General features: G+C 58.4%; 2 protein-coding genes across 8 annotated transcripts; one reads left to right on the forward strand and one right to left on the reverse strand.

Moving 5' to 3' along the window:
* Window positions 1-921: 921 nt before the first annotated feature.
* UVSSA (UV stimulated scaffold protein A) lies at window positions 922-33,469 on the forward strand. 7 transcript variants are annotated; one of them, XM_073804737.1, is made up of 15 exons: window positions 925-1,423; window positions 3,301-3,408; window positions 4,573-4,903; window positions 6,021-6,141; window positions 6,956-7,258; window positions 7,962-8,074; window positions 8,167-8,295; window positions 13,807-13,874; window positions 15,388-15,493; window positions 20,681-20,880; window positions 21,235-21,360; window positions 22,045-22,228; window positions 22,657-22,780; window positions 25,347-25,512; window positions 26,553-33,469. In XM_073804737.1, exons 1-15 carry the CDS (start codon window positions 996-998, stop codon window positions 26,644-26,646), a joined length of 2,601 nt encoding a protein of 866 aa, XP_073660838.1. In that variant the 5' UTR covers window positions 925-995; the 3' UTR covers window positions 26,647-33,469. The 7 variants fall into 7 exon arrangements, with proteins under 7 accessions (XP_073660843.1, XP_073660838.1, XP_073660842.1 ...); XM_073804739.1 differs by lacking the exon at window positions 925-1,423 and adding an exon at window positions 2,195-2,349; XM_073804740.1 differs by lacking the exon at window positions 925-1,423 and adding an exon at window positions 2,306-2,324.
* Window positions 33,470-39,704: 6,235 nt separating this feature from the next.
* On the reverse strand, window positions 39,705-42,984 carry NKX1-1 (NK1 homeobox 1). The gene is made up of 2 exons (XM_019951296.2): window positions 42,549-42,984; window positions 39,705-40,552 (listed from the first exon to the last, which is right to left on the reverse strand). Exons 1-2 carry the CDS (start codon window positions 42,982-42,984, stop codon window positions 39,705-39,707), a joined length of 1,284 nt encoding a protein of 427 aa, XP_019806855.2.
* Between the last annotated feature and the right edge of the window lie 25,353 nt (window positions 42,985-68,337).

Below are 68,337 nucleotides of genomic sequence, written 5' to 3' on the forward strand. Positions count from 1 at the left end.
TTGTCACAGCAAGGGAGGCGACAGGCTGCAGGAGAAAGTGCTGGGGTGGGATGAACAGACTTCCAGGCACGGGGTGGCTCCAGGAAGCCTGACGTGGCTGCAGGGATGAGGGGAGAGCAGGAGGGAGGAGGTGGGGCGGCCGGCACAGACCAGGAAGGCCCCGTGGGCTGATAAAGGCTTTTGCTTTGCTCTGGGATGGGAGCCACTGCAGGGGCGAAGGGGTGACATGATCTGACCCTAGCCTCTAGAGGGTCCCTCTGGCTGCTGCAAGGTGAATGGACCCTAGGGGTCTGAGGGCGGAGTGGGCAGGGGTGACTGCAGTGACCCGCTGAGGGGGACGGTGGCAGGGACCTGCTGGTGGCTGTGGGTGACGGAAAGTGCTCGGATTCTGAATATGTTCTGAAAGTGGGCCTGTCTGGACTTCCAAGTCGGGTGAGAGGAAGAGGGGTCCAGGGGGACTCCAAGGTCACTGGCCCGAGTGAGTGGAAGGACAGACCACCATCCATCAGCTGACACCAGAGGGCGGTGGGCAGGTGGCTCAGGTGGTGCGGGCACAAGGCTGGACTGGGCCACACAAGCATCTTGGGCAACCTGGGTCGGGGCAGGGACAGCTCTTAGGAGTTGGGCCGCACAGGGCTGGGAGGAGCTGGAAAGGGTCGGGCCTTGTTTTGTCAGGAGACAGTTACCCTGTAGCTGCAGAAGGGAAGCAGCTCTTGGTTGCTCGGAGCAAACCAGAGGCCTGAGGTCTGGGCACAGAGAGGGCGGGTGGCCACTGCCTCTCTCTTTTCTGTGTCGTTTTTTTAATTCATCTTTGTCTTTTTCCTTCTTTCTTTTCCTTTCTCTCAATAGCTACTTATTGAGATGTAACTCACATACCACAAGAGCCACCCTTTCAAAATGTAAAACTCAACGTTTTAATACAGTAAGGAGGTTGGGCAGCCACCACCTCTAATTCTAGGTCACGTCTGTCACCCCGAGAAAGAACCCCTGTGCCCATGTGCAGGCGCTTCCCTTCCCTTCCCTCTGCCGTGGGTTTGCCCCTTCTGGACATTTTGTCCAAGTGGCATCACACATTTGCTCTTTTTGACGGCCTCCTTTCACTCAGTGTCCTGTGTTTAAGGTCCCTCGTGTTGTGGCGTTTCAGCGCTTCAAGCCCTTTTGAGGCTGGAGACAGGCGTCTGGTCACCGTCGGCCAGGGAGGGGCCCTGCCTGGGCTGCGCGCTAAGGCCGCGGCGGCCGCGCTCAGGGGCGGGCGGCCTCCAGCGCCGTCACCCCCTTCGGCCCCCACCCCGGGTCGCGGCACATCCCAGCTGCCCCCTGACGCCTCTCTGTGCCGGCGCCGCGGCACCCAGAGCCCGAGGGAGGCGGGCAAGAGCTGGGGAGGCGGCGGCGCTGCGGAGGGAGGGCCGGGCGCCCGGGGCCGGTAAGCGGGCGAGCGCCTCCCGAGGGCCTGGCTGCGGCGGGGCTCCGAGGACGCAGGGGCCGCCGGGTAGGGCGGCTGGGGTGCGGGGCCACCTGGCTGGGGGTGTCACCTGGCACCTGGGGTCCCCGGCCGCGTGAGGACACAACGCCCAGCCCGGGGTGTCCCCGCCTCCGGGACGTTCGGCAACGTCTCCCGGGGAGGGTCCCCCGGACACGGCTCCCAGCGCTGCCATCGGACCCGGGAAGTGTAGCCGCCCAGGCGAGGCTAGTGCCGACAGCGGGGGCGCCACTCCTCGGGGAGGGTTGGGGGTCAGCTGCCGAGGCCCCCAGCCCCGGGGAGCCCGCGCCCCCTCCCGGGTCCTCCGAGTGGCGTCTGGGGAAGGGTCTCCGGCGCTCCCGGAGAAACGCGCAGCGGCGCCCACCCGGGCGTCCCGTCGCAGGGGCGGGGCCGAGCCGGGGGACAGCAGTCCTCCCGGCGGCGACGCCGTGAACGCCAAGCTCGCACCCCTCAGCCCGGCCCCGCCCCGTCCCCCGCGCACGCGGCTCCTTTAAGAACTTGCTGCGCCCGCCCGCCTCCTTTTTCTCGCGCGTCGCCCTCCCAGGCCGCCCCGCCCCTGCCGGGAGCGCGCCTGCGTCACCGCGCAGACCTCGGCCCTGACCCCACGTCCGCGCCTCGGAGGTCAGGGCGAGCCATTGCTTGCCGAGCTCGGCGGCGCGTGACAGGAGGTGGGCGGGGCCTCATCCGGAAGGGGCGGGCTAACTTGAGAGCAGCCGCGTCGCGGCGTAGACGCTATCGTGGCCGGGGCGACCTTCGCCCCCGCGCCGCCCGGGCCAGGGCGAGCCAATGACTGTCGCGATCTGGGTCATGTGACAGGGGGCGGGCCCTTCGCCGGAAGGGTGAGGTGAGGCGAGCGGCCGGGTCGCGCGGTAGGTATCGCGGTCCTGCGCCGCCGGGCAGGGGCGACGGGGCGGGGGCGGGGCCCGGAGGGCGAGCCCTCTCTCGGGGACGACCCCTGCGTCCCCCCCGTGATGCCCCTACCGCACCCCTCCCCAGACGCCCCCTCCTCAGTCCGGCCGCTCCCCGGACTTCAGGACGGGGGCGGAGTCGGCCCTGACAGGGCCGTGGGCAGCCGGGTGCTGGCGTGTGCTCGGGAGAGCGGCTCCCGCCCAGGCCGCCGAGGGTCGGCGACGATAAACGTTACTGTCGGCGGGCGCGACGGGAGAGGCTGCGCCCACCTTCCCGGCCCTTCTTTCCACTGTTGAAGCCGAGCCCTGCAGCCAGCCAGGCGTCCTCGGCGCCCCAGGCTCAGGGCGACCCCGGCCCCTTCCTTCCTGCGCAAGTGCTGCGCGGGCGCCCCGGCCTCCGCCGCACCCGGCCTCCGGGCGGCTCTCCGCGCGCAGGTCGAGTCGCAGCAGCTCGCTCCGGGTGTAGAGGACGCCTTGTGGCCTTTGGATGGATAGTCGTGTTGGCGAGGAAAGAGGGGCGGCGGCGGTCCTGTGGGAAAGCTAATTTAACTAAGTGCAACTTAGACCGTTCTGATCCTTGCCTTACCGCAGTGCGTGGCCAGAGGCGGAGAACAGCCGGGGCTGCAGCCTCTGCCGCGCTGGTGGGGTCGGACCGTAGACCTCCAGAGCTCACGAGCTGTTGTTACTCTTTTCCTGACTTCCACCAAAAACGTCTTGTTGGTCTGATTTGGAACGTCTCCTTGAATGGTTGTATTTCAGCATCGGGGGTCACCTCTCAGAGGCCAGGGAGCGAGGCCCCAGCCTCGCGCCCACACCCCGATGCCCAGCACAGAGTGCAGCCCAGCAAACACTTGCCGATGAAACCCAGGGCCCTGAAGTACTAGGCGGTCATTTAGCGTGTCTGCGTTCCAGGTTTCTACGTATGGATCAGAAACTTTCAGAGTTGGTGGAAGAGCTCACGACTTCAGGAGAGCCCCAAGTGAATCCCGAGAAAATGAAGGAGCTGAAGAAAATTTGCAAGTACGTCATAAGCGTTCACGTTTTAGGTGACGGCTGTCTCAGCAAGCCCGTGACAGCCCTGGGAGACCGTGGGGCTCCCCCGGGGTCCGCCCTCCCCTGCCTGTCCCCACGATCGACCCTTTGCCAGGAGAGAACTAGTAAAGGGACACGCCTGGGACGTCTCCCCAGGGCCCTGCAGCGCCTGGTCGTGTTCTGGGTAGTGGTCCCAGGTGGGGCTGTGTGGCATGCGGGAGAACACAGCAGGGCTGTGGTTGGTGTCTGTTCACTCCCGTGGGGGTGTGTGTGTGTGTGTGTGTGTGTGTGTGTGTGTGTGTGTGTGTCCTTGAGCGCACGTGTGGTACTTATGGATTAGTTACTGTTGGAACAAAGGATGGGAGGAAGGTTAGAGGTCATAGCAGGTGGGCTCTGCAGGACCTGTTTCTCAACACCACCCCTTCTTTTCTCTCACTGCCGAGGGCCTCTCAGTTGCTGGGAACGTAAGCCGAGGGGATTTACTGATCGTTCTTATCCTGTGGTTACGTAGCAGGGAAACTTAAGTGATCCTGTTAGTGATTTACGTTTTGATAGAAAATAGTGGCTCAGATCAGGTTTTGCCGCACGCCCCAGAATCCCCCCAAAGAGCAGGGTGTGTGCAGGGGCGGGGATAGCCGGTAGGAGGAGCAACGAGGGGTCAGGGTGTGCGCCGGCCTGCCAGGGCGGCTCCCAGAGGCCCACAGAGCTTTCTGGGGGTGCTGGGACGTGTGGTCTCTCCTCGGGGTGGGGTCTCTGCTACGCGAGTGCAGGGCCGGCAGGCCTCTACCCGCGGGCCGGCCGGGCGGGGAGTCTTTCAGGCTCCGCAGGTGGTCAGGTCTGCTGTGGGCACTGGGCTGTGGACAGGCGGTCAGCCGCTGAATGAATGAATGGGCCTGGCTGGGTCCCAATAAAACTGGGCACCCACGCTGAATCTCACACGTCAGGAAGTGTTACTCTTTTGACTTGTCTTAAGCAAAAAAAGGAAAAACTGTTCTTGACTTGTGGGCTGTGCAGAAATAGGGGCTGGGTTTGGCCCGCGGGCAGTAGTTCGTCCACTTTGCTCTGGAGGAAGGGCAGAGGGCTGTGGGAGGGCCCGCGTCCCTGCCACCTGTGGGTGCGTCAGGCGCCTGGTGAGGACGGCTGTGTCCTCAGGTCTTCAGAGGAGCAGCTTGGCCGCACCTACCACCTGCTGATGGCCCAGCTGAGCCAGGAGCACGCCGAGGTCCGCCTCTCCGCTTTCCAGGTCCTGGACCAGCTCTTTGCCAGGTCTCACCATTTCAGGATGCTAGTCGTTTCCAACTTCCAGGAGTTCCTGGAGCTCACACTGGGCACCGACCACGAGCGGCCCCTGCCACCGCCCAGAGAGGTGGCACAGAAGCTGAGGCAGGCCGCCACCCGGGCCATCCGCGGCTGGAACGAGAAGTATGGTACAGCCTATAAGAAGCTGGCCCTGGGCTTCCACTTCTTAACGCACAACAAACAGGTAGGCAGGCTCCAAGCTGCACTGCCCTCCCCGCGGGGAGACCTGCCTGGCCCCTGGGGGTACCGAAGGGGGTGGGCCTCAGGGGCTCCCAAGACAGGAGGAGCAGCTTTGGGGGAAGAGCCGCAGCTTGTCCCCACGTGTAGGTAGCGCTGAGCCTTTGGACCTGGTTTGTAGGAAAGATAAAAAAGGAGGAGGAAGATTCAGCTGCTCAGACGCAGCCCTTTTCTGTGCTGGGCTCTGCGCTTGGGCTGTCCCCTGCTTTCAGTGTGAGTTGCTGCCTGGGCTGCCACAGGCTCTGGCCAGCCCGGTGGATGGTACCTACCAGTACCAGTAGCGCCAGCCTCCCCCACGTGCCCGTGCTCCTGGCCTGTGGCTGCTGCCTTTCCTGCCGCTCCCTAGGGGTCCACTCGAGCGTTGTTCTCAGGCCCCTCGGTCCAGCCAGCAGCCTTCCTTCCCACTAATTGGAGCGAGCTTGCTGCCTGCCTGCATGCAGCACACGTGGGGATGGAAGTCTTTTACGTTTTATTTTACTGGGAGACGCCGGTGGTTGTGTTCTTACCGGGGGTTAAACATCGCAGCTGAGCGTGTTGCTGTGTGTGTTAAAACAGCGCGTGTGAACTCGAGACCCGTAGAGCTCATGGTTGTAGCTGGCGAGGCTCCGTCTTCCCTTATACCAGTTTTTGTTTTTTTGAGTTTAGTTATTTTATTTATTCATCTTTAGCTGTGTTGGGTCTTCATTGTCGCGCGCGGGCTTTTCTCTAGTTGGGGCGAGCGGGGGCTACTCTTTGTTGCGGTGCGTGGGCTTCTCACTGCGGTGGCTTCTCTTGCTGCAGAGCATGGGCTCTAGGCTTGCAGGCTTCAGCAGTTGTAGCATGCGGGCTCAGCAGTTGTGGCCTCGCGAGCTCTAGAGCACAGGCTCAGTAGTTGTGACGCACAGGCTTAGTTACTCTGCGGCACGTGGGATCCTCCCAGACCAGGGCTCGAACCCGTGTGCTCTGCATTGGCAGGCAGATTCTTAACGTATGCGCCACCAGGGAAGCCCCCTTAGGCCCGTTTTTGATTCTTGTTTTACTTGGGTTCACGATGGTCAGATCTGATCTTTACCTCGACTTCTCAGGTAGATTTCCAAGATGTGGGCGCTAGGACTCTGGCGGAGAGAAAGCGAGCAGAGGAGAAACAGAAGCGGTTGCACAGAATCTACAAGGAGAGGTCTGAGCAGGCCGCGCGGGAGATGGAAGGTGAGCTGTGGGGAACGGGGTGCCCCAGCGCCCACCGGCTGCCCCTTCCCAGGCAGAGCTCGGGTCTCCGCCCAGCCCTCTGTTCTCCCATCCCAGGGCCTGGTCCCCAACGGAGGGGCGGGGGGGGAGGCAAGTGGGCAGGCTGGCTGGGCGGAGCTGGCTCAGGTTGAGGGCTGGGGGAGGCACTCAGCCACAGACCCCAGCCCTCCCCTCTGGAGGCCGGGCAGCAGGAGGCACCCTGCAGGCCATCCACGCCTCCCCCGCGGCCCCGGCGGTAGTGCTTGAGACGTGCACCCCGCGTGGTCTGCACACCCCATGCGTTTGACGCTCCCCCACCCCCCAGCCGTGGTCTTGCCGGCCTCCTCCCCAGATCCCCACCATTGGCCAGCCCTTCCCGTGAAGGGCAGCCAGGGTGGGAGCACCTGGGGAGGAGGCCTGGCCTTAGGATAGCCGCAGAGCAGGGAGAGGTGGTCGGCCCGGGGGAGATGCCGGGAGGGTGGGGGGCGGCCAGAGCGGGACGGTGGTGGTGTGCCCCCTCGGCTGGCTGCTCTCTTCCAGAAGTACTGCCCACAGAGCCTCTCGCTGGGTGTCCATAGACGCCGCCGGGTGCCGTCGCAGCATGAGTCAGGACTGAGGGTGGTACCCAGGACGTCCTGAAGGACGGCCTTGCCGCGGCCGGCTGGGTGCTCTCTGGAGCAGGGCTCCTGCCTGCCTCTGTGGAGGAAGTGGGGGACGGGGCGGGCGGCTGGTTGCATCCCCACCCTCGACGGCCAAGTCCTGATAGGACCCAGCGAGCCCCGTCTCGTCCTCCCAGAAATGTCCGGGGAGATCCGGAGCTGCCTCATGGAGCTGGAGAGCTGCTTCCGACTGCTGGTGCCCTTTGACCTCGACCCGACCCCAGGGGCTGCCTGGCCCGCCATGGCCGAGGAGGGTGGCAGGGACGAGGAGCAGCCCTGCTGCAGCAAGACCCTGGCCGCCTGCACCCGCCGCCCGGGAGCCGCGGGTGCGGAGGGCCCGCCCGCGGGGGACAGGGACGAGGACAGCGACCCCGAAGGCTTCGTGCGGCGGCACGGGCTGGGCTCCCGCGAGTACACGCTCGAGGTGGAGCTCTCCTCAGGTGCGGGCCCGGCCCAGAGCTTGGGCTTGCTTCCCCCTGTGGGGGCAGGGGTGACTTAGGCTTGTGGGTCCTCATCGCGACACGCAGGCCCGGCGGTGAGGGTGGGCCTGACGCGGAGGTCGGAGGGTGGCTGGGAGAAAGAAGTCATTGAGAAGCAGCTCATCACCGTGTTTGTGACGACACAGGTGGTGACAGGCTGGCCTCACGTGGCTCCTGCTTTCCAGCCACCGGTGGGGCAGGGGCACTGACACCCCGTCCAACCCCATGTGGCCCAGGCCCCTGGGGCGGGGCTGGAGGACAGCTGGGCTGCAGGAGGAGCCCTGCAAGCCCCAAGGAACCGACACCCTCTGGCCGGGGCCATGGAGGCAGGGGCGTGCTGGAGGTTGGGGTGCCTGGCTGAGGCTTGCGGGCATGGCAGAGCTCAGAGGGAGGACCCTGGGGCCCAGGGGCAGGTGCGGCCTCCATCCCGCAAGTAGTGCGGGGAGGGTCTCCCGACCGCCTGGCCTGGAGGGAGGCGTTGGGGTCAGGCTAAATCCATCGTGGCCGAGATCACAAGGCAGTGAGTCTCCTTAGGGAGTCAGGTTTGGGGTCCCGGGTGATGTGTGGCTGGGGCAGGGTGGATGGCAGTGCGGGTGGCCCGTCTGGGGTGCCCGGTGATCTGCCCGGACGGTGGTCACTCTGATGACCTGTGTGCTTGCTGCAGACAGCCTGAAGGTGCACGAGGATGAGGACAACCTGGTCATCATCCACGTGGTCCGGGACACGCTCAGGCTCATCCAGAACAAGTTCTTGCCAGCCGTGTGCTCCTGGGTCCAGGTGGGCCAGGCGTGTGGGCAGAGGGTGCCAGGGCGAGCCCGGGGGAGGGAGGGAGGGTGCCCAGCCTGCTGAGCGCTTCCCCGTCCTCGCAGCTGTTCACCCGCGCAGGGACACGCGGCAGGCACTTGGAGGGTGCTATCGACCTGAAGGCCGAGCTGGAAACCGCCCTGAGGCGATCTCGGGAGCTGGATGTCATGCCCGAGGAGGGCTGCAGGAGGGAGGTGAGTGCCACCGGCCCGTCCGCCCGTGAGGACAGCCAGGGGACCTTCCTCTGATACCAGCTCGGCCTCCTAAGCAAGCAGGCGTCCCTGGGGCCCCAGCGTTGTTCCTTCTCTTTCTCCCTGGGAACCGACTTCCCCGAGCGGGAGCCCTGGACTGAGCACCAGAGGCCACAGCCAGGCCCTCGCCACACGTGGAGGGACTGGGACCGGGTCTTGGCAGAAGGGCGAGGGAGGTGGGCTGGGCAGCGGGCGGAAGGCTCTAGTTGGGGAGGGGGCTCCCAGGGCCCAGGCAGGGATGTGTGGGAGGCGGCCTCGCTGAGACTAGGCTGCCGCCCGGCCCAAGCACCTAGCAGGCCCCTTCCTGTGAACTCGGTAGCAACGTCCAGCCTTGGGCGTTTCTCCCGTCTGTGCACTGGAGCCGAGGGTGGTTGCAGGACACGGAAGACCAGGATGTCTCTTACGCGCAGAGCGGTGTCCCAGCCTAGGGCGGCCAAGTGGGGTGGACGTGGGGACTGGTGCCCGGTTTTGGGAGGGTGCTTAAGGCCCGCCATCTGCTGGGCATACAGCGCCGCCTCCCAGGTGCCACATGGTTCGGGAGCGGGGAGCTGATCTTCGATGGCTGTGTCCCCAGCAAGGCTTGTGGGGCGGGGGCAGGCGTGTGGCCCTGGTCCAGGGGCGCTGGGGACTGGGCAGGGGTAAAACCACTTGCTCCCGGACACCAGGCCCCTGTGCGGTGACCCCGAACCTCAGAGGTGGTGGCGTCCAGGGCCCCTCCCGTGGGCTTGCACCAGGAGCTGGACCTTCGTGCCTGAAAGGGACAGGGAGAGCTGGGTCTTCTGAGGGTGTTCCAGGGGGCCGTGGGGGGCGGGGAGGCGCTACAGCTGGAGGGTGTGTGTGGGGAGAGGTGACAGCCAGAGCTGGACATCGTCAGCCATCAGAGCCAAGAAGCCTTTGGTGAGAATCAGCAAGGAAACAGGCAGCAGAGTGCACTGCGCCCCAGGGGCACCCAGAGCCCGAACCCCACAGGGTTGAGCTGTGGCACCTGAAGGGGGAGGAGGGCGGGGGCAGGGGCAGGTCCCTCTCCCGTTTCCTGAGGAAGCCCTGGGGTGGGGAGAGCGCTGTTCCTTGCTGAGGAAAAGGTCAAGTTTGAAGCTCCTCAGACTTAGAGGGGAGAGTGGCCAGCACCCTGGGCCTGGGTGCCTCATCCTTGCCCCCAGGGGCCCACGGGGATGGGCCCTGCGAGAGTTTCCGGAGCCGAGGGCTGTCGTCTGCCCTCCTCTTTGCGGGTGTGCAGCCCCCGGGGACCGGCAGAGGGCGATCTTGACCTTCTCCCGAGACACGCGGGCACGAGGCCTGGTCGTCAGCTGGGGGCCTGGCCCTGCTTCCGTGCACGCTAGGGCTCTGCTCGGTGCATAACTGAACAGGAAGTAAGTTAGTTCTGTGAATTTTGACCGAGATACTTGTTTCACGATGAGAAAGGGTGTTTTCTGGGCCCGGGGGAGGAATTGGTCTGGTCTGCATCCTCTCAGGCCTGGGGGGGCGTGTTTCTGAGCCTCAGCGGACTCCTGGCGCGGTGTCAGGGTGGAAGGCCGGGCTGAGAGCAGTGAGGGGTGTGGGGATCAGGGGTTGACACCGTGTGCCCCCTTCACAGGCACCTGAGGCCGCCTTTCCCTCACCGTGTCTGGTGGGGCTGGGGCAGCTCCCCCCTTTTCCGAGCAGCAGGCATCCTGGAGCAGCCAGGGCTTTGGGGGAGAGCCTCAAGGAGAGACCAGGCAGCACAGTCTGGTCCCTCCGGGTCGGGGGCCAGCCTGCACTTCCCTGGCCGGCAAGACTCAGAGCCCAGAACTGGTAGCAGAACCTTCCGGATGTCTTGACGTGGCTCCCTTGAGAGCCACTAGGTGAGGCCAGCTGCTGGGAGCGAGCCCTGAACGGCCCACTGCGTCTGGTTCCAGCTGGAACATCAACGCATCCTTGACGGTGGCCGGGCAGCCCCAAAGCCCGGGAGGCACGTGGCGGCACGGTCAGGTCGGAGTGCACTCCGTGCAGGGAGGCGGCTGAGGGCACGAGCTGGGGTGGCCAGGGTCTGTCGGGGTGGGCGCGTGGTCGGGTGTGGGAGTGGCGCTGCCTTGTCAGGCTCTTCCAGGAGTTGATTCCAGAGGCCCTGAATCCTCGGAGAGCGTGCTGGCTGGTTCACTAGCGGTGGCGCGGGCCTGCTGATGGGGTGATTGGGGCTGGGCCGCTGAGTGGCAGCGCCCGCTCGCTCGGGTAGCCTGCTTCCCAGAATAGGCAGGCTGTGGTATCTGCGCACCTGTGCCCGCGCCGCGCGGCCCAGTGGCGATTAGAATCACGGCCCAGTCTTTCTCGCTCACTCTTTTCACGTAAAATGTCCGGGGCTTAAATCCTTTGCCTGGTGTTTACCCACTTAGCATGCGCTGAGCTGGGAGCGTGTAGTTAAATATTTGAGAATTTTAACAAACGTGGAAGAGACCGAAGCTGTTGTGACGGTCGTGCTGAAGCTTAGGCGATGGCTTCGACCGTGGAAAGTGGGTCGTGCAGGGGCTTCTCCTGGGCCGCCTAACTGCAGCCAGGCCAAGGGCCTTTTTTTCAGATTTCCTGTTTCAGTCTGTGTGTTGCTGTATTGTTTCCCTTTTGACGTAGACGTTCTGTCTTTAAAGAATACTTAAGCCAGCTTAAATACGTTTCAACGTTTGTTTTATAGAGCATCTGTCCCAGTTCCTTGTGGAAGCGGGCCGGGGAAAAATCTTAACTAGATAGATACGGAGCATCGTTTGGTAGATTTAGTTTCCGGTTCTGCTGCTAGAGGAGAGGTCTAGTAATCCGTGGCTGCTACATCTGTTAAGCTGATAAAAATCCTTCGGAAACTTCCAAATTGCCTGCTGTTTAACTGCGCAGCTACGATCGCCACTTAACTTTGTATTGTGTAATTAACAAAATATTAACCTTCCCCCAGCCAGTAAGTCAGAAATAAATAATTCCAAGTATCAGCCTGTTGAAGCTGTGGACAGTGTGGGCGTCTGCTCAGTTGTCGGGTTCCTCGCTTCCACGGCTGGAATGCCCGCACGGATGCTCTCGTTCTCACCCCTTGGTGGTCTGAGGTGGCAGCCACAGGCTTTTAACTCAGACACACTCCCTCTCATTGCAAAAGTGGAGATCGCTCCTCTTAACTCTGGGTGAGGTTTTCTTCCTGTTGGTCGCCCAGGCGGGTGCGCGGGCCGAGGCCAGGCTGCTGTCACGGCTGTTCTGTGCGCTGGAGGCGAGGCGTTTCTCTGCTGCCGGAGCTGAGTGCTGGCTTCCTGTAGGTGAAAAGGAAGGAGCAGGGAACAAGGGGAGTGAAATGTTGACCGTGTCGGGCGCCCCAGGGAAGCAAGGGAACTAAATCAGCTGGCAGTCAGGACCTTGTGTTCGTCAGGGCCAGTAAACAACCTTCCTGGTGACGCGGCTTCTCCATCACCACCACCACCGTGCCAAAGGCTGCTGTGTGAGGGCTGGAGCCGGGGGAGGGGGCTGCACACGTGCTCGCGAGGACGGGGACCAGGAGCGTGTTAGCTGCTGGGGGGGCGGGGCCAGCCGTCTCCCCCACAGCCCCTGGGCCCTCCCTGCCCTGCAGCCCATCCTCCCCGGCACCCTCCAGGGTGGCCGCTCTCTTCCAAACACTTTTCACGTGTGGTCCCGTTAATTCCAAAGTCAGCCCTGTGAGGTCGATTCCATTTTCACCGTCCTCTCACGGATGGGAAGACTGAGTCTAGGCGGAGCCGCATGGGTCTTCTGGCCAAGGCAAGGCGGCACAGCAAGCGCCTCGCTCTTGCTAGGAGGTCGCGCCGAGGGAGGAGAGCGCCGCTCATCTGCATGCAGAACAGGCCCAGGCCACCCGGCCTCGGTTGGAAATGGACGCCAGGCATTCGGTGGCCTCCCTGCGCACCCCCGGAGGCTGGCTGAGGTGCTGGGGCAGCTCCCAGGGCTCGGCCGCGTGGGGGCGGGTGAGAAAGGGACAGTCGGTCTGGTGGCTCTCAGGCCCCCGTGCGGGAGGTGAGCACGTGCTCCACGCCCCGTCCGCCTCCTGTTCCGCGGGCCCGTGGTGGTCACTGCGTGTCCTCTGCCCTCTGAGGTGCGTCCGGGCAGTGGAGATGCGCGTGAGATATTGGCCTGGCTGGGCAATTTGCACTGCGTCCAGGGAGGGCATTAGCATATAAATAGCAGATGTGATGACGGCCATCACAGCTGAGCACGTTTAATTTTTAGTTTGTAAGATGGAATGGGGTTTTCAATGCGTTCCCATCAAGCCGCGGAGACAAACGCCGCTCGGAGCTCACTTGTCTGACGAGGCCTTACATCATCTTTTTTAAAAAGGAAACAGACACACATGAAACTGAACAAAAGTGATTTCTTGGGTGAAAAGTAATGGACATGGCGCCCCGAGTTAATTAGATCGCACAAAATTTATTTAATGGTCCAGCTGTATCTCGGGTGTGCCTTGGGCGGGCAGACCTGGGAGGTAGCTCTTCCCATCCTTCTCAAGTAATTAGCAGCCCGCTGCCCTAGTTCTGTAAACAGATTACGTTGTATATCTTAGCTGTTTTTATTGCTTGTTTAATTATGATCGGGGAGCCTCATTTTTCTAAATCCTTTTAACTGTGGGCGAGAATCAATTTGTGTGAAACCAGAGGAAAGCCCAGGGCGTCCTCCACACCTCCCTGCGGCCTTGGGAGGGTTCAGCTTGGGGCCTGGCCCTCACCCAGACGGTTGACCACAGGGCTCGGACCGCCTGCCTGGGCCTCCGAGGCCCTGGGGCTTGACCTGTTAGGGAGGGTGGGCGCTCCCCTGGGGGCGGTGGCCTGGCATGGCCTCCTGGCCCCCGGACGAGGGCGGGCTGCTTTCTCAAGCATGTCTGGTGGTCTTTCTTCCCAATTGGGAAGCTCAGCTCCCAGCAAACTGCTCTTGAGAACCACTGGCGAGTCTGGCCCCATTTTGAAGGCCACCCACCCTCAACCGATTCCTCCCTAGGGCGTGACCTCCTCCTAGGATCCTCGGGCCTCCCCTCACCCGTGCTCTGCCCGTAGTGCCTCTACCCGCACCCAGTGTGGCGTCTGACCTGATATGTGACCTTTAGCCTTGAGGGGAGGTTGCCAGCGCGACTGCCTGGGACCCCTGGGCTGGCCCCTCGAGCACAGGTGGTTGCTTTCTCGTGGGCCTCAGTGTCTCCAGCCATGTGCTTTCCGGAGGCCTGGAGAGGACTGTCCAGCCTGCGGGCAGGGGTCCCTTCCTCTGAACAGGCCCTTGGCCCCAGGTGTTCCAGCCGCAGGGATTGTGCCTTGGGACATGTGCACTGCTGTTCTCCCATGAGGGTAGCGTGCCCAGAGCCGGATGCAGAAGGTCCCGCTGTGTGCTCAGGACAGCAGAGCCCAGCCCAGCCCGTATGAACTAGAACTCGAGAATGGGTTCATTCAAGCTTGAGTTCAGTATCAGCAGCGAAGCCCCTGCTTCCTTCCGCAGGGCCGTGGTTTGAGGGCCACCCCAGCTGCTAAGGGGTTTAGGACGCGAGCGTGGCAGCGATGGCCAAGGTAGGTCTCGTACGAGGGCCCGGGGCCGCTCACAGCAGAGCTGTGCCCGAGGATCTGGCCGGGGGCCCTAAGGAGGCAGCTCTCGAGGGCCAGACGGTCTTCCTGGGTGCGGTACGGCCTCATGGCCTCGTCAGTGAGACTTCAAGAACAGAGGGAGCCAGGCTTTAGTGTTTAATCATGGGGACAAACAACTTTAGTTGGGGAGAAAGAAGGTATAATTCCTAATAGTTAGCTAAGCGGCTAATTATTTTTTAGGAAATGAAAATTTAATAAAAGTTCCCGGTGAAATTCAAGGGTGTGAGCAGTAAGCCTAGTATTGTATGAAAATGAGCCCCGTATTTAAAGTCTGGCACCACGTGCTATGCATTGTGGCACTCGGTCCACATCTATCTTTTAGAAAATTAAAACACATAAATTCTGTTTAGTGTTTGATACGCACTGCGCTAGCCGGGACCGTAATGCCCTAAAACCTTGGGCTGCTTTCCACCTTTCATAAATTCCTGGGCAGATTCTATACAAAAATAATTTTCAGGTCCGCGGCTCATTGTTATTCAAACGTGATTGATCGTCGTCATTTGCTCAGCTCTGGAGTTAAGTGCCCCTGTCATTTCCAAAGAGTATAATTGGGACGTTTCACAGGTCAGCGGCGGAGACAGGCTTCCCTTTTGATCAGTGTTAGACCGATAACAAAAATTACAGTTTCCAATGATTAATGTCTCCGTGCTTCCCAGACGCACGCCGCGGGTTGTGTCCAAGCTCAGTGCATTTGCATCTGATTAGGCCTCGCGGGCAGCTCCTCCGTGGATTCCGGGTCCACGGGGCGTGGGGCATCCCGGGCCTGGCAGTGCCAAGGGCAGCGGCCTGGCTGGCCTCCTGCCCTGGGGGTCGGCGGGCCGGGCCCTCCGTCCTTCTTCCGGCGTGCCTGTGTGCCCCTGAGGCGTTGCTGTCAAGATGGGCTCTGGAGGGGAGGGCAAGCCTGATGGATGCAACCATTGGTTGCTGTCACCCCGATAGCAGGCTACCTCTCTGGACGTTTCCTTCGGGTGGGCCTGAGAGGCTGGAGGCAGGCAGCGCCCCCCGAGTGTTTCAGGATGGCGCTGGCAGCGGGGCCGGGCTTCTGGGCGCCTTCCTGCCGTGACCCTCTCAAGAAGGACAGGCCCCCACGCCCTGTCCTGGAGTGCGGGGGGCCGTTGAGGATGGGTGAGGGAGAAGGGGAGCAGGAAGCTGCTCTGGCCTTGGAGGGGCTATGCCTCCGAGTCTGCGCGCCATGGGCTGCCAGCACCTCGTCCATGCTGCACGTGGCCCCAGCACATTGGCACGTGTGCGAGGCCGTCGGCCGGCCGGTGGAGGAGCGCGTGCAGCTCGTGTGGTTTAGGGACGGGAGCGGACCTCCAATGCGGCCGTCACGGTCGACAGTAAACCCCAACCTGGAGAAAGTCCACAGAAGCAGGACTGGGGCTGTCCGGGTCTCTGCCTGTGCTGTCCACTCACAGGTCTGGGGGTGTGTCCACAGGCGGCAGCCCCGCGGGACGAGGATGAGGACGACGAGGACTTCGTGGAGGTCCCGGAGAAGGAGGGCTATGAGGCCTGCGTCCCTGAGCACCTGCAGCCTGAGTGTGGTGAGTGGCCAGGTTGGGAACGGGAGGAGGTCCCGCCCCGGACGCTGCCCTTCAGGGCAGACCTCACGTCCGGCCTGGGGCCCGCCGAGCAGGGAGCTGGCCGTGGTAGGCACTCCGAGTCTGTGCCACCTGGTCCTGAGGTTCACTGCGTCCCTGCCCGTCGACCCTGCGGAGCTGCCTTCATTGAAAACCATGTGATTCTCGTTTCCTGATTGGGGTGCTCACTGGCCTGGGCCCCTCCCCGAGGTCCACCCCGGGTTCCCGCAGTCCACTTGGTGGGCAGGCCCTGCTGCCAGTTCCTGTGGGTGCGGCCAGGCTGTCCACACACAGAGGCCCCTGACCCACCCCACAGGCCCATGCTGACCACCCCCCCGCCCTGCAGCTTCAGGCCTCACCACGGTGAGGGGCAGCCCTGCTGGGGGTCATAGAAGTCTCAGCCGTCGGGAGCGAGTCCAGGGTTGGAAGGGCACCCTCAGAGCAGAGAGCGCCTCCTGGGCTTGGGGGAGGGTGTTGGGGGCACGCGGTGTGGTTACCGTGGCGGTAGGGCCCTTTGGGCTGGGAGGGAGTCGGGGGGGACGCCACTGCCTCGGTGGGTGGGGGGCAACCACCCCACATTCTCTGGGCTCCCTTGCTGCCCAGTCTCCGTTTCTCAGGGGCGTCACAGGTCAGGCGGTGCCCTCCTTCCCGTTGATGGAGTCGCAGCCTGACGTCTGGCCCAGGAGCAATGACACACCTTGAGAAGGCGTGCTACCCGCGCGACCTGTCTTTCCCGTGTAGCATTCTTTTCTTTTCCAAAAAGTCTCCAAAAGCCTCTTCTGCACAGGAGGCATCTTTTGTCCAGAGGAAGCTAATAAAACCAAGATCACATGTGGGTTTGTGGCGACGTGGACAAGTTGATTTGAATCAGAGCGTGTGAGATGAGATGTGAATTTGTTAGTTTAGATGCTCAGGCAGTTGGAGTGTGAGGGCATGACCCGTTAGGCGTGTCACACCAAGTTACCACACCAGCTTCACAGCCCTCCAGTGTTTGGGTCCTGCCGTCTGCGCCACGTGACCCTCCCTGGGTGCCCTAGGGTGCAGCCTCCACCTGCCTCCTGCCCTCCCGGCCACCGCCCCGCCCTCCGTCCCGGCTGCCCCAACCGCGCCATCCCAGCAGTGGGGTTCCTCTGACCACTGGGCCACTCCCCGTGCCCTCTGTTCTGCCTCGTCCTCCAGGTGCCTGGCCCGCCCCCCACGAGGCCTCGTCCCACACCCGTGAGGCTGCCAGGGGTGCTGGAGGCCCTGGGGTGCCATGACTGCCCTCCTAGGTCTCCCCTGGCTGCCCCGCCTCAAGGGAGCTCCAGCCCCGCCAGGAGGCTCCCAGGTCGCCAGGCACCACTGTGGGTGACCACCTCCAGGTGTCGCCGACCCACCGCTTGTCTTCCCAGCGGGGCCCCAGGTGTGACAGAGCGGAGCTGAGCCATCCCCTGATTGTTCGTGGGCCGGGCAGCCTGGGAGCCCTCGCACGACAGGACCTGCTGAGCTCCGGGTCTGTCCTGCGGCAGTGGGGGGGCTGGGTGCTGTCCCCCCGTTCCCTGGAGGGGTCTGGTGCCTGGTCTGGAGCGCAGAGCTCGGGGCCACGAGGCCCCTGCAGGAAGTGCTGGGTGTGCCAGTTCATAACTGTAGTTGATAGTCCGTCACGGGTTTTTCAATTAAACTCAGGTGACTGCAGTAGATTCCGTCTAAATCCACAGCTGAGGAGACGGGTGCCCGTTTTCTTTCTCATTTCTTTCTCTGAATTTTCACTGAGGGGCTTTTATCTTGCCGTTAATCCTCCCATTTCTGTCAGGACGTAATCTCTTTCTCAAATTTACATTTTAATTACAAGGCCAGCTGAACTAGGTAAAATCAATAGTGTCAGGCGCGCAGCCGCCCTCCACGCGGAGCCCTGCCCCTCCATTTCCTGCCATCGATCCCGCCCGCCCCATGTGCTCTAGCGCTGCAGGCACGGAGGGGCCCCGGGTCAGTTTAAACCAGCCCGGGGGTTTGGGCATTCTCATGCCTCTTCCTCAGAGCCGCCGAGGGAGCAGATTTGAGCTGAGTCTGTGTTTGAGGCAGACGCCCCTGTGCAGGTGGGTGGGGCTGGCGGGGTTCGCCGTGACCTGTGGCCTCTGGTCTCCCCAAAAGCACAGCACCCGGGGCCGGGGGACACGTCTGCTTTTAGGACTTTTACCTTGAAAGTGTGTCAGGGAGGTTGATTTTCTACAGCAGTGTGGGAACGGTAGTGTTGTTTTAGTGCTGTGAGTGTTTACTCTGCTTCAGCACGCTCACCCATCTTTTTAATGGTTTAAAACAACACATCAATGAAAAATATATTTCATTCCTGTAACTCTTAGGAGTTCTCGTATCGATCTTTGGGTTGCGATTGTAGCCACCTACATGAGTGCCACAGCGGCCACTTACCAGTCCCGCCTCCCCATGTGTGCGCATGCCCGTGTCGGGGTCTGCACCAGCTGGTAACTCTGCATTGTCGGTGCCCGAGTGGGGGCATCTGGAAGGCTTTGTGACTGGACCCGGGCTGTGTTGGTGACGGGGCCGGGTCCCCGCCGGCCTTCCGAGAGCACCCAGGCCTCAGGGCTCAGGGTGCTGCCGGGTGACCAAGGTGGACCCTGCCACGCCAAGTGGCTCTGCCCCACGTCCTCCACTGTCAGCCACAGGCACCTGAGAAGCAGGGGTGGACCCCGTACTCTCAGAGCCGTGCGCAAACTCGGAGGGCGTCTGGAGCAGCCAGGGAAGGCAGTTTTTCGTGAAGGGCCTGGGGTAAACGGTTTCGGATTTGTGGGCAGTATGAGGCCTCTGTCGCAGCTACTCACCTGCTATCATCTACAAAAGCACTGGACAGCATTCCGGCCGTGCACGCGGGGAGGCCACGTGCAGACACCGGGAGGACCTGGCCGTGAGGTCCGCCCGCCCTGCTGCAGAGAGCCCGGAGCTGATGGTGGCCTGAGCCAGCCTTCCCAGCCCGTCCTTTTCGCCTTTCTCCCCTCCCACCCCCTCCCACTTCCCCTTCCTCCCCCAGGAAGTACTTCCCCTGGCGCCCAGCGCTCAGTGCTGTGTCGTTTCCTTTCTGGTTTCTCACTCTAAGCGGGGGATGTTCTCGAGCCCGTGCACGTGGATGGAGGGATGGAGACGCGCCATCAGGAAGGCCAGGCTCGTGGCGTCGCGGGCAGCGCTTCGCGTCGGTGTCGGTGTTGCTCTGCTCCCGTGGCGGCCCTTTGGCCCCTGGAGCTGCCTGCCTGGCTGTCTTGTCAGTTTTCCACGTGTCCTGGGAAGGACTTCTCAGACGTGAGGCCCCAGGGTGTCTGTCGTAGAAGGCATGGCCTCACTGACCCTTCGTCCACCCCCACTGGCCAGGGTCGGGCCGGAACTGCCAGGGCGCTCCTGAGGCAGAGCCGTTCGCGTCCGTTACGCCTTCACACACTCCTCTTATGTAGCTTTTTGACGTAGAACCCAGTTTCTTTGTGGTGACGTCGGCTCAGCTTCCCTCTAGTTCCCATTGGCACAGCGAGCGTCTTTTCATCCTTTTGTTTTTTTTTTTTCTTTTCTTTTCTTCTTAGTCTCTGTTAACCTTTTGTTTTAAGGGGTTCTCGTCAAAGTGGGAAATTGCTGCTTGTTTTTCACGTCGTCAGTGTGTCTTTTCGGTGACTTGAGTCCGTTGAGTTGCCGCCGTGTTCTCAGCTGGGGCTGCCAGTGTGCTGCGCATCTGTTTGCCAGCCTTCCTCTTCAGTTTGCTGTTGTTGCTACTGTTTTGGTTTTTTCTTTTCCCTACCTTTTATTTGCTGGGTAAACCTTTTTTCTGCGGGTTTTGAAAGCGTTCATCCAGTATAAATAAAACGATACGAGTATTTTCGCTTCTGATGGTGACGCCCGCTCGGGAGAGTTGCACTCACACTTCCCCTCGCCATGCACCTCCCAGCACGTCCCTGTCCCCACGGCCTGCACAGGATGGGGGACATGCTGGCTCCCGCTCGCTCAGGCCCCCCAGCCCGGCACATTGGGTCGTCCAGGTACCAACTTACTTCTGATGGTTGTGGGTACTCAGGTTTCGGGGGAGGCGGGAGTGAATCTTACGAAGTCATTTCTTGGCCTTTTCTCCCCATGTCCCGCAGACCCTCCTGAACCTCCAGGTGAGGCTGTGTCCTTCACCTGCATGTTGAAACCTAGCGTAGCTGGGTATAAAATTCCGAGTTTGATTTTTTCCCCAGACCTTACACTCACTGTTGTTTGAAAGACACTGGTGCCTGTGGGATGCTTATGGTTTCCGAAGGAAAGCTTCTCAGACCATTGTGTTTATCTCTCGCATTCCTAAACATCCTTGTAAGTGACTTGCACGTTCTTCCTTTCGTCTCCTTCCTGACACTCAGTGAGCCCCTCGGTCTTGCTCTTGCTCTGATTCCAGGAAGATCGGGCTTTTTATTTCATCCACTCCAGTTATCTTTCCTCTTTCTGGGGTCCAGTCATGAGGAAGTTGATGCCTGTGTGAATGCCCTTCACGTCTCTGACCAGAGAGAGCTGCCCATGGGTGTGCAGCCGCCCTGCTGTCCTTCATCCCGGCCTGGAGTCGTCCTCTCCTCTGCTTGCCCGCTGTCTTCGTCTTCCTGTCTCCCTCTTTGTGGGGCCCTGGTGGGTCTCCAGCTCCTCTTTCTTTCTCACCTTCCAGATATTTTGTTTCTTGTTCACCTCTTTCTTGGCAGTGGTTCCCTGTCTGGAGGAGAGTTTGGGGAGGGAGGCGCTGCCCTCGCTCTCGGGATGGAGTGCCTCTGAGGTCCTAACCCACACCCTGCCCCGTGCCTCCTGGGCAGCCCCTGGCCCAGGTGCCCAACTGGGAGGGGCTGGCAGGGGTCAGGGACAGCCCGGGAATCGGCACAGTTGGGCCAGTGGGGCCCAGTAGTGTCAGAGAAGCTGCCCTCCCCCTGCCCTGGGGACCTGGGCACGGACCCTGGCCTGCAGAGGTGGCCCGGTGGCCTTGCTGCTGAGATGCTGGCATTGGGGCCTCATCTGGCTGGCAGGGCAGGTGCTGTGCTGATGGAGGGTTCGGCGCCCTCACACGTGCTGTGCTGTCACCGTGGGATGGGGACGCGGCGCCCTCCAGGGGTCTGTCCGGGGTCATGGGGATGGTGGCCAAGAGCAGATACGTCTCTGTCGCAGGGCCGGAGAAAGACCCGGCCACGCCGGCCTCGCAGGCGAGGAAGAGGACGCGGAGCAGTGAGGAGGCCTGCGACCCCACCTCTGCGGCTGCCCAGCTGCACTGGCTCCAGCGCCACTTGCCCCCGGCCTCACCCCCGAGCCCCAGGTGATGCCGACACCCACCCCTGCCCAGGCAGCCCCACATGTGCACCCCCGGCCAGGCAAGCACCTGCCAATATCTGTACTGGGGCGGGGGCTGCAGGGGCCGGGGGTCCTCAGCACTGGTGTGTAGGCCAGGCCATGGGAGTGGGCCAGGGCTCTGGGGTTCAAGGAGTCAGGCGTCAGGACACCCCTGGGCCCACCGTGAGGACCGCAGATCTGAGGCCAGCTCCCAGTGTGGTCTTGGGGTGGCCAGCCTTTTCGTAGGGCTTCAGTGGCTGCCCTGGGTTCCAGGCCCGAGGTGGCAAAGGTCGCAGCCCAGGTGTGTGACCGGGAGCTCCGGGGGATGCGGAGAGGCAGGTGGCCGAGGCCGGCTCCCGGCGGCACAGCACTGACGACTCCTCTGCTGTCTCCAGGGTGCCGCTGGGTCCAGAGGAGGCCAAGAAGCTGGCGGCAGAGCGGGCCCGGGCACCTGTCGTGCCCTTCGGGGTGGACTTGTGCTACTGGGGCCGAGAGGAGCCGATGGCTGGGAAGATCCTCAAGTGAGCGCGGGCGTCCCGTGGGTCCTGTGGGCACCCATTCTGCCCCCGGCCTGGGCGCAGGGCCCGGCTCTGCCGCGCAGGCCCTCACGCGTCCCGCCAAGCGCAGCTCTCGGGCCCTCGTAGGCATGGTGCCTACCCGGGGTCGTACAGCCCCGCCCAGAGGCCTGTGGACCTCCTTTGAACCTCCTTGTTCCTCCCTGGGGGGACGTTCCCTGTTGTCTGCCCTGATGGTTGGGCATCATGGCAGACAGCATGAGGCTTGTCTGCCTAGGACTGCTCCAGGCTCTCTGCTCAGGCCCTCGTCATGACCGCCCTCTGGTCCTCTGACTCGGATCTCCGCGGGCCCGGCCTGGGGCTCCGCAGAGAGTTTCTGGGAAGCCGCCCCCGTTGCTGCGCTGGACGCTTTCTCTCCGGAGTGGGCGTGGGCGTGGGCGTGGGGGTGGGCGGATCTGTCCTCTGTTAACCTCCGTCAGGGAGCCCCTGCCCCGGGTCCAGGCCAGGCTAGGGAGGCGGGCCACCGGGGTGGGGTGCCTGGCGGTGCCCCCACCGTACTCAGCGTCTCTACTCGTCCCGAATGGGCTCACAAGCCCAGGGGTGCCCCCTGCTCAGCCGCCCAGGCCGGCCTTGCTGCGGGTGCTGTGGTGGCCACCCCGTGACGGCGCTGAGCGTCTGGTCCGTGTGCAGGTCCGACTCGGAGCACCGCTTCTGGAAGCCCCGCGAGGTGGACGCGGAAGTAGAGAGTGCCGCTGTCTCTGAGTCTCTCCGGAGCCGCCAGATCACCTTTGCGGGGCGATTTGAGCCCGTGCAGCACCGGTGCCGTGCCCCCCGGCCCGACGGCCGGCTCTGCGAGCGCCAAGACCGCCTGAAGGTGAGGAGGGTGGGCGGCTGGGCAGTGGGGTGGCCACCTCGGCCAGGCCAGGATGGGGCCGGAGGGGGCGCTGGGCTCCAGGCTGCTGGTGCCAGGACCTTCCCCTGGGTGGGTGGTCTGACACGCGGGCACAGGGCTGGGTTGCTCTGCCCTGGCTCCTGTGTCCCTGCCCACGTGTGTCTCCTGAGCACGCTCTGTGCTGGGCCGGGGGTCCACGGAGGCGGCACTGTGCGCCAGGCGGGGCTTTGGCCAGACTGACACCAGATCTCCATCCGCTGCCTGGCTGTGTCGCGGCTGCGCCCGAGGGCCCCTCCTTTGAGGGGTGTGTGAGCAGAGGGTGGTGTGGACCGGCCGGCCCCGGGAGCCGTGAAGGTAGGGATGGCCAGTGGCCCGCTCCCGCCTCAGAATTGCTCCGTTCTCTGCCTCAGTGCCCTTTCCACGGGAAGATCATCCCGAGAGATGACACGGGACGGCCCCTCCATCCGGAGGACAGGGCCCGCGAGCAGAAGCAGAAGCAGAAGCAGCAGCTGCAGAGGCCGGGGGGGCACCCAGGTAGGTCCGGGGGACAGGGTAGCGGCAGCCACAGCGTGGGGGGGCGCCCTGGACCCTGGCAGCCGACAGGGTGGCCCGTGTTTGCCACGTGTGGTCGCCTGCCGCCTCCCACTCAGTCATAACTGGCAAGCGTGGCCGGGACACGCTGTCCTCGGGGCCAGCAGAGCACTGAGCACCAGCCTGGCCGCGTTTCACGCGGCTCCTGACGGGCGCCGTGGACACGCCCACGGCCGGAAACCACCTTGTCATCGTTGGTTTGGGTTCTGGGTTCTTAAGCCTGTTTTTAAGCAAATGGAAAAACCAAGGCATGAAAAGTTAATTGGCTGAGCCCCGAGCTGCCTCCAGGACGCCAGCTGCCCCCCTCCGTCACCTGCTGTCTTGCAGAGCCGTGCACGAGGGGCCGGGCAGGAGGGCTGCGGTGTGTGCGGTGTGTGATTTGCGTGCACGTGGACTGTGTGTGCGCGTGTGTGGGCAGAAGGTGAGGGTCCTGCCCGGTGGTCCCAGGCATCCTTGCTGAGCCTCTGAGCCTGGAGCGCTCTCTTGGGGTCCTACTCAGGGCCCCCATTTTCCGGCCTGTAGGCCTGTTGCCAAAGCCACCGAGACGCTGTTCTCCGCCGTTCGGGGAGCTCATGTCATCCTGGCACGTGAGCCGGCGCTGTGTTCTGGCACGAGCCGCGGGGTGGCGGCTGCCTGGCCCCCAGAGGCCCCTGAACAGCCGGGCAGGATGGTGACCCGCAGAAGCGGCGTCCTGGGCAGGGCAGCACCCGAGCACACTTGGGGTGGGGGTGGTGGGCCCAACGGTGCGGCCCTGACCGGTGTCGACATCCCGTGGTTTGTCAGATCTGGGCTGGGGTCTGGAGGCCGTCCCGCCTTGGGCCCCTTTCCTTAAAAGAAAGGCCAGGCCCACAGCGCAGAGCCCCGAGGCAGAAGGCGGCTGTGTCTGTAGGGGTGGTGCTAGTGTGGGTTTCAGCTGGGCCGTGTGTCCTCTTTCGCAGGGTTTTTCCCTTTGTCACGAGAGACAAATGTTAGATTTCGGCCTCACACCCAGGGTTGGCGCCTGGAGCCCTGGAGGGCGGCGCGGAGGGGCCCTGACCCATTAATCCGCAGGCGAGGCCTTCCCTGGTGGCCCACTCGGGAGCAAATTAAGTGCCTATTTTTGTGTCAGCCCTGAAGAGTATCGGGTTCTGCAGCCCTCGGTGACTTGTTAACAACAGGTATCAGGCCGGGGCCGCGGGCCCGCGCTGGCCAGTCAGATGTGAAATAGCATCTCTTTACTAACTACAGTATCGATCCCCGCCTCCCTCACACGCCGGGCAGTTTTCTTTTCCCGGCGCTAACCTCGGTGACAATGCGCGCGGAGCTCCAGGGCCCATCAGCGCACAGGACGGCCGCGGCCTGGCTCTTATTGATTTTTTTCAAAGGCTTTTAAATTGCTCCTTCATTTTACTGAGATGCTCATTCCGTCTCTACTGGGTGCCGGCGTTTTTCCGTTGTGTTTAAACAATTGCTCCATTCACCGGGTTCCTAAACTGTGACGCCTTCTCGTTCTGGGAGATAAACTGTTTGGACAGTTTTCCTTAATCTTGGATTAATCGTTCCTGTATCTGGATTGGGCCGCCCCATATTCCTTCACTTCAAAAATCAACTCGGGGAGGCCTCGCTATCTGTCTGGGCGCGTGGCTTCTCCCCCCACTGGACGTGCCCTGCCTGCCACCCGGCCCCTCTGCCGCAGCCCCCCATGGGGCTCTTGTTTGCCTGGTGGGCGCCATCGGGGTTTGGGGTGTCCAGCCCCCTTCTGCCAGCCAGGGCCTGGGTCCGTAGGTCTGGGCACGTTGGGGAGCTGTGCTGTCACACTCCTGACCAGGGTGGCCTTCCCGAGCCTGCATCTCAGGGACCTGCACGCGACCCAGCCCTGCCCCCGACCCAGCGGACGGAGACCGAGGCAGAAGTCGCTGCCAGGGCAGTGGTGGGTGGAGTTGGGACGCGGGCCTCTGACTCCGATGCCTGGGCCTGCTGCGTTGGGAGCCCCCCATTTAGACAGTTAACGTTTCCCGTCTTGGCGAACAGGCACACTCACCTGTCTCTGTTGCAGCCGGGTCTGGTGAGACTAGGCCTTGGGGCTGGGTGACGGTTGTTTCCCCGCGGAGCACCATCTTCTGACCCGAAGGGCCTGGGCCGTGGCGGGAGGAGCAGGGCCGCCTGCCTGAACCGACACCCTCATCGCTGGGGCCTGGGGCCAAGTTCTCTTTGGACCAGTAAAGAGGCCGTGGCCACCCTGCTGTGCACACCCTCTGGCCAGCACACGGGTCCGGAGGCCACGCCTGGGTTCTGGCGGGGCACCGTCAGCCTGGAGGCGGAAGCAGCCTGCGCGTGGCACTGCCCCTGGCCACCGGCCTCGGTTGCCTTCCTGCCTCAGGGGCCAGTGGAGGCGCCCACCTTGGCCTACGGGGACTTGCGCCCACTCCTTGGGCAGCTGGTGGCCCTCCCTGCCCCCGTGTCAGGGAGGGCCTGGGGCTCGGGTGAGGTCGGTGCCGGGAGTTTTCTGCAGTGTCGGGTGTGTTTGCAGCCTGGCAGGACCCTGAGCTCATGAGGGACGTGGAGGCAGCCACTGGGGTGCATCTTGGCTCATCCAGGCCCGGTGGGAAGGGCAGGCGGCGGCGGTCCGGCCTCACCGACCTCAAGCGGCAGGCGGACACAGCGCGTGCACGCATCGCCAAGAAGGTCTTCGCCAAGTAAGAGCTCCTCGCGGGGTCCCGCACTCCGCCCCAGGCCCGGTGTCGCTGGTGGTGAGAGTGGAGAAGGCCGCCAGCCCGCGCCCCCACCGCCCGCCCCCCACCCCGCCGCTCTGGCGGCCAGAGGCGCTCCTTGCGGCGCTGCTAGGTGCCCTAGAAGGCACGAGGGTGTCTGCGCCCAGACCCCATGGGCGCCGTCCACCCTGGGCAGAGGAGGCGGCGCCAGGGCCCTGCCCAAGTCGGGTGAGCAGGAGGGCAGCTTCCTGAGCACCCCGCGGAATGCCCACGGCTCCTCACCGCCAGCCTGCCTTTGCGTCTGCATCCAGGGGAGGGCTCGGCCCCCGGGCTCCGGGCACGAGGCTGGCTCCCCGTGGCTCAGCCAGGGGGGGTGGTGCCGTGGGTGCTGGCGCCCGGAGGAGCGGGGCCCGGGGGCGTCCTCCGAGGGGCTGGGAGCTGTGGCCGGAGCCTCTGTGATCTGTGAGGGAGGTCGTGCCTGATCCCTGGAGTGGTGCCCGTGTCTGGGCCTCCTCGCTGCCAGGCCCCAGCGGCTTCCTCCCAGGCAGAGGCGCTACCTCGTCACGGCAGCCAGGCTGGCCGTGAGACGTGTGTTCCTCGCCGGATGTCGAGCTCTGTGCACAGTGGGGTGAAAGCAAGCTGGGCTGAGTGGATCCAGCGTGTCTTGACCGCCTCTGCCCACACGCTGCTTCCTGCTCGGTTGCTGGGCAGGCTGCGCCCTCGTTCTGGGGTGCACCCTGGTGCTGGCAGAATTGGGGATCCTGGGAGCAGCCTTCAGGGCTCAGGGAGCGACGGGAGAGGTGCCAGGACGCGGCCAAGGCCATGTTCGGGGGCAGAGCCATTCACTGTGGTGTCCGGCTGTGGACGGGGAAGCTCTAGCTATTTCCGAGCTGTGTCGCCCATCCGTAGGGAGCGGACGGGCAGTCGGCCCAGGACCCGTGCCTGAACCCAGCCAGGCTGCAGTGAGCAGCCCGGAGTCCTGACCGGTGCCTCCCTGATCACGTCTCGCTGTGCTTTCCCTGCAGGGCCGCTGTGCAGAGGGTGGTCACAGCCATGAACCAGATGGACCAGAAGAAGCATGAGAAGTTTGCAAACCAGTTTAACTATGCACTGAATTAGAGCGCCAGGCCGGGTCCACTGTGATCGTCAGCTCCTCTTCTTCTGCTGATGAGCTAGGATGGGAAGGCAGACCCGGGTCTGGGCTATAACAGCCACAATTATAGTGTGTATTTAACGTGAAGAAAAGGTGCACTTTCTGCTTCAAGTGCCCCAGAGGTGTGGCCTCTCCCCTGCTGCGGGGGACCACGGCCATCGCTTATGGGTCTGACTGCCTAGTAGCCCGGGATGAACTTGGGTAACCGTGTCCACAGGTGGGTGTCTTGTACAGCCTGTGCCCTTTGTGGTGTGATTCAGGGTCGCTCAACGTCCAAGACGAGTGCGCAGCCTCCAGCCCTGCCCCCCAGCCTTCTCCGCCTCGGAGGAAAACCCACATTTCACGTTGACACGAAGGGGAGCCAGCTGTTTGCTCTCGGCGTTTCCAGCTCATAGGCCTGCTGGTGGTGGTTCCACGTCGGAATCCAGGGAACTACCTCACTCTTGGTTCTTCTAAAATCAACCTTATTGAGACGTAACTCACGTACTGTAACGCTCATGCCTTTAAAGCGTACAGTTCGGTGGCGTTAAATACACTCACAGTGTTGTACAGTCTCCACCACTGTCTACTTCCAGAACTTTTCATCACCCTCAAAGAAACCCTGCTCCCCCAGCCCCGGCCCCCTCTGGTCTCCTGCTTCTGGATTTGCCTTTGCTGGACGTTTCCTGTGAATGGAGTCATAGCAGCCTGTGGCCCTTTGTGTCTGGCTGTCTTCACTTAGCACAGTTTTCTGGGTTCTTCCCTGCTGGGGCCTCTGTCCGTGCTTCATTGCTTTTTATGACCGGATAACTCACCACTGTATGAACGTACTGCACTTTGTTGATCCGTTCATTGTGGACACTCGGGTTGTCTGCACTTCGGGGTTATTATGCATGATGTTGCTATGACCATTTGTGTACAAGTTTTTGTGTGGGCGTATATTTTCATTCCTTTTGGGTTTATACCTAGAAGTGGAATGGCTGGGTCACGTGGTCACTCTGTGTTTAACTTATTGATTGAATTGCCAAAACATTTTCCAAAGCCGCTGCACCGTTTTCTGTCCCCACCAGCAGTATATTAGGGTTCTCGTTTCTCCATGTTCTTGCCAACATTTGCTTTTATCAGTCTTTTTAATTTTAGCCATCTTGGTGTGGAGTGGCGTATCATTGTGGTTTGATTTGACTAAGGATATTGAACATCTTTTCATGTACTTATTGGCCATTTGTGTATTTTCTTTGGTGAAACATCTAGATCCTTTGCCCATTTTAAATTGAATTGTTGTTTTTAGTTGTAAGAGTAATTTATATATTCTGGATACTAGATCCTTATATGATTTGCAAATATTTTCTCCCATTCTGTGTTTTCACTTTCTTGATGGTATTCCTTGAAACACAAAAATTATGAATTTTGATGATACCCAATGTATCTATTTTTCCTTTTGTAACTTGTGATTTTGGTGTCATATCCAAGCAGCTATTGCTTACTCTAAGGTCATGAATATATACTCTTATGTTTTCTTCTAAGAGTTTTAAGATGTAGTTGTTCATTTTAGGTCTTTGGTCCATTTTGAGTTAATTTTTTTTAAAATTTTATTTATTTACCTTTTATTTATTTATTTTTGGCTGCGTCGGGTCTTTGTTGCTGCACATGGGCTTTCTCTAGTTGGGGCGAGCGGGGGCTATTCGTCATTGCAGTGCGCGGGCTTCTCATTGTGGTGGCTTCTCTTGTTGCGGAGCACAGGCTCTAGGCACTCGGGCTTCAGTAGTTGTGGCTCTCAGGCTCTAGAGCGTAGGCTCGGTAGTTGTGGCTCGTGGGCTCTATAGTGCAGGCTCGGTAGCTGTGGCACACGGGCTTAGTTGCTCCGTGGCACGTGGGATCTTCCCGGACCAGGGCTCGAACCTGTGTCCCCTGCACTGGCAGGCGGATTCTTAACCCCTGCGCCACCAGGGAGCCCCATTTTGACTTAATTTTTGTCTGTGCTTCATTCATGTGGCTCTTCAGTTGTCTCAGCATCATTTGTCGAAAAGGTTATTCTTTCTTCCATTGAATTGTGTGCACTTTTCTTGATCATCAATTGACAATAAATGTGTGAATTTACTTCTGGACTCTCACTTCTATTCCCTTGACCTATAAATCCTATGCTACTGCTACAATGTCTTGATTAATGTAGCTTTGTGGTAAGTTTCGAAATCCTCCAACTTTGTTCTTTTTAAACATTGTTTTGGCCATTCTGGGTCTTTTGCGTTTCCAGACAAATTTTTGAGCCACCTCATGTGTCTGTCGCTCTTGCTAAAAACAGAGAGTAATGGAATCTCACAAATAAATGAATGATCGAATGAATGAATGAATTCGTGCCACCAAAAAAAAGAAGGGCATCTGAGATTTTAGGGATTGTGTCGACCCTAGAGATCACTGTGGAAAGCATAGCTGACCTTTGAAAACCACGGGTCTGAAGTACACAGGTCCACTTACACAAGGACTTTTTCAGCAGTAAACACTGCAGGGCCACATGAGCCATGGCTGGTTGACTCCTTGGAGGAGAACCACAGGCGCAGGGGCTGAGGGTGCGGTACACGTGGATTTCTGACTGCATGGAGGGTAGGCTCGGTAGGCTCGCCTAAACCCTGAGACGTTCAAGGGCCACGTGTAATGTCATTTTAATCCTAAATTTTCTAATTAGTGAACTTAGAATATCTTCATTTGTTTAGGTTTTCTTTATATTTTCTCCGTGTTTTGCAGTTTTCAGTGTACAAGTTTTGTATTTATTTTGTTAAATTTATTCTTAAATGTTTTATCCTGTTTGATGTCGTTGTAAATGCAGCTGTTCTCTGAATGTCATTTTTGGATTGTTCATTGCTAATGCCTAGAAATACAACTACTTTTCTTATGTTGGTCTTATATCCTGAAACCTTGCTGAACTCACTTATTAGTTTAATAGTTGTATGTGTGTGTAGGTTTCTTAGGATTTTCTATACACACTCTCATGTCATCTGCAAGAGAAGGTTGTATTTCTTTCTTTGCAATTTGGATTTCTTTTATTTCTTTGTCTTGCCTGGGTGCTCTGGCTAGAGCCTCAGCACAGTGCCAGATAGAACTGGAGAGAGCAGACATCCTCGTCTTGTCCCTGATCTGAGAGGAAAAGCTTTCAGTCTTTTACCATCGAATGTAATGGTAGCTGGTTTTTTTGTAGATGGCCTTGTATCAGGTTGAGGAAGTTTCCTTATGTTCTTAGTTTGTTGAGTGTTTTTGTCGTGAAGGGAGTTGAGTTTTTGTCAAATGCACTTTCTACATCTATTGAAATGATCGTGTGGTTTTGGTCCTTTATTCTTTTCGTATGGTGTGTTACATTGTTTTTCATATGTTGAACCGCACTTGCATTCATGGGATAAATCCCACGTGGTCAGTTTCAGTAGTCTGTATATTTCCAGGAATTTGTCCATTTCATCTAGGGTATTTGTTATCGTTTGTTGACATAACAGTTGTTCATAGCATTACTTTATAGTCATTTTTATTTCTGTAAGGTTGATAGTAATGTCTCTTCTATCATTCCTGATTTTAGAAATCTGAGTCTTCTCTCATTAATTTTCTTGGTTAGTCTAGCTAGAGGGTTATCAGTTTTACTGATCTATTCAAAGTTGTTTTTCTCTATTATTTTTCATTTTTTACTTAATTTCCACTCTAATGTTTATTATTTCCATTGAGTTGCTTTGTGTTTAGTAGTTTTCATTCTTTTTCTAGTTTCTTAAGTGGAAGTTTAGCTTATTGACTTGAGCCCTGTCTTCTTTGTAACGTAGGTGTTTACAGGTATGGATTTCCATCTAAGTACTGCTTTAGCTTCATCCCGTACGTTTTGGTATGTTGTGTGTCCATCTTTATCTCAAAAGTATTTACTAACTTCTCTTGTGATCTCTTACTTTACCCACTGTTTATTTAGGAGTTGGTCCGTTAATTTCCACATCCTTGTGAACTTCCCAAACTTCCTTCTGTTATTTGATTTCTCATGTCATTCTGTGTAGCCAAAGAACACGTTTTGTGTGCTTTCAGTTCTTTAACATTTGAGACTTCTGATCTATCCTGGAGAGTGTTTTATGTGCAGCTGAGAAGATGAGTATTCTGCTGCTGATGGGTGTTCTGTCAGGTCTATAGCTGGTTTATAGTATTGTTTAAGTCTCCTTTTCCTTGTTGATCTTTACCCCAGCAGTGAAATCCGTTATTGAAAGTGGGGTATTGACATCTCCAGCTGTTGTTGTTTGATTGTCTGTTCCTCCCTCTCTGTCAGTTTCTGCTTTGTGTAGTTTAGGGCTCTGTTAAGTGCATGTATGTTTATACTTCTTATTTCTTCCCGATGGGCTGACCCTTCACAGCACAGCCTTCTCTGTCTCTAGTACCAGTTTTTGCCTTAAGGTGTCTTTTGTGTGAGTTAGCGTAGCTTCTGGTTGTTTGCATGGTATATCCTTTTCCAGCCTTTCACTTGCATCATATCTCTGAATCTCAAGTCTTATGGACAGCATATATTTGATCATGTTTTTATATCTGTTCTACCAAGTCTCTGCTGCTTGAGTGGAGTGTTTAATCTACTTACCTTTAATGTAATTGCTGATAAGGTAAGATTTATGTCTGCCGTTTTTCTGTTTTTCTACATATCTTTTTAAATCTTTCTTCCTCTGTTACCTTTTTTTCTTGTGTGTTAAATGGCTGTTTAATTCCCTTGTAATACTTTAATTCCCTTGTGTCTCTACCACTGTTTTTTAAGTAATTTTTTTCAGTGGTTGCTTTGAGGATTACAATGAACAACTGAATACAATCTAGTTTGGATTAATAACAACTTAATTTCAGTAATGTACAAAAACTGCTCCATTAGAGCTCTGTTTCCTTCCAGCTCTTTTCTGCTGTTTTTGTCATACAAATTGCATCTTAGTAGATTGTAAGCCCATCAACATAGCTTTGTAATTATTGCTTTATGTAGTTGTCTTTTAAATCAGATAGGAAAAGAAAAGCTTTACAAGCACAAGCACATTTATGCTGTCTTTTATCTGGCTCTGTAGTTCCCTTTCCCAGTGCCCTAATTTCTCTTTGAGGATTTGAATCTGGTATCTTTCACTTCAACCTGAAGCACTCCCTTCAGTGTCTCTTGTAGGGCAGGTCTGCTAGCAGTGAAGTCTTTTCATTTTTGTCTCTCTGGGAATGTCTTCATTTCTCCTTCGTTTTGAGGAATAGTTTTGCTGGATGTAGAATTCTTGGTTTAACAGTCTTTTTCTTGCAACACTTTTTTTTTTTTTTTTTTTTTTTGGCGGTAGGCGGGCCTCTCACCGCTGTGGCCTCTCCCGTTGCGGAGCACAGGCTCCGGACGCGCAGGCTCAGCGGCCATGGCTCATGGGCCCAGCCGCTCCGCAGCACGTGGAATTCTCCCGGACCGGGGCACGAACCCGCGTCCGCTGCATCGGCAGGTGGACTCTCAACCACTGCGCCACCAGGGAAGCCCTCTTGCAAGTCATCCCACAACCTCGTGGGCTGCAGGGTTTCTGGAGAGAAGCTAGCTGTTAGTCTGGAAAGAAGCCTTGAACACGAGTTGGGTTTGTAATTGCTACTTTCAAGATGCTGTTTGTCTTTATGCTCCGTTTTAACCACGAAGTGTCTAGTTAGGGTCTCTCTGTGTGTGTCCTGCTTGGAATTTGCTGAGCTTCTTGGTTGTAGAGATTGTTTCGCATCAAACTTGGCCACTGTTTCTCCTGAGATTCTTTCTGTCCTGTTCCCGCTCTCCTCTCCTCTCCATCATGTATACACACTTGGTTGATGGTATCCATTGGCCTCTGAGGCCTGTTCAGTTTTCTTCGTTCTTTTTACTGTGTCTCAGACTGGACCTGTGGACGTATCTTCAAGGCAGCTTAGTGATTAGCTAATGATTGGACAGAGATTTCCTTAAATGCTTTGATCCAGTGAGTCTGGTGGTTTCCCGACTAGCTGTGTGTGCGTGTGTCTGTGTTGGGCACACCTTCAGCGCTCTGCCAGCCGGTTGCTGACTCTGCCTTGGCTCTCACTTCATGAATGTTTTGGTCTTTGCTCCATGAGAAAGTAGCGTGTTATAGTTTTAATTGACGTTTCTCTTAGGAGTGAGAGCAAGCATTTTTCATAATGTTAAAGCATTCATTGTTTATCCTTTTGTGTGAATTGTATTCCATACCCTCTGCCCATTTTTCTGTTAGCTTATTGGTTTCTTATTAAGCTGTGGGAGCTCTTTATTCAGTAACGAGCTGTACATGGTGAGTCACGAATGTTTCCTCATTTTATCTCTGACTTTGCTTATGTTGTTTTCGCCATGTAGATTTTTTATGCAGATGAATTTAACCAACTTTTCATGGCTTCTGCTTTTGTATTCCTTCCCCACTCAAAGATTGTACCAAAAAATTCTTCCATCTTTTCTTCTAGTACTTTTATAGGTTGCATTTTCATGTTTAAGTCACTGATCTACTTAACATTTAGTCTGATATAAAATATGGCTCTGGAAATTCAGTTTTTTATTTTAAATACCCATCCAGGTGTCCCAACACCAGTGATGAATTCATTTGTTTTTGCAGATTTAAAATACTGCCTTTATCATTTATTGAAGTCCCTGCGTACAGTGGTTCTATTTCTGAACTTTGTTCTAGCTCATCAACTCGTCTGCCTGTTTACATATCATCATACTGTTGTACTTACTGTGCCTTGGTAGTACATGCCTATGTCAAAGCCTCTTGTGTTTCTGTTCTCTGTTGTATAACTTCAGGTGAAGTTACAGAACTAGTGTTTCTATAAAGTTTAATTCATGACTGATCGGTGACTGGGGCTCTTTGCATCGTATCTTTTAAAGAATCGCCACGAGTGTTTATTAAGACAGACCCACAGGTCCATGTGTTTCTGGCTGGGGGAGCAGCAGTGGGAGCTGGGCTGGCCCTCCTGGCCGGTGGGGCCCAGTGGACGGTACCTCGGGGAGCAGGCTCCACCACTCTGAGCCCAGGGCCCCCAAGCAGTGACTTGGTGCTGAGGGGGTCCTGGGTGGGTCCCACTTTCCTCAGAGGCCCCAGCGGAAGCAGAGGAAGCTGCACCCCCTCCCTTGGTGCCCCCAGTGCCCCCCCCACCTGTCTTGTCACGTGCTTCTTGGGACCCCGTGAGTCAGGGCGGGGCAGGGGGGCCGGGGACAGCCTGGGCAGTAGGTGGGTTTGGAGCCAGCAGGGGAAGGCTACACCCCGAGTGCCTCGAGGAGCCCACCTGCATGTGGGAGAGCGGCACTCCAGTGAGGACCTGGCAAGCAAGAGTGGGACTGCCTGGGGGGGTGGGGTCCCAGGGCCTCTCAAGCCGTGTAGCAGGGGGTGTCGGTGCTGGCGTTTGGGCTAGGCAGGTTCTCGTCAGGAGGGCGGGAGCAGTGAGTGGGGAGTCCCTGTCAGCGCGGGTGGTGTGGGGCAGTGCGGGCAGGGCTGGTGGGAGCGGGTCCTCGTGCGGCGCTGAGGGCTCCGGCTCCAGCCTGGGACCACGGGGGCTGCCGTGGGGTGCGGGGTGGGAAGGTGCTGTGCCCTGGTCCAAGGCAGACTGGCTGGGCCGGCCCAGGGAGCGGCAGAGGGACGGCAGGAGGGAGGACTGGCAGGGCTGTTACAGCGGCAGTCAGAGCCGGCTGCACAGAATGGAAAACTCCTGCGTGACAGTGGCTTGTGAACGCAGGCTTTAAATGTGCTTCTGTCCTAAGGTGGTGCCCAGGCTGGGGAGGAGGCCGCACGGAGCCACTGGCCCCCATCCCTTCCCAGTGTCAGCGTACAGGGCCTGCATCCCCAAGGCTACCTCTTGGCCCAAGGTGGCTGCTGGAGCTCCAGCCATCACTGGGTCTGCAGAAGGGGGGCAGGGGTGCGTGCCTTGGGCTCAGCCATTTCCTGTGAGGAGCCTCCCTGGGAACCCCTCCAGCAACATACACCCTGCTCATGCCAACTTGGCCAAACCGAGTCACACGGCATCGTCCAGCTGCCCAGAAAGCAGGAGAAGTTGGCTTTATTCTGGGGATGGGCGCCCAGCTGCCATCAGCTGTGTCCTCGCAAGAGGGAGAACCTGTCAGTGCCCAGCAGGGGCTTCTCCAAAGGGGGCCACCACACGGCTGTCTGGTATGGGGTGGGACATGGCACCCGGAATTGTGGCCTGCCTACAGGGGATGTGGCCGTGGAATGGACGGGACTTCCCCCCGCCACCCCGTGGACCTGCGTGCCTCAGCTCTGCACCCTCCCCTTGAGTGACAGTCCCTGCGTCCCTGAGAATGACCTGTTTGATTCCTCCCCACCCCCTCCCTGCTGCTACTCCTCTGCCTGCCCCCAGGCGCCCCGAGTTGTCTGTCCAGCCTTGCCCTTTCCCTGTGGAAACATCACACCCTCCAGGAAACCGCACATGGCTGGGCAAGGTCCCTCAGCTGAGTGACACTTCAGTGGCCCAGGATGGAGACCTGGGTGCCACCCTGGGATGGGGGACATGGTAGGTCACGCTGGCTGACCTGGAGCAAGGGGTGGGAAGGGGGGAGGGGCACAGGAGGCTGAGTGATGGGCCAGCACCACTGGCCTGGGGAGGGCTGGGGGCCCTGGAGAGGGGGCCACAGGAGAGCTGCTGTGTGTAGGGGGGACGGAGCGGGAGTTCATTGGGTCCTGGGAGGCGAGTGAGGTGCGGCTGGGGGCACATCTGAGATGGGGCAGAGCTGGGTTTGGCCCTTGGGGCTCATCCTTGCCTCTGCAGGACAGGGGTGGGCACAATGGGTCCCCCCCCCACCCCGAGCTTTGAGAAGGAATCGGCAGCGTCCGCGGCAGGAAGGAGCAGCAGCAGACCTGGCAAGGGCGCAGGATGGGCTGTGGGCGGGCAAGAGGGTGGTGTGAGGGGCGGGGGAAGGGAAGGCAGCGTAGACAGCTCTTTTGGTAACTTGGGCTCTGAAAGGAGGCCACACTGCAGGCAGCCAGAAGAAGCAATCCCGGGTCGGGTGGAGACACTAGAGTGTGTTTGGACTCCAGTACAGCCGGGCAAGGAGGGGTGGAGGTCCTGGGGCTGTGCCAGTCATCATGGCACTGACACCAAAGTGGGACCGTGGGGGGGGGGGGGCAGGAATGAGGTGGCAGCAGGGCCACCGTTGAAGGGGGAGGGGAGGGCTGCGGCAGGACGGGCAGGTGGCATGAGCCTGCTGTGGGGGTGGGGCGGTGGGCACTGGGGATCCTGAGCGGGGAAGTGAGCACAGTGGGCCAGGGGCACGCCGCAGTCCAGGTGTGTCCCCTGAGGGTTTGGCCGTGACTGGGTAAGGCCGAGGGTCTCCAACACGCCCAAACGGAACAAAGCTGGTTAAAGTTAAGTGGGACAGGCAGGCAGGGAAACGGGTGCAGCTGCTAGGGTGCTCTGCAAGGGTGGCAGGTCTGTCAGCAGCCCCTGCAACCCCTCCCCTTTTTACCAGGAATGAGAGTGCATCCGCTAGAAAAACTACATTTCCCAAACTCCCTTGGCTAGGAGTGGTCATGTGACCAAGTTCTGGCCAATGAGATGTGAGCAGCTGTTACATGGGCTTCTGGAAATCACCTTAAAAGGAGGCAGTTGTGCCCCTCTTCTCTCTTCCTGTTTGCTGCCTAGAACGTGGATGTGATGGCTGGAGCCTCACCCTCTATATGGGTCCATGAGGATGAGGGCCCAGCCCAGCTAGGATGAGGCAGTGGAGAGCTGGACAGAGCTGGCTCTCCAAGGACCCTGGGAAGGTGTCCTAGCTGCCCAGGGCTGCCAAAGGCCAGCATTCCCTCACACAAGAGAAAATAAACAATCTCCTTTCAACTTCTGTTCATTCAGTTTTTCTTTTTCATGCAACCAAAGCCTAACACACAGCAAGGGACCACAGCCAGCCAGCTGTGGGCTGGGCACAAGGAGGGGAGGAGGGTGGGGCTCAACAGTCCCTGGGCAGGAGACTGGGGGGCAGTGTGGGGAGGGGAGCCCCCCAGGGAGGGCTCTGGGTGCCTGTGCTTGTCCGGGCTCGTACCTGCAGGGGCTGTGTCTTGCTTGCTCCTTCCACGTGATGGAAACTACTTGAGTACCATTCTGGGATTGGGGGTGGATGCTGTCTGGGGCCAGGGCTGGTCCTAGGGGCTGGAGGAGGGCCTTCCCAGAGTACATGAAGATCCTGGGGGCTGTGCCAGTCCTCATGGCACTGACAACAAAGTGGGACCGTGGGGGGGAACAGGGATCAGGTACCAGCGGGGCCACCACTGCCCTCTGCTTCCAGCTCAGGAACCCCAAGCTGAGAACTGGGCAGGCAGGGGCCCCCCATAGCCTATTGGGAGCAAGGGTGGTAGGGCCACCTGGAGGGTCCCTGGGGAAGCAGCCAGAGGAGCCTGCACCCCCAAGTTCCCCAGGTCCGCGGCGGGTTCCAAGCACCTGATAGGAGGGGGAGCGGGGGTGCTGAGGTGGGAGCTGGGCCTGTCGGCACCTCCAGGAGGGGCAAGGGCACCCAGGCCGGGGCCAGGGCCTGTTTCTTCCCACGTGACCATGTGCAGATACCCGCAGCTCGGATGCCACTCGAGTGTGGGGAGGCTCAGATGGGCTGACACAGGGCCCAGCACGTGGTAGGCACGCACCAAAGAGAGACCGGAGGGGCCCAGGGAAGTGACAGGGTGCCGTCCCTGCGCCCGCAGCAGGGCCTGCACAGGTGCTCAGAGCAGCCCAGTGTATGCCTAGCGCGTGGGCCAATCACGGCTGTGGTATCCGCTCAGGGCTGAGTCTGCGAGCCCGGAGGTGGAGCCGGGCGGGCGGGGGCCGTTGATTCCCTGCCTCATGGCTTCCAACGGCCCCCTGCCCCCCCGTGTCCTGAGCCACGGGGGACTGATGTTGAAGGGTCCAGCGGTGTGGCCGCTTTGTTTCTGGGCGACCTTGGTGAGTGAGGGCAGGATGCGGGATGGGGAGAGGAAGGAGACTGGAGCTGTCGAGTCTGGAGTCTGAAACTCCCTCCCTCCTCCTCCCCTCCTGCCCCACCGTGGACAACGCTGCAGGACCAGGCCTCGTGGAGGGTCGGGGGCACTGCCCTTCCCTGACCTCTCCCTCTGCTCCAGCAGGTTCCGGCCCAGCAAGGTGGCCTTAGGGGAGGCAGGGGACCCCTGAGGGACAGGTGTCCAGCTCCTGCAAGGTCCTGATGGTTTTGCCCTCCTCTGGCCTCTCCCCCCAGCTCCTGGAAGTGGAGGCTGTGGCTTCTTGCTTGGCAGCCCCTGGCATCCTGTTTGGGCTAAGTAAGTGCACAGTAATGCTGATGATTTGAGGCCGAGAGCCCTCTGGAACCTTCTGGAGCCTTCTGGGGCTCCTCTGTCAGCTGTCTACACCCTGGAGGCCCAGGCCTCAGGGGTGTCCTCACCCTTCTGCACCCCGGCCGGTTAGATTCGGGGACAGTCCGGCTGCCCGCAGGTTGGGTGGAGGATTCGGATGGCGGCTGTAACCACCAGCTGCGAGAATACTCCGAGAATTTCAGCAACGCCCGCCCCAAGCTGACGGGGAAGGCAGAGGCGGAGTGGTGCATGGTGGGGGTGGGGGTGGGGCTCAGGTCTGAGGCAGGTGAGGAGCCGCCTGCGGGAGGCCAGAGGCCCAGGCGGCGGGGGCTGCAGCAGTGGGCAGGGCGGTCCCAGCTGCCTCCGCCCCTCCCCGCTGCGCCGTGGTCGGGGGCTGCTCCTCCCCCACCCTTTGCCCACAGGTGATGGAGAGGACAACGTGGGGCGCCCTCTCGTAGGTGAAGGTGGTGCGTGCGCGCCGCGGCTTCCCGGACTTGGGCCTGGACGGCGGTGCTGTCACTCACCCGCCGCAGGGTCGTCCTTCTCCCCAGCCCTAGCCTCAGCCCCAGCCCTGCCCACGGTGGTGGGTGATGGGCTGAACAGCGCAGGGAAGAGTCTGAAAGCTCGCTGGTCGCACATGGAGAGGGATGTCCCCTCTGCGGGCGCAAGGCTCGGCCGCGGAGCAGCCAGGGGGCGGGGCAGGCGCACGGCTTCACCGCGCTGGCGTCCAGCGACCGTGGACACCCACCTTGAGTGCCGGCGGGGCTGCGGCGGGGACCCCCTCACCGCGCGGCAGCGCCCGCGTCCCCGAGCCTCGGCTCTCGCCTCGAGTCGGCCACCCGGCCCAGGCGCCGCCGCCTCGCGCCTCCCCTCTCTCCCCAGGGCTCCAGGAGCCCGCGTGGGGGCCGCGCCCAGAGCCGGACTGCAGGCTATTGGAGGAGAGGTGGCCGCGCCGGACTCCCGCGGGCCGGGCTCGGGGTCCGGCTCAGGCGCCGTTGGGCAGGTTGCTCCATCCCGGCCAGCCCCAGCTTTCCTCCACTGGGAAGCGGCGGGAGGCCCCTCCTCCTCGGGCCGGCCTGGTGCTCAGGGAAGGCCGCGCGGATGCGCATTGGGGCGGGGGCGGGGGCGGGGTCGGCGCCCGGCGCGAGCGCTGCCCCCAGGCCCCACCGCGCGGGCACTGTCCCGCTGGGCTTCCCTCACCCCCAAGCGCCCCGAGCGGAGGAGGGGGGTGGGGAAGGGAAGGAGCGGGGACACGGGACTCCTGGACCGGAGCCTCAGCGCACACAGCACCGAGGCCGCGCGCCTGTTCCCAAGCGCGTGGGGGTACCCGGGCGACGCAGGATGGGGCAAGCTTGGCCACGGGACGCCGGGCGGCGGGGAAACTGGGGCCCAAGGCCCGCGCCGGGTCGAGCACCCCGGAGCGCCTCGGTCGCGCCGAAGTCCCCACCGAAGGGCGGCGAGGAGGACGGGGCGCGGGCGACGCGGGAGCCTGAGGGACTTGGGCGCGGCCTCCTGCGGTTTATTGATTAAGCAGAGTTCGGCAAAGTGCTTCCCAGAGGGCCGAGCTCGGCCCCAACGCGCGCGGACAGTCGTTTATAAATTTAAAACTCTTCTGTAGCAATCGGCTATATACAGAGTCAGCGACCGCAGCCTTACAAAACGGCCGACCGGCGGGCGCCCTCGGGTCCTGGGCGCGGCCTCAGGGGCGCGAGGGCCTCGTGGGGCTGCCCGGCCCGGCGTCCCGTCCTGATCCGAGGCCGTGCTCAGAGGTGCGGCGCGTAGAAGGCGGGCGCGCCGTAGGTCTGCGAGCCCAGCACGAAGGGCGACAGCACCGCCGGGCTCGACAGGAAGGGCAGCTGCGCGGCGCACACCAGGCCGCCGGGGCCGTGCGCCGGGTACCCGGCCGGGCCGTGCATGGCGATCGGCGCGCCCATGGGCGGCGACGGGCTGAGCGGGCTGAGGCCACCGGGCAGCCCCGCACCCGGCCCGGAACCCGGCCCCGGTCCTCCTCCGCCGCCTGTCGGCGCGCTGGTATCGGCGCCCGGGTTCTGCTTCTTCCACTTGGTGCGGCGGTTCTGGAACCAGATCTTCACCTGCGTCTCGGTGAGGCTCAGCGACAGCGCCAGGTTGAGGCGCTCGCACACCGACAGGTAGCGCGTCGCCTTGAACTTGTTCTCCAGCGCCACGAGCTGCTCGTAGGTGAAGGCGGTGCGCGCGCGCCGCGGCTTCCCGGACTTGGAGTCGGAGCCTGTGCGCTTCCGCTTGGGCTTCGTCGCCGTCGCCGCGCCCTGCGGGGTCGTCCCCGCGTCCCCGGGCGCCGCCGAGGCTCCCGGCGGGCCCGGGGCTCCGGGCGAGTTCCCACGGGGGCCGGGGACAGCGGCCTCATCGACAGCGCCTGGGGGCGCCTCGGCCTCGCCCTGGCAGCCCGACCCGCGGGCCCCGAGGCCGCTGCCGCCTCCCCGCGCCTCAGCGCCGCGCGCCGCCCCCGCCTCGGGCGCCTCGTCCTCGTCGTCGGGCGCCTCGTCCCCGCTGTCCGCGCTCGGGCTGCGGCCACCGTCGCTGCTGTAGCCGTTGGCCTCGGCCTCGTCCGCCTTGCAGGAGTCGCCGGCGTCTGCGGGCGGGGACGGGGCGGGGAGGGAGGACAGCACAGTTAGGACCCGGCGCCTCCCTTCCGCTCGCTCGCCCCTCCGGCGCCCTGCTCCCCTTAACGAATCCCTTTTCCTGTTTCCGTTGCTTCTCTTCTTGCCTCCCTTTCCCCTTAGCGCATTCGTTTCCCAGCCCTCTCCCCTCCTTTTCTTCTCACCCTCCCGCGCTTTCTCTCTCCGTCCCCTGTGCATTCCTTCTCTCCAGAGCCCCCCTTCCCGCCATCTCCCGAGCCCTGCGCCTTTGCCCCAGCCGGGCAGGACGGGGCCGCAGAGCTTACGGCAGACGGAAAGATCCCATCGATCCATGGGGCAGATACAAACTTAATTAAACTCATTTTGCGTAATGTAGAAACTAGTTAACGGCCATTTAATTTATTTCAGCGTACATTACCCTCCAATTACCACAAGGCTCCAACAGAGCCAGCCAATTACTGGGCATTTAAGAGTGGGCCGGGCCAGAGTCCTGGCGTAAGGTTGGAGCCCGCTGTGAGGAGGCGATTTCCGGGGACCAAAAAAGTTGCCCTGGATCCATCCCTACCTCAAGACTTGGGGCCCTGGAACTTGGCCACCCTTGGCCCCTCGGCTGAGACCCCAGCAGGTCCAGGCTGGTCCCAACCAGGGACCAGTGGGCAGTGGGGGTCTAGAGCAGCGCTGAGACCAGCCGGGATGGGAGTCCCCACTAGGTCAAGTCTGAGCAGCAGCTCCGGATCCTCCAAGCAGAGGCCCGCGCGGTGGCTGCGATGTGAATCTCAGAAACTTGGAAGAAAAGCATCTGTGCCGGTCAGGGCCCGGCAGGGCAGATATCCTGGCCCCCACCTATACCCCTTAGCAGGAGAAGAGACAGTCCCCCAGGTGACCCTGACAGCTCCTGCTCTGTCCAGGGGTGGGCTAAGGAGGGGCCCTGACCCAGCTCCCTCCCTAAACTACCAAGAAACTGGGCCTTCCGACTGGGATGTCTTCCCCATCAGAGGCTCCAGGTGGAAACTCCCAGAACCCTGGCCAGGCCGAAAACCTGAGGGGCTCCCCTCCAGCCTTCCCGAGATTGTTCCTCTTTCATCTCCGCCCAACCGGGAGGAAGCCCAGTGCAGGTGCTGGGAGGCCCCTCGCCTGAAAAGGCCCACCCGAGCCCTGCCGGCCCTGCGCGCCTCTCCCCGCAGGGCAGAGGGCCCGGGAAGTTGGAGGGAGGAAGGGCCGGCGGAGGGAGCACCAAAAGCAATCAGGCGCCGGTCGAATGCAATTCTCGATCAATAGCGGCCCCTAATAAGTGTAATAGGTTTTAATCGAGTAATTATCCGAATTTTGACCCTATAATTTAGATGTTCGGGGGGAGTTTGCAAGGTGCTTGAAAGAGATACGCATGCAGCCGTAATGGGATATCGACCAGGCCGGGCTTGCGGGCCGCCCCATTACCGGCCGCTTTCCGCCGCTAAGCACATCTCCCCTGAACTGTAATCGAAGGGATTTAATTGTTTTTCCAGAGATAACCAGCGTTTTGTCACAATTAGTCTGATTTGTCCAAAAAAAAAAAAAAAGAGAGAGACAGAGAGAGAACGGGAAAAAAAAAAAGGAAATAAAAGAATGGAGGGAGGGAGGTCTCCGGAGGCTGCGGTGGGAGTGGGGAGGTCACGGGCTAGCCGCCGCGCACGACTCCCCCTCCTCTGCCACCTATTGCCCTCCAATGCCGGGGGTGCGCGGTGGCCAAACGTGTGCCGGCCATGCAGTTCGTAGCCCTGGGCCCGGCCTGGGGGAGGCATCCCGGGAGGCACCGGGCGGTGCGGGCCCTGGAGTCCGGGTCGGACGCAGGCGGCGGGAGGGCTGGTGCGGGCCCCGCGCGCTGCGAACTTTCCACCGAGCCTTGGCGCCGGGCCGGTCAGGTTCGCCGAGGGGTCCCGGGAGCGCAAACGCGTAGACGCGGCCCGTCCCTCTACCCCCGCGACCCGGCACCGGCCGTGCCCTACTCACGCGGCGGCTCAGCTCCGGTACCGGCTCCAGCTCCTCCGGCGGCGGCGAGGGCACGGCGCTCCGGCTCCTCTGAGCGCGGCGGGCGTCCCGGGGCGGCGGGGGCCGGGGCGCACGCCGCGGGCGCTACGGGGCCCAGCAGCACACAGCGGCGTCTTCTGCTGTTGAACTTGTTGGGGTCCAGGATGTCCAGCACCGAGAAGGAGGTGGGGCGCGGCGGCGGGCCGGGCCGGGCCGCCCCAGCCCCCTCGGGCGCCGCGGGCACCGTGTCGCTGGCGGCGAGCGGCGGGGCTCCGGCCCGCGGGAAGGCGGGCAGCTCAGCGCGCCCCTCCATAACGTCCCGGGCGGCGGCGGCGGGCGCGGGCGGTGCGGGCCCCGCCGGCGGCGGCGGCGGCAGCGCGGGGCCGTCCCCGGTAGCCGCCGGGCCGCTCGCGCTCATGCCGGCCTCCCGCCGCTCCGGCCGCTCGGGCCCCTCCGGCTACTGGGCTCCCATCCCCGGCGGCCCGGGCGACGCCGCACGGTCTCGTGCCGGCGGCCGCGGCTCGGCTCGCTCCCCGTGCCGCCCCGCGCTCGGCCGGTGCTGCCTGGCGCCGCCGCCGCCGCCGCCTCAGGCGCCCGCCGCGCCCGGCCCGCTCATTTATGGCGGCCCCGCCGGCGGCGCCCACGCGCCCACTCGCCGCACACACGTGCGCCCGCAGGCGGCCGCGGGCTCCGCCGCCCTCGTTAGCGCGCGCGCCTAATTGGATGCGAACGGTCCCGGGCGGAGGAGGCGGGTCCCGCGCGGGACACACGGACTGCGCTCCGGGCCCGACCGACAGACCCACAGCCCGGAGCCGGAGTGCGCTCCGCGAGCGGCTGTCGCGGTTCGCGGCGTGCCGCTGCGCCTCCGCTGGTCCGGAAACGACGCGCCGGCCTCCTGGGCGGAGGGGGAGGGGACAGCCCCGGCTTTTAAATAATTGCGGGATCCGTCTGCGGAGGGGCCGCGGAGGCCCCCGGGCGCGCCTTAAGAGTTGGCTGGGGCATCCCGGCGGCCGGCCGGCCTCACCCCCCGCTCCCGGCGCTCGGGGCCCTGGCGCCCTGGCGGCTCCCGAGGCTTCGGTGCCCCTCGGCGGCTGGGGCGAGGAGTGGGGTCCTCGCGGGCCGACTCCCGGGGTCTTCGCCGCGTCGTCAGCCCCCTCCCAGGCGTTCCGTGGACCTCGGTCCCGCCTCTCTCCGTCGCTCCGCTCGAGGTCTCCTCTCGTGTCTCGGGGTCTCCCTCGCTCAGGGTCTCCGGCCCTCTGTCCCCTCCCGCCCCTGCCCCTTTTGCGTCGTCAAATTAGGGCCCGGCCTCGAGTCCCCGCCGGGGGCGGGGCCGGCGGCCCCCAGGGTCGCTCATTAGACGTGGAATCGAAAATGGGGACGGCTGGAGGGTCCTCCCGCCCCCGCCCCCCAAAACGGGAACCGAAAAAATCGTACAGACGGCAGGAGGCCTACACAGAAATCGATAGCCTCAAGGAAGGAGAAACGTCGCAGCAAACTCCCCCTTCCCACGCCCGGAGAAATAAGTCCTTCGGTCCGGGTCTTTATGTGCGCACATTTGTCTACAGCGGCGAGGTTTGCACCCCAGGGCCCTGGCCCTCGGGGTGGAGGGACCGGCTGGCGTCTGTGGGCGGGACCGCCGCTGCTCCCTCTTCCCTGCGCCCGCCAACGCGCACACCTGCCGACCGCGGGACCCAGGCGGGAGCCGGCGGTGGGAGCGCGCGTGCGAGTGTCTTCCGGGTGCGCGGCTGTGTGCGCGCGGGCGTGTGCGTGAGCGGTGTGCACCGCCTCACACTGCGGTCCCCGGAGCCTGCTCTGCGAACAAGGACGGGTCCTTTGCAATTACCGCGGGCAATGATCCTTTGGAAGCAGAAATTAAAAGTTGGGAGAAATAATAGGGGACCGATTGACTGTAATTTGGGCCAAGCTCGGACATGCTTAGCCTCGAGGAGGCGGGGGAGGGGAAGGGGAGGTGGGGGTGGGGGAGGGGGCGGGGGGGCAGGCAAGACCTCCCCTCCCCCAGCCGGTCCCCTCCCCCGCGTGCTGGTCGGTCCTGAGATTCTAATCAGACCCACAACACTGTGTCCTTTCTTGCCAGGACTTGATTATTCTTTATCTTTAAATTATAAATCACCTCTGGGGGAAGGAGGGTGGATAATCTCTCATCACAGAGAGGTAATTATCTCCTTCCCACCCCCACCTTCCTGGAGGGACTCTTAGGCTCTCTCAACCCCTCCCCCAGCAAAGTTTGAATATAGATGTGCACACGCACTCACACACACAAACACGCGCATTCTCCAGCACGCGCCCCACGAGCGCAAATCCATTCGTGAGCCCCCGGGCACGCCGCGTGGGGCTTGCGGCTCACAGATGCGCCCACCAGCTCCGGGCTGGTCTTGGGGGAGGGGCACACGAGGTCCCCCGTCCCCTGAGCTGCCGCCTGATCCCGCATGAGGCACAGCTACTAGGCACCCTAAGGGGCCAAGTCCCAAGGGCTGGGCCCTGACCTGGCTCTGGGTGGCACGAGCCTCTCAAAGGCAGGCCCACGCTCCATGCCTGTCCCTCCGCAGGTCACCAGGCGAGGCACAAACGCAGCAGTCCAAGCCGCCACACCTCACTGGGTGCGCAGGGGGCGGCAGGGGTCTGCTTTCACCCCCGTTATACGCACACGTGAGGAGGAGATACGTGAGCTCTCTTGGTAGGACTTTCATTCAACATGAACACAAACACACATAAAATGACGTCTTATACGATGTGGATGTAGTATAATGTATGGTGATTGCCACTAGAGCATAGTAAGTAGAATACAACATGTTAAGTAGATATGTAATACGCATAAAGGAATACTATACTGTAATATACAACCACACTGTGCTCCCCCCCGAAGCGCGTGCCCACACTCGGCGCAGCAGAGTGCTCTCCCTGCCGAGAGGGGTGGGCTGATCAGGGCTGAGTGCTGCTTGGATGAAAGCACTGTGCCTGTCCTGGAGTTTGCAGGTCCTTCCCTCCCCTTTCCTCCCTGCCCCTAAACATTCTACTGGGGGCTTGGCAGGCAGGGAGTGAATGGCAAAGTCTGCAGTCTTCAGTCTGGAGCAGGGGCAGGGCAGTGGGGTGTGAGGGGGACCTCCAGAGCTACACAGGAGACCTCGGGGCGCTTTCCCATGGGGAGGGGGGTGCTGTGCATGGACAAGGGTCAGGAAGATCGCGGCATCCTCTACTGCCCCACCCCTCTCCCATCTCTAAGGAGCAACCTGTCGTGGAGATGCGCACACCCCTCCTCCTCTCCCAGATACCTGGAAACAACCTCCCATCTCCCCGACTTCAACCTAGAGCATCTGGGTCTATAAAGACGTCCTTTTGCTCCTAATCACAATTGATTGTCAATTAGACCGTCATTTGTGCAATCTCTGCCCACCTGCCATATCAGGTTATCTCCAAGCCACCAGCTTCCCTTGTGGGGCCCCAGGTGGGCAATGACAGGTGAAATCAGTGCTTGAGTTGGGGATGTCTCCACCCACCCAGTGGACAGGAAACCGCCTTCGCTGCTAAGCCCACACACACTGCACATCAGTCAGGGCCAGCTGGGGTCATTGGCGGGCTGGCGGGGGGGAGGGTGTCAAGGCAGGAACCGACATGGACAAGGGTAGAAATCTGGGGAGAGACTGGTGATAAAAGGCCTTCAAAGTGGCCCCGGGAACATGAGTGAGTGGGGGCTGAGATTATGCAGAAGAGGGGAGGGAAGGGAGGTGTTGGAAGGGGAGGGAAGGGGGAGAGCGGGGCACTCAATCTTTTCAGCCCATCGCCAGTATCCTCTCCTCAGCAACGGAGTTTTGGGAGGTTCTGGAGCAGGTGGGAGATCCCACCACCTCTGCCGTTAACTCACCGTGTGTCTGTGAACCCCCTCCTCCATTCTTCATCTGTGAATTATGGGGGTTGGATTCCATATGACCTCTAAGGTCCCCATATCCTCCGCTCGAAGGTCGAAGGGCGACAAGATTACAGCCTTCATTGTACATGGTGGTGGGGTGAGGGGCCTCCCTTCTCATCTTGCACCTGGAAGGGCAGCAGTGCTTAGGTGTTCCCAGGGCGCCTGGATAAGTAACCCCCAATTTGAATGATGTTAGATTCATGCAAAGCTCACCCCACCCCAGACCGCCCAGGGTCCTCTCAGCATCGCTGTGAACTGTGCAGGGCAGGGGTTACCACCCCCTCTGCAAATTGATGCCTCGGCTCCTCCAGTCCGCCTGGGTCCCGCGGCTGACGCTGTGCTCTCTCTGAACGGGCTACTGTCCTGTGCACGTGTGGGAGGGGGCAGAGGTGGAGGCAGAGCCTGGAGACAGAAGCCCCCGTGCCCCCTCCTCTTGCCTGTCCACCCCCAAACGACCCACACAACCGCTTTCTCACCTGGAGTTTGGCAAGTGAAAGGGGAACTTTCTGCTTATTTGTTTGCTCATCTTCTCTAAGGTATGCCTCTCCTGGGGTCTCCTGACTATTCGGGAAAGGGTACCCTACACTCAGAACACCAGAGAAGGGAGAGAATACGGGCTACTGCGCTGCAGATCTGGGGACAAGAGGGCCCCAGCCCCGCGCAGCCCGGGCGTCGGGGCGTCTTCCGAACCATGGGCAGCGCGCGCGGAGTCCATGTTCAACACCGCGGACAGCGCCCCAGGCCCCAGGCGCCTTCGCCTCCCGGCACCGTCAACGCGCTGTCAGCAGCCCATTCACCTAGGCCAAACCACGACCTACCAAAGGGCAGGGGTTTTCACTGCCTGGGTTTGAATCCGCCTGCTTGTAAGCTGCATGAGTTCAGAGATAAAGAGCAGGTAGCGCTGGGCCTGGTTGGAGGCAAGGAATCAGATACAAAGGTGAGGTTTAAACAGGGCTTCCCTGGTGGCGCAGCGCTTAAGAATCCGCCTGCCACTGCAGGGGACACGGCTTCGAGCCCTGGTCCGGGAAGATGCCGCGGAGCAACTAGGCCCGTGCGCCACAACTGCTGAGCCTGCGCTCTAGAGCCCGCGAGCCACAACTACTGAACCCGAGTTCAGCGCCACAGCTGCTGAGGCCCGCGTGCCGAGAGCCCGTGCTCCGCAACAAGAGAAGCCGCCACGATGAGAAGCCCGCGCGCCACAACGAAGAGTAGCCCCCGCTCGCCCAAGCCTGCGTGCAGCAATGAAGACCCAATGCAGCCAAAAATACAATAAATTAAAAAAAAGATCCATAAACCCTTTAAACAAAACCCAAAACAAACAAAAATCAACAATGGGAGTGATTTCAGGCTGTGGGGGACCAAGGGTGCTGGCGTGGAGGCAGGGGCACCTGGCTTCGGCACCCGGGCTGTAGACACAGCGCCAGCTCCCTCTCCCGGCCTCAGAGGGCACCCTGGCTCCAACAGGCTTTCTGACCAGACGGCAGGCCAGGGGTGGGAGTCACCCGCTTGCAGACGAGCAAACCGAGGCTGGAGGGGACGGGTGACGTGCCGGCACGTGGTGGAGCTTTGATGTGAACGCTGGGTCCTTCCGGTGCCAGCGTCTTTAACGTGCACGAACAGATGCCACAGGGAAGACAGTTCAGGTGGGGTGACGGGGGGGGTCCCTGCCTCTGCAGGCCTGGTCTCCAGGTCAGGTGGGGTGCCCGGTGACGGGGGGGGGTCCCTGCCTCTGCAGGCCTGGTCTCCGGGTCAGGTGGGGTGCCCGGTGCCGGGGGGGGGGGGTCCCTGCCTCTGCAGGCCTGGTCTCTCCTTGTCCCCCTTGTGGCCTCTGTCCTCTCCAGCCTCTTTGCCTGTCACTGTTCATCTCTGAGGGGCAGCAGGGGTGTCCAGGTTTGACCCTGCCCAGCATGGCCACCTTCCCTCCTGTCCCTCAGGGTCCAGAGCTCCAAGCTTAGGCATTTTCACTGTCAGTGGTCACTAGAGTTATTTGGGGTTTCTATGGATTTTTTTTTCCCCAGGGTAATGCCCAAGACCTCTCTGTCTGGAGGTGGATGGTGAGAAGACCCTCCCGAGTGGAGGGTCTGGGGTGCCTTTGGCCCTGGGTATCAGGATCTGCTGCTGGTGAGCGCCTCTCCTGCGCCTGCTGGAGCCCAGCCCCGCAGTCTATCCCCATCATTCTAAGACACAAGTCCAGTCACACTCCTCCTCTTCCAGAGACTCCTTAAGGCCGCCATGGCCCAGGGCCGACTCCGGGCTCTGCAGCCTGGCGCCAAGGGCTTCCTGACTGTGTCCTGTGGGATGTGCTGCCTGGCTCCGCAGTCTGCACCCTGTGCCCGGAGCTCCGCAGTCTCTGCACCCTGTGCCCGGAGCTAAGCAGTCTCTGCACCCTGTGCCCGGAGCTCCGCAGTCTCTGCACCCTGTGCCCGGAGCTCCGCAGTCTCTGCACCCTGTGCCCGGAGCTCCTGATGAGCCTGGACGGTCTGGCTGCCGAGTGCCTCCGTTGGCGGGGCCCCTGGCTGTTGTCTACACAGATCCTTCCTGCGCACCTTAGCGTTGGGTGCCCATCCGAACCCCGAGCTTCGCTCCGTCACGTCTTAACGTGTCGTGAGACCTTTATGTGTTCACTTTTGGCCCTGGCCCCAGGCTGGGGGCTCTTGGACATTCTGTGTGAGTCTCACCCACTCCGTGTCCCCCATCAAAGCAGATGCAGGATGCAGGATGCAAAAGCACGTTCACGCTGATGAGGAAGATCGAGGAGCGACGTGGGGGGCGGAGCCTGCGGCCGAGCATCGCGCGGCCACCCCCGTGGCGCTCTGACTCCCTAGTCTGTCTGTCCTGCCCTAGCCGCCTCGGCTCTGTCCTCCACTGACAGTGTGACCTGGCACTGATCAGTTTTCTGCCTGGTGCAGTGGATGCAGGTGGTGGCCTGCCCAGACCCCCAGGTCTAGCTGCTGAGCGTGGTGGGCCAAGCTCACACCACGATCTGCCTGGGAGAACTGGCCTGGCTAACAGGCGGCGCCTGTCCCCGGGGACCACCCTTCCTCCAGGGGCAGGGCTAAAGGAGGGCATCCTTGCTCTGTTCTGTCCCTGCCTTTCCTGCACTCCCTCCTGGATTTCTCCTGCCTCAGTGAATCGCCGGCGCCTGAATCGCTGCCGCTGGCTCTGCTCGGGCCTCCCCGGGGGTCAGTGGTCAGGAGACAGACCTGGGGAGTCTTTGTACAGGGAGGAATGACACCCCTGCTGTGCCGAGTGCGTGTGTGGACATCTACAGTAATGCGTCTCCCCTACCCCCAGCCCCATGCCACTGGAAAAGCTCCAGTTAAATCAGAAATGTCATCGATTGGATAATTTAGCCCCAGCTTTCCCTTCCCTTCATTGTCCCTCCCCACCAAGGCCTTCCAACGGGGAAACGATGCTTCCCACCTGCTGAAGCTGGGCTTGGCCACGTGAACTGCACGGGCAGGAGTGACCAGGCCTTCAGGGGCCTCTGAGTTTCTGCCCCTTGCAGCTTCCAATCTCTTCCATCAGAACCTGCTCCAGGGCACTGAGGGTCCATCAGCTGGGAATGGGAATGAAGGTATGGAGGCTGCCTGAACCCCACCTGATGAATCCGGCAGGGGAGGGGGTGCCAACTGGCAACCGATCCTGGTCTGCCACCAGGAAAGGAATGACCACTGCTGTGGACCACTGAGATCTTTGGGGCCGTTTGTTACACAGCGGGATTGCAGCAGAGCCCTGACTGATACAGTCCACGCAGCAGGGCTGAGAAAACGTGGCCTTGTCAGCACCCACCCACTTGTCTGTTTGGTTCCCGGCTCACGTGGCTCTCCCGTCCGTTTCTCCCTCTGTGACCAGACCTCCACCTGTCCACCAGCTGGCTCAGCCACCACAGTCACAGTGTGTCCCTCCCGCATGCCCATGCTTCTGCACTCCCCACCACAGGCCTGACAGGGTGAGTCCCGGCTGGGTCTGGAGGCAGCAGAGAGCAAGATGGGCAGTTCTGCCCTCGAGGGGCCTGGGCAGTCACCCAGCCACCAGGGAGGGCAGGCGGAGACCGCCCACCGGACACCACCTGAGGGAGGGCGGGTGGGGGTGAAGGTCAGGGAGGTGAGAAGGTGCCCTTTCTGGCCCAGAGGAGAGCGAGCAGGGAGCTGGGTGGGTGCTGGGAGGAAGGGGTGGGGTGAGTAGGGAGCGTCCAGCGGGGTCTGAGGGTGCGGGGAGGGCGCGAGGGCCGGGTACATAGGAGGCGCTCAGTAAACGAAGGCACAGAAGTCGTAGGCGCCCAGCGGCCCTACCACACTCACGGGGCCTGCGGCCGCGGGTCAGGAGGGCATGTGGGGGGGCAGTCAGGCGGCGTAATGAGCTTAATTGAGGTTAATGCCTCCTGCGAGGCTCCCTGATTATTAAATTATTATTATCACACGCATGAATCATAATTAGAAGTTTGAGTAAGGCTCCGGGAAGCCTCGGAGCAGCGACTCTGGCGTGCAGGGCCCTCCTGGGGTCCCGGGGCGGGGTCCGCGGTGGGGAGGGGCGTGTGCACTCGGGGAGCTGTTGGCGGCCCGGGAGACTGCGTGCCCAAGAGGAAGTGTCCGTGGGGTGGGCGCGTGTCCGAGGACGGCTGCGCATCACCACGAGATGACGTGCGCGCCCCTGGGCCGCTGAGCCGCAGGACGGGACCGGAGACGCGGCTGGCCGGGTGGTGGGCGGGGGGGCTGGGGAGAAGGGGCCCCCGCGGCCCCGCCCAGCGGCTTCCCCACCCGCAGCTGCCCTCCTGGCCCGAAGCCGGCGAGGGGGAGGCTTCGGGGTGACGGGCCGGGAGGAGCTCACGCTTCTCCATTCCCTCCTCTCCCGAGGCCCCCCTTCCCTCCCCCCTCCACGGTCCCCTCACGGGTGAGAGTCATCCCTCCCCCGCTGCTGTGTCCGCACCCAGGAGCCCCGCAGTGAGTCGACACGGTTGAGGATGTGTCCCTGTGGTCCACGCACCGGTGCCAGTGTGTCCGTTCACACGTGTGACTCTGCGTGTGTGTGTTTGGGTGTCCACGTGTTTGCGTGTGTCCATCCATGTTGTGTGACTGTGTGTATGTGCCCAGAGTGGATCTGTGTGCGTGTGTGTGTCTGGGTGTATACGTGTGTGTGGTGTGGTTCTGACTCTCCATCTCTGTAACCTGTGTGGGTTTGGGGAGCCCTTTGGGGCGCAGACCAGGCGGAGGCCACCCTGAGGGGCCCCGGTGGGCTCCCCCTCTCCAGGCCAAGCTGCAGCACGTCTTGTCCCCGTGTTTGATTCCAACCCCTCAGCCCTGTCCTTCAGCCCCTCCCCCTGCACAGCTCAGCCGGGAGAATCCCTGAGAAGATGTGCTGGGGAAGGATGGGGGGAGCCAGGGGTCCCCAGGGGGAGAGACAAATCGGTCCTCCCTCCCCTGCCCTGAGAGCGCCCTCCCCCTCCCTCCCCCACCCTCTCTCCCCCACCCTCTCTCTCCCTCTCTCTCCACTTCTCTATTTATTTTCCTCTGTTGCTGAAACATATTGAAGGGGGAGAAAAAGGAAACATTAAGATCCACTGTGAGCCACACAGCGGTTTAACGATTTCAAATGAGCCCCGGCTTGGGTGAGGACCTGACAATTCGCCGTCAGGGTGGCAGATGACGGTGAAAATTACCCGGAATCAATATTCTCGCCGGGTGTCCCGGGCTGATAAGCGCCGCCAAGACAATGTTGACTATTAAAGTCGACAGCTTGAGAGATTACACTATTAGTTATGCTATTTTTAATAATCTATAATATTGGGGCTATAATTAATTAATTATACGGGTCAGATAATATCTCGGGCTGGAATGAGGTCTGAAGGACCTATTACGGTGGTAATGAGAAAGGAGGAATCTAATCTGGGGACAGGTGCAGGAGGGCCGCGTGCAGGCCAAGGACGCTGCCGCCCGCCGCGCTGGCCTCCCCCGGCTGCCCGGGCCCCGAACCCAGCCCAACACAGCCGGCTCCCTCGAACCAGGGGTCTGCCGGGTCACGCGCTGTGGGGCTGCCGTGAAGAGGGACTCTTCCTCTGAGCAGCTGGGGGAGAAGGAGGGTCTGCAGGCCCTGCAGGGCTGTCCTGGTCCCCGCCCGCCCCCACTGCTTCCCCATCTCTCTCCGAAGTGACGGCCTAGGCCGGAGGGCTCCCGCCTCCGAGGTGCTCAGAGCACGGCTCGCAGGCCTCACCTCGTGCTCGTCCAACCTCTTCCCAGCACAGAGAACAAAAGCCAAGCCTGCTGCCTTGGTCTGAGGGGCCTGCTCCAGCTGCCCAGCCCACCCCCTCTCGTCTCCCTTCCGTGGGCTCCCACACCCCTGCCAGGAGGCCTTCCTGCTGCCGCTCCAGGGCCTTTGCACTGGCCGTTCCCTTGTTCCGTCGCCCAGCCCCCCATCTTCTCGTTGACACTCATGTCGAGCGGCACCTGCCTGAAGGTCCTGTCTCAGCTACTGCACCGTGTCTGCCCAAGACGATGGTTATTTGTATGCTGGTGGGATGGAGGAACGATGGGCCGCTACTGCTGCCTCTGAGCGGGGTGGCCTTTGCTGAGCACAGTTGTCCTGTGAACAAAACCAGGACACAGTGGTCTGGACGAGGGCCACGTGCAGGTGCATCGCCCACAGGTGTGCTCAGCGACACTGCTCCTTCCCTGGCCCATCCTCCCGCTGCAGGAGGCCACCCTGCTCTCCCTGGGATCCTCCCCTAAACCCGTGGTGTCAGCTGCTTCTCAGGAGTCGGGCCCCGAGAAGATAGGCCGCCGGGAGGGTGGGGCGGCCCTGGGCCTCAGCGGAGCCTGGGGACAGGACCCTCTGTGGACACCCTGAGGGGGCAAGGACCTCTGCAGGACTGTCACCCTTCACGGCTGGTGCCTCCCCTTCCCCGTCAGCCCCCAGGCCTCTGCCCGGCTGGCCCTCGCCTGCCCCCTTCCTCACGGCCGGGCTGCTGCTGTGTGGGACGGTGGGAGCAGGGCACCGGCTGCAGGGATTTTAAAACACAAGTAAAGCCAGCTAGCAGGCTGTCCTCTTCCTGCTGTCACCAGCGCAGTGATTCTCACCAATGTCAGTGATAAATACTCCTACCCAGAAAAGGTGTTTTGTCGGCCCAAGGTCTAGACAGTAGCTGCGGCCACGGCACAGTTCGTAGGGACGCCCGTAACCCTCGGACTGCACGTTTTCTCCTTCCGCTTTGTAAGCGTCATCTCACACGAAGCCAGCTACGAATCCAGGGTCTCCAGGCCCCAGACCGGCCAGGAGCGGGCCCCACGTTGCTTCAGGCCACGCCTGTCTCCATCCTTGTGTTCCACCCGTGACCACGTGTAAACAGCAGGCCACAAATAAAAAGACACAGAGACAGAGACGCAGGACGTGGTGACCTCACTATGTCATTCTGGGCGCCATCCCCACGGCGCCCTCCGGTGCCCCGTGATGTCCTGCCCCAGATCCTGGAGCAGGGAAAGGACGCTCGTGGGAGAAAGTTGATGAAACCCCATCTGGGTTTTCCTTAATAGGTTCCCAGCCCTGATGTGTCTCCAGGGACAGGCATGCGGTGGGCGGCGGGGAGGTGCTGACCCCGGGGGTGGGGGGAGTAGGAGGAAATCTACTGTGCAACTCTTCTTTGGACCTAAAATTATTCCCAGATGAACAGTTTACTAAATACATTAATATGATCTAAAAGTACCAACCCATTACCTTTTCCTCTTTTGCATGGTAGTATTAAATTGGTTAATTTCTTACCGATGATACAAAAATTCAATAAAAGAAAATTCTCACCATCCCCCGGCGGCCCGGGCCCCGAACACAGGCACTTATTGTCTGTTGGTTGCTTCGTTTCCCGGTGATTGCTGGAAAGAGCTCTGGCCACGTGCTCCTGGTCTCAAATATTGCGTTAGCCAGAAATGTCATTCGGGTTTTTCCATGATATCTTAACGGCCCACCCAGTACTAGAGGTGGAGCCCGGTGGCTGCCTCTTTGAGCCCCAGGGCAGACGCCCCGGTTGTGCCCCCTGGGACTCCTCCCCGCACCTCTTCCAGGCGCCTTCTGTCACCGCCTCGATGGCACAGGTGAGCGTTTGGGTCCCCTCCCGCCTCCCTTGACGCTGCAGATGTGGGAACAGCTCAGGGCACTGTAAGCAGAGAAGGGGGCAGGTGGCATACCCAGGCCTGCAAGGTGGAGGCCAGCGGGGACGAAGGGCCAGGAGCGATGGTTTGGGGGCCACGGCTCCCAGCTGAAGAAGGGAGCCCCTTGGCTCCCTGCTGACCCAGCCCGGCCTTGCCACACTCTATGACTGTAGAGGGGACACGTGCAGAGAAGCCAGAACGTCTCCCATGATCCCACAGCACAGCCGTGGCCCCGCTCACATCTCGCCTGTTTCTCTCTTATCCTGTTTTCTGCTTTTTGGAAACACACACGTTGGTGCTGTGTGTCCAGCTGCGGCAGCCGCTCTTCTACCCCACATTACATCACGAGCCAAGATGACACCATCTGCAGCCACTGCCGGGCCCGCTCCATCCCAAGGCCAGAGCTCGGCATCACTGGGTCGCCTCGGGGTGCTCTGTGCGCGGTGGTGGGGGCCCTGGTTTAGGTGTGACCCCCTCTGCAAGAGGAAATAGACACGAGCTGCTGGGTTAAAGGGAAGGACGTGGACGATACCTCCAGCAAGGCCCCGCTTGGCCGGAGCTCCCGGGCTCGAGGCGGGCGGATCTGCTGTCTTGCTGTGATTTTTGTTCTGCGGACGCTGGCGAGGAACTGGTCCTGTGTCCGTCTTTCATGAACTGCCTTTTGCCCTTTTTCTATTTGTTCAGCTGTTGGGGTTATTGTGTTGTAATAGATTAAAGAAATTCTTTATTCTAAAATATTTCAAACACACGCAGAAAAACACAGAAGAGTACAGTCAGCTCCCTTGTGCCGCCACTCAGATTCAACAATTACAGACGTTTTGTCACTGTGAGTTCATCCATTCACAGCCACGCTTTTCTTTCTGGAATATTTTAAAGCGTATCAGATATCAGGTCCCTTCACCTGTAAATATTTCAGGCAAGAGAAACAAGCCAAAACAAGGTATCCAGATTGGGAAGGAAAAGCGAAACTACCCCACGTACAGGTGACACCATTACCCACACAGAAAATCCCAAGGACTGACTTCCCGGGACTCAGAAACTAGGAGGCTCAGAGGATACGACCCCAAAAAGTCAATCACATTTCTATCTGCTAGCAATCGACCACTGGAAACTGAAATTTAAAAAATTTACGATAGCCATGGGCTTAGGAGTTCCTTCCTCTTCCTAGTTTTCTGAGTTTTTATCATGAACAGATGTTGCATTTTATCAAATGCTTTTCTGCACCTACTGCTGCGATCATGTGGTTTCTTTGGTCTGTTCCTGTGGTCAGTGGTGATAATTGGTGTTGCAGTGTTGAAGTGGTCTTGCATTCTTGGGATAAACCCCACTTGGTCCTAACGTTTTTGTTCTTTTCAGATGCTGCTAGACTTGATTCGCTAGTATTTTGCTGAAGATTTTTGCATGGTTGTTCATGAGAGGTAGCGTTCTGTAGCTTCTTATCTGGTTCTGTCTCTGTCTGCTGTTGGAGTTGGGATAATGCTGGCCTCATAAAACGGGAAAGTGTTATCTCTTCTATTTTCTCAAAGAGATTAGGTAGAATTGGGGTTGCTTTTATCTTTAGATATTGTGAAGAATTTGCCAGTGAAACTATCTGGGTTTGGAGTTTTCTCTTTTGAAAGGTCATTGGCTACGGATTCAATTGCTTTAGTAGATAGAGGGATATTCACGTTACTCGTTCTTGGGGAAGTTTTGATAGTTTGTGGATTTCAAGAAATTGGTCCATTCATTGAAACGGTTGAATCTGAGTGTGTGGAGTCATCTCTAATCGCCCTTTTAATGTCTGTGGGCTCCGTAGTGATGGCTGTCTTTTACCCCTGTTATTGGTAGTTTGTATCTTCTCTCTCTCTTTTTCTTTTTTTTCCTTTTCAGTCTAGCTAAAGATTAATCAATTTAATTGACTTTTCCAAAGAACCAATTATTGATTTCATTGATTTTATCTAAAGTTTCTCTGTTTTTAACTTCAATGATCTGGGCTTCATCTTTATTATTTCCTTTCTTCTGGTTGCTTTGGGTTTCTTTTGCTCTTATTTTTCTAGTTTTATAAGAGGGAAACTTAGATCATTGATGCAGTCTTCCTTCTTTTCCAATATAAACACTTAATACTATAAATTTTCCTCTAAGCACTGCTTTAGCTGCAATCCACAAATAATTTTGATATTTAAAATTTTTCATTTAGTTCAAAAATGTTTTCTGGGCTTCCCTGGTGGCACAGCGGTTGAGAGTCCGCCTGCCGATGCAGGGGACGCGGGTTCGTGCCCCGGTCCGGGAAGATCCCACATGCCGCAGAGCGGCTGGGCCCGTGAGCCAAGGCTGCTGAGCCTGCGTGTCCGGAGCCTGTGCTCCGCAATGGGAGAGGCCACAGCGGTGAGAGGCCCGCGTACCGCAAAAAAAAAAAAGTTTTCTAATTTCCCCTGAGACTTCTTCTCTGATCCATGAATTATTTAGAAGTTTGTTAACCACTAAGCATCTGGGGTTTTAAAGACATCTTACTGTTATTGCTATCTAGTTTAATTCCATTGTGGTCAAGAACATATTTTTATGTAAGTTGAATTCTTTCAAATCTCTTAGGTTGGTTTCATAGCCCAGGATGTGGTCTCTCTGGAGACTGTCCCATGTGCACTTAAAAAGAATATGTATTCTGATGTTGCTGGACGGAGTGTTGTTCTGTAATGTCATTTAGGAACATCGGTTGATGGTGTTGTTCAGTTCTTCTATTTCCTTGCTGATGATCTGTCTGCTTGTTCCACTGATACTGAGAGAGGACCGTTGAGGTCCCTGCATAGTTGTGGGTTTGCAATTTCTCCTTCCAGTTCTGTGAGTTTTTGCTTCATGTGTTTTGACGGTCATGTTGGTTATGTTGTTAAGTGAATACACATGTAGGCTTTTATGTCTTCTTGATTAATTGGTCCTTTTATCATTATGTAATATTTCTATTTACCCCTAATAGTTTTCCTTCATCGAAAATTATTATAGCCACTTCAGCTTTCTTTATTACTGTTTCCATGTGATTTTTTAAAAAATTTTATATATTTCTTTCTTTCTTTCTTTCTTTCTTTTTGGCTGTGTTGGGTCTTTGTTTCTGTGCGAGGGCTTTCTCTAGTTGCAGCGAGCGGGGGCCACTCTTCATCGCAGTGTGCGGGCCTCTCACTGTCGCGGCCTCTCTTGTTGCGGAACACAGGCTCCAGACACGCAGGCTCAGTAGTTGTGGCTCACGGGCCTAGCCACTCCGTGGCATGTGGGATCCTCCCAGACCAGGGCTCAAACCCGTGTCCCCCGCATTGGCAGGCAGACCCTCACCCACTGCACCACCAGGGAAGCCCTGCATGTGATCTTTATTATGTTGAGTTATGTTCCCGCTATAACCACTTTTTTGAGAGGATTTTTTAAATCATAAATGAACGTTGAATTTTTTTCAAAAGCTTTTTCTGCATCTGTTGAGATTATCATGCGATTCTTATTCCCCTATTTGTTAATGTGGTGTATCACACTGATTGATATTGAACAATCCTTACGTTTCTGGGATATATCCCACTTGATCATGGAGTATGATCCTTTTAATACATTGTTGAATTTGGATTGCTAATATTTTGTTGAGGAATTTGGCATCTATGTTCATCAGTGGTATTGGCCTGTAATTTTCCTTTTTTGATATCTTTGTCTGATTTTGGTAGCAGGGTGATGCTAGTCATAGAATGAGTGTGGAAGCATTCCATCCTGTGCAGTGTTTTGGAATAGTTGGAGAAGGACAGGTGCTAACTCTTCTCTAAATGATTGTATAATTCACCTGTGAAGCCATTTGGCCCTAAACTTTCGTTTGTTGGAATTTTTAAAAAACTACTGATTCAGTTTCATTGCTGCTAACTAGTCTTTTCATGTTTTCTGTTTCTTCCTGTTTAGTGTTGGGAGATTGTACATTTCTAGAAACTTGTCCATTTCCTCTAGGCTGTCCATTTCATTGACATATAATTGTTCATAGTAGTCATTTATGATCCTCTGTATTTCTGCGGTGTTAATTGTAACTTCTTTTTCTCGGCCGTGCTGCACGGCTTGTGAGATCCTACTTCCCTGACCAGGGATCGATCAAACCCACACCACCTGCATTGGAAGTGTGAAGTCTTAACCACTGGACCACCAGGGAAGTACCTCCCTTTTCATTTCTGATTTTATTGATTTGAGCCCTATTTTTCTCTTAATGAGTCTAGCTAAAGGTTTATCAATTTTGTTTATCTTTTCAAGAAACACCTCTTCATTTCACTGACCTTTTCTGTATGTTTTAGTCTTTATTTCATTTATTTCTGCCCTGATCTTTGTGATTTCTTTCCTTCTACTAACTTTGGGTTTTGTTTATTCTCTTTCTAGTTCCTTTAGGTGTAAGATTAGGTTGTTTATTTGAGATTTTTCTTATTATTTCCTGAGGTGAGATTTTATTACTATAAACTTCCCTCATTGAACTGCTTTTGCCATGCCCTTAGATTTTATTTTTGCTTTTTGTTTTTTGGGGGGTTTTTTTGGCCATGCCACACAGCATGTGGGATCTTAGTTCCCCAACCGGGGATCGAACCTGTGCCCCCTGCAGTGGAAGCATGGAGCCCTAACTACTGGACCCCCAGGGAAGTCCAGATTTGGGATCGTTGTGTTTTGGTTTTCATTTGTCTCCAGGTATTTTCTATTTGTTCTCTGATTTCTTCAGTGATCCACTGGTTGTTTACTAGCATATTGTTTAACCTCCACGTGCTTGTGTTTCTGTTGGTTTTTTTTTTCCCCTTAGAGTCTATTTCTAGTCTCATAGCATTGTGGTCAGGAAATATATGATTTGGTATGATTGCTATGATTTCAGTCTTCTTAAATTTGTTGAGATTTGTTTTGTGGCCTACCATGTGATGTGTCCTGGAGAATGTTCCATGTGTGCTTAAAAAGAATATGTATTCAGGCGTCCCTGGTGGCGCAGTGGTTGAGGGTCCGCCTGCCAATGCAGGGGACATGGGTTCGTGCCCCGGTCCAGGAGGATCCCACATGCCGCGGAGCGGCTGGGCCCGTGAGCCATGGCCGCTGGGCCTGCGCGTCTGGAGCCTGTGCTCCGCAACGGGAGAGGCCACAACAGTGAGAGGCCTGCGTACCGCAAAAAAAAAAAAAAAAAAAAAGGATCCTGCTGCTGTGGATGGAATGTTTTGTATATCTCTATTAAGTTCATTTAATCTAATGTGACATTTAAGGCCAGTGTTTCCTTATAGATTTTCTGTGTGGATGATCTGTCCATCAAACCAAAACTCTATAATAGATACACACACAAAAAAGAAAAAAGGAGTCCAAACATAACACTAATGATACTCATCAAATCACAGAGGCAGAGAGAAAAAGGAACAAAAAATAATTTTATATATATATATAATTTTTACTCTCCCCACACATTTAATGTTTTTTGCATCATCTTTTACATTATTTTGTTTCACGTGTCCCTTAACTACTTGTTGTGGATATAGACGATTTTTACTGCTTTTGTCTTTTAACCTTCTTACTAGCTTTGTAACTGGTTGATCTATTGCTTTTACTGTATATTTGCCTTTACCAATGAGATTTTTCCTTTCATGACTTTCATATTTCTCATTGTGGCCTTTTCTTTTCTGCTTAGAGAAGTCCCATTAACATTTCTTGTAAAGCTGGTTTTATGGTAGTGAAGTCTTTAGCTTTTGCTTATCTGAAACTGTAAAACTTTTCATCTCTCCATCAAGTCTGAGTGAAAGCCTGCCAGGTAGAATATTCTTGCTTGTATGTTTTCCCTTTCATCACTTTAAATATATTATGTCACTCCTTTCTGTTCTGCAGAGTTTCAGCTGAAAAGTCAGCTTATAGCCTAATGGGCGTTCCCTTGTATGTAACTTGTTGCTTTTCCCTTGCTGCCTTTAATATTCTCTCTTTATTGTTAAGTTTTGCCATTTTAACTACAATGCGTCTTGGTGTGAATGTGTTTGTGTTCATCTTGTTTGGGACTCTCTGTGCTTCCTGGACTTGGACGTCTGTTTTCTTTCCCAGGTTAGGGAAGTTTTCTGATATTATGCCTTCAAGTATGTTCTCCGTCCCTTTCTCTCTCCTCCTATAATGCAAATATTAGTACACTTCATGTTGTCCCAGAGGTATTTTAAACTGTCCTCATTTATTAATTTTTTTCTTTTTTCTGTTTGCTTCAGTGATTTCCGCTACTCTGTCTTCCTGCTCACTGATCATTCCTCTGTATCATCTAATCTACTGTTGGTTCCTTCTAGTGTATTTTTTATTTTAGTTATTTTATTCTTCATCTCTGTTTGGTTCTTCTATTTTCTAACTCTCTGTTAAAAACTTCTATCTCCTCTCTCTGTTCATCCAATCTTCTCCCAAGTTCTTTGAGCATCTCTACAACCATTACCTTGAATTTTTCCTCAGGTAGACTGCTTATCTCCACTTCACTTAGTTTTTCTTCTGGGGTTTTATCTGTTCTTTCATTTGGAACATGTTCCTCTGTTGCCTCATTTTGCCTAATTTGCTTTTTTTATTTCTATGTATTTCGTAGGTTCGTTCCATTTCCCAACCTTGGAAGAGTGGCCTTTTGTAGGAGATTCCTCTGGGGTTCAACAGGACCCTCACCTCCGATCACCAGAGGTATATGCTCTAGGGGTGCCCCCTCTGTGGGCTATGTGGGTCTTTCCGTAGTGGCAGGCTGACTACTGCGGGTAGCCTGGTAGGCTTGGCTGGCCCCGGTCCAGTTGGTTGCTAGGCCCAGCCTGTGCGAAGTCTGCTGGCCACTGGTGGGTGGAGCTGTGTCACAGATACAGTGTCAGCCTGCTGGTGGTCAGGGCTTGTTCCTGATGTGGCTGGCTGTGGAGCCCAGGTGTCCCAAAGCTGGTGCCAGCCCTCTGATGAGTGGTGCTGGATCCTGGGTTGGCTGGCTGAGGGCCCAACGTGTCCTAGAGCTGGTGTTGTCCTGCTGGTGGGCAGTGCTAGGATCCAGGGAATCCTAGGACTGGTGCCTGCCCACTGGTGGGTAAGGCTGGTCCCAGGGTGGTGCACTGGTGTGTAACGGCAGGTCCTGGGCCCTCTGGTGGACAGGGCTGTGCTCAGGGGTGTCTGTGGGCTCAGGGGTCTGTTGGTGGGTGGGGTTGGACCCCAGTGCTAATAAGCTAGATGGAGGATTCCAAACGGGCCCTTGCCAGCCCCGGCACCCTCGTGGTAGAATGAGCTCCTCCCAAGTGACCGCCACCAGCGTCTGTAACCCCAGGGTGAGCTCCAGGTGCCCCCTGCCTCTCTGGGAGGCTCTCCTAGATCAGCAGGTGGCTCTGACCCAGAGTCCTTTCAGATCACTGCTTCTGTCCTGGGTCCCAGAGCATGTAAGATGTTGTGTACACCCTTTAAGAGTGGAGTCTCTATTTCCCACAGCCCTCTGGCTCTCCTGAAAGTCAGGCCCTCTGGCCTTCACAGCCAAATGTTCTGGGGCTCTTCTTCATGGAAGGACCCCTAGGCTGGGGAGCCCAATGTGGGGTCAGACCCATTGCTCCTTGGGGAGAACCTCTGCAATTGAAATTATCCTCGCATTTGTGACTGTCCCTCCTACGTGTCTTGTTGTAGTTCCTTCTTTATACCTTTAAATGTAGAAGATCTTTTCTGCTAGTCTTCAGGTCTTTCTCATCAATAGTTACTCTGTAAATAGCTGTAATTTTGGTGCACCCTTGGGGGGAGGTGGGCTCAGGTTCTTCCTACTCCACCATCTTGGCCACTGCTCTCACAGTCTTTAACTTTTAATTTAATTCTATAGCTATATTGAAAGTGGATTTTGTGTAGATAGCATGTAATTTGATTTTTCTTAATCCAGTGTAAAAATCTCTGTTAATTGGTGGTTAGACCATTGACATTTAATGCAATTACTTATGTGTTAGGATTCAGGGCTAACACTTCATTATTCCTGCCTGTTCATCTCATTTTTCTTCCTCTGTTTTCCCTTCCCTGTCTCTCTATGATGATTTCTATTTTTTTTTAGTATCCCACTTTATCTATTTTTTTCACTATGTCTCCTTGTGTAATTATAATCTTTAACGATTGTTCTGGAGATTACAATATAGATACCGAACCTGTCGCAGGCTATTTCGAATTAATATTTTTCCACTTCAAGTGGGATGTAGAAAACTTTGTACCAAACCACCTTTACCTCGTTTTTTAGTTGTAGTTGTCTCATTATTACAACCACGTACATTCAAAATTCTCTCAGACGGTGTTATAATTTTCACTCTCAACTATAATATATATTTTAAAGAAGTAAGAAGAAAAATAGGATTTTACCCAGATGTTTATGTTTTCTCTTGCTTCATTTCTAAAGTTCCAAGTTCCATTCTGGTATCATTTTCACTCTGCCTGAAGAACCCCCCTTTAGCATTTCTTTTAGAGCAGATCTGCTGGTGACAAATTCTCTTAGTTTTCCTTTGTCTGAGAATGTCTTTATTTTGCCTTAATATCTGAAGGACATTTTTGCTGGATATAGAACTCTGGGTTGACAGTGCATTTCTGTCAGCATTTAGAACATCTTGTTCCACTGCCTTCTTGTTTCCATGGTCTCTGACAAGAAATCCACAGTCTTTTGTATTATTGTTTCCCTATATGTAATTACTTTCCTCTGGCTGATTTCAAGGTTTTTTCTTTGTCTCTGGTTTTCAGTGGTTTGATTATGATATTTCTGGGCATGGATTTATTTATCTTCTTTGGAGTTCACTGAGCTTCTTGAATCTGTAAATGTATGTCTTTCAGCAGATTTTGGAAGTTTTGGGTCACTATTTCTTCAAATATTTTTCTATACTTTCTATTCTCCTTCTGGAACTCCATGTTGTGGCATATATCAGGTCTTCATGTCCTTTTTATTGCCTAATAGTATTCCATTGTACAGATATACCACATTTTGTTTATCCACTCATCTGTTGATGGACATTTAGATAGTTTCCATTTTTTGGCTCTTGTGAGTAAGGCTACTATGAACATTCATGTACAAGTTTTTGTGTGGACATACGTTTTCATTTCTCTTGGGTCTATACCTAGGAGTGGAATTGCTGGGTCATAGGTAACTCTACGTTTAATCATTGGAGGAACTGCCAAACTGTTTTGAAAGTGGCTGCACCATTTTACATACCCTCTAGCACTGTAGGAGGGTTTCAATTTCTCCACATCCTTGTCAGCACTCATTATTACCTGACTTTTTTTTTTTTTTTTTTTTTTTTTTTTTTGCGGTATGCGGGCCTCTCACTGTTGTGGTCTCTCCCATTGCCGAGCCCAGGCTCCAGATGTGCAGGCTCAGCGGCCATGGCTCATGGGCCCAGCTGCTCCATGGCATGTGGGATCTTCCCGGACCAGGGCACGAACCCATGTCCCCTGCATTGGCAGGCGGACTCTCAACAACTGCGCCACCAGGGAAGCCCTACCTGACTTTTTGATTCTAACCATCCTAGGGGTGCGAGATGATATCTTGTTGTGGTTTTGATTTGCATTTCTCTGATGACCAATGACATTGAGCATCTTTTTCATGTGTTTATTGGCCATTTGTATATGTTCCTTGAAGAAATGTCTATTCAGATTGTTTGCCTATTTTTAAACTATTATTTGGTCTTTTTGTTATTGAATTTTAAGAGTTCTTTATATATTGAATATACAAGGTCCTTTTCAGATATATGATTTGAAAATGTTGTCTCCCATTCTCTGGGATGTCATTTCACTTTCTTGATAGTGCCCTTTGAAGCACAGATATTGCTAACTTTGATTACATGTAGTTCATCTAGTTTTCCTTTTGTTGCTGGTGCTTTTGGTGTCATATCTAAGAAGCCATTGCAGATCTGAGACTATGAAGATTTACCCCTATCATTTTTTCCTGAGTTATATAGTTTTGGTTCTTACATGGTTTTCAATCCGTTTGGGTTAATCCTTGTATTTGGTGTGAGGTAAGAGTCAAGCTTCATTCTTTTGTGTGTGGATATCTGGTCTTCTCAGCACTGTTTGTTAAAAAGACTATTCCTTACCCATTAAATGGTCTTAGCAGCCTTGTCAAAAATCCGTTGACCATAGACACATGCTCTGTTTCTGGACTCTATTCTAGTCCACTGGTCTCTGTGTCTGTCCTTGTGCCGGGACCGTGCCACCTGAATTACCATTGCTTAATAGGCTTTGAAATTGTGGAGAGTGAGTCCTTCTACTTTATCCTTCTTTTTCAGGATTGTTTTGGCTATCCTGAGTCCCCTGCAATTCCACAGAAATTTTAGAATCAGCTTGTCAATTTGCACAAAGAAGTCAGTTGGGATTCTGAAAGGGATTTCAGTGAATCTGAAGATCAATTTGGGGAGTATTGTCATCTTAAAACAGTATTAAGTCTTTGAAAACATGAACACAGGATATAGTTCTGTCTTTTCAGGTCTTCATTTCTCTCAGCAATGTTTTGTAGTGTTCACTGTACCCGTCTTGCACCTTCTTGGTTAAATTCATTCTTAAGTATTTTTTTTTGCGGTATGCGGGCCTCTCACTGTTGTGGCCTCTCCCGTTGCGGAGCACAGGCTCCGGATGCGCAGGCTCAGCGGCCATGGCTCATGGGCTGAGCCGCTCTGCAGCACGTGGGATCTTCCCGGACTGGGGCACGAACCCGCGTCCCCTGCATCGGCAGGCAGACTCTCAACCACTGCGCCACCAGGGAAGCCCTATTTTTATTTATTTATTTATCTGGCTGTGCAGAACCCACGCCCCCCGTATTGGAAGGCAGTGTCTTAACCACTCGACCACCAGAGAATTCCCTCATCAGGTTTATTTGCACAGCTAAGTGGACACATTGAGGAGACAGCTGGATTTTGGGGTCCAGAGTCAGGGGACCATCTGGGTTGAGAGAGAAATGGGGTCACGGGGCTACGGCCAAAGGAGCAGTGAGCCCTGGGGTGGCAGGTGACAGTGAGCATGACGTGGTCTGAGCCTGGGTCCTGGGCACTAGAGGCCCCGCCTGCCCTTCCATCTGCTGGGCGGACCCGGCCCACCCCACGCTGGCCACGCTCCTGGGCCTGGCAACCAGTGGGCCTGATGACCGCCCAGAAAGTGCCCACCAAGCGCCCCTGTCTTCAGGCTCCAGGCCCAGATTCAGGGCCACTGAGCTCGGTGGACTCTCTCCAGGGCAGACGGTGTCTGGGCCGGAGTGGGTGCCCCGCTGGGCCAGGGCCTGCTGAGAGGGGGTACAAGCGGCGCCGGTAGGCCGACCCCTGGTCTGGGGAGGGGAGTCGCTGGTGACCGTGGAAAGCGCTGGGGGTGGGCAGGAGGGGGTGAAGCCGCAGACGCCTGGCGCCGGCTGGGTGGGTCTCGGTGGCTGTGTCTGGGTTCCCAGAGGGGCCTGTTCTCTGTGCGTGACCCCTCCCGCCACCCAGCACGGAGTAGAAGCAGCCCCGCGGTCCTCAGGAGTGTGTGGGTGGCGGCTGAGGCCCTGCGGCCAGCGCAGCCCTGAGCTCCCGCGCGCAGGTGGGGCACTTGGCAGGCGCAGCTCTGGTGGTGCAGCCCCCCCCAGGAGATGCTGTGTATCGTCAGCAGGTGGGGGTCACGTCCAGCCTCAGTCCACGGAAGTAAGGGAGATCGACCCAGGGCCCTGCGGCCTCCCTTAGTCAGCGGCTCCCGGAGGGGGCGAGACCCCAGCACCAGCCCTGCCTACCCTGCCTGGCCGGGCCCCACAGTGCGCAGACCAGTTCCATGAAGTGGACCTGTCAGTACACAGACCCGTCCTGCAGGTCTGCCCCTCCGGAGAGCCTGACTCACGCGTGGTCCTGGGCACACTTCAGGGCGAATCCCACTGGGGGGGGAGGTCCGTCCTGGGCAGCGCGGGGACCCTCAGGTCAGGACACCACAGTGACTGCGGTGTCCTCTGGGCCCCTCCATCCTGGGCAGAGAAGCCCCCACTGCAGGCGCCCGGACGACCCAGCCCAGCGCCCCCGAGGGTCTCCTAGAGCCCGTCGCTGGCTCCAGATTGGATCTCAGTGCTTCCCGCGCGCGCGAGTGTGTCTTGGGGGCCTTTGAAGGATGCGCAGGAGAGAAGGGGGCGCTTACAAAGGGTCCCGTGGCCACCTCGGTGCTGAACAGCAGGGTCTGATTCTGCAGTTACAGGAAGGACGGTAACGCGGCAGGAGACTCGGGACCAGGGCCCTACTTGACCGAGAAGCCGCCGGCTTGGTTGATTCTGAGGCATCCATTCTCTGCCGCAGCCGGCGGTCGGGGAGGCGCTAGTGTCCTCCCTGTGCAGCAAAGCGCTGCCTCCGTGTCAAGGCCGAGGTCAATGCGCCCTAAACTGCCCTCCGGCATCAGGCCAGGCCTGAGTGTGCGCGCTTGGCGGGTCAGAGCCTGCGCCCCGCTCTGTCCTCCTCAGGGCCCGGCTGGGCTGCCAGGACAGTCTGATGGTGGGGGTCCAGGTGCTCCAGGGCGTCCGTGCTGACATGGCCCTGGGTCAGGCTGGGCCCAGCTCGGGGGCTGCGTCCCCTGGGGGCTCCTGTCGCCCCCCTTTGTGCCGACCGTGGCCGTGCGCTTGGCTTTCTCCCGTCGCCCCCGCGGCCCCCAGCCCCCAAGCCCCCCAGCCCTCTCCAGTCTCCTGTCTCCTGCACGCTTCCCAGGCAGGCCTTCTTCCTGGGCTCCAGGCCCGTCCACCCGCTGCCCACTGGACAGGCCCCTCTGGGTGTCCCGCCGCCCAGAGCCCCTCTCCAGACACACATCCAGAGAGACTCATGGGCCCCCCGAAGGCCCCTGACGCCCCCCGGGGGGCATTACCTACCCCTCCTGCCCACCTCTCCTCTCTTCCACTCTGACTCTCCCGCTCTGGACCCCTGGGTATTGGCCGAGGGGGCCGTCCCTGGGGACCCTCCTGAGAACCCAGTGCTGGCCAACCCTCTTCACCTTGGGCTTAACTGCAGACAGATCAGGAGTTGCCCTCCACACCCGCCTGCATGTCCAGCGCAGCCCCGACCGGCCCCCTCTGAGGTCCCGCAGCCCTGCTGGGCCACAGAGCCCCCAGACACTCCCTGGCCAGCGGGGCAGCTGCTGGGACCTGAGGCCGCCATCTGCTGGTGGTTCGGGGTCCGGGGGGTCGCGCGGCCCAGCCCCGGGCTTTCACGCAGACGGAAGCCCGGCACCGCGGCAGGCGTGGAGCTGGCAGCCGCGTAGGCACCCACCTCCCGGCACGAGGGCCTCGTGAGCGGGCCAGGCAGCTTCAGGTAAGCGACGTCTCTGCGAAACTGGGGACCAGAAACAGGAGGCCTCACAGGTGGCGCGTTTATCACTGTCGCCAGGAGTAAAATAAGGCCCAGGAGACGGAAACCCTGCTTTACAGGGGCCGTGAGCCCCTTCTCTGCTTTAAGCGTCTGTCACGTTAAGGGGAAAATACAGCCCACCTGCCACCTCCTGCAGGCTGAGCTGACCGGCCTCAGCCCCCCGGGCCGCGGGCCTGTCTCCGGCCTCCCTCCTGCCAGGATGGGGGGCTCAGGCCTGGCCCCCAGGCTGCACTCGGGCTGGGGAGGCCTGGAGCCAGCGCAGCTGTGGGTCGGCCCACCGAGCGCGAGCCGGGGCCGAGGGAGCCGCGTCCTCACGGGCCTGTGGCTGAAACAGCATGTGGGGGTGGCTCTGCTGGCTTGGGGGCCTGGTGCCCCGTGCGGCCGGGGGGACACGCCAGGCCTCTGAGAGGAGCCCGCTGCAGGCAAAGCAC

The sequence above is a fragment of the Tursiops truncatus genome, chromosome 5 (genome assembly GCF_011762595.2).
Source record: "Tursiops truncatus isolate mTurTru1 chromosome 5, mTurTru1.mat.Y, whole genome shotgun sequence".
Lineage (NCBI taxonomy): Eukaryota > Metazoa > Chordata > Mammalia > Artiodactyla > Delphinidae > Tursiops > Tursiops truncatus.

Coding starts and splice junctions, on each gene's coding strand:
- UVSSA (XM_073804737.1), top strand. CDS start 996: ATGTGCAGGCGCTTCCCTTCCCTTCCCTCTGCCGTGGGTTTGCCCCTT. Junction 8,075..8,166: donor CCGTGTGCTCCTGGGTCCAG/GTGGGCCAGGCG, acceptor CCGTCCTCGCAG/CTGTTCACCCGCGCAGGGAC. Junction 22,781..25,346: donor GAGGCCGGGGGGGCACCCAG/GTAGGTCCGGGG, acceptor GTGTGTTTGCAG/CCTGGCAGGACCCTGAGCTC.
- NKX1-1 (XM_019951296.2), bottom strand. CDS start 42,984: ATGAGCGCGAGCGGCCCGGCGGCTACCGGGGACGGCCCCGCGCTGCCG. Junction 40,553..42,548: donor TACCGGAGCTGAGCCGCCGC/GTGAGTAGGGCA, acceptor CCCCGCCCGCAG/ACGCCGGCGACTCCTGCAAG.